The 72,089-nt window shown below is 39.6% G+C and overlaps 1 protein-coding gene across 6 annotated transcripts; it reads left to right on the forward strand.

Moving 5' to 3' along the window:
• The first annotated feature begins 14,856 nt into the window (after positions 1–14,856).
• On the forward strand, positions 14,857–58,213 carry LOC143019682 (uncharacterized). 6 transcript variants are annotated; one of them, XM_076175622.1, is made up of 16 exons: positions 14,857–14,881; positions 23,709–23,846; positions 32,278–32,459; positions 34,319–34,435; positions 34,660–34,846; positions 35,410–35,464; positions 36,694–37,010; positions 37,383–37,502; positions 37,981–38,236; positions 38,601–38,753; positions 42,196–42,444; positions 42,639–42,926; positions 43,953–44,084; positions 46,095–46,146; positions 49,844–50,014; positions 56,554–58,213. In XM_076175622.1, exons 1-16 carry the CDS (start codon positions 14,872–14,874, stop codon positions 56,608–56,610), a joined length of 2,484 nt encoding a protein of 827 aa, XP_076031737.1. In that variant the 5' UTR covers positions 14,857–14,871; the 3' UTR covers positions 56,611–58,213. The 6 variants fall into 6 exon arrangements, with proteins under 6 accessions (XP_076031737.1, XP_076031738.1, XP_076031741.1 ...); XM_076175623.1 differs by having other exon boundaries at positions 32,281–32,459; XM_076175626.1 differs by lacking the exon at positions 42,196–42,444.
• The last annotated feature ends 13,876 nt before the right edge of the window (positions 58,214–72,089 follow it).

Here is a 72,089-nt window from a genome sequence, read left to right on the forward strand (position 1 = left end):
CGGTGGGATACAAAGACACGAGAAGGAGTCCCACCCGGCATCTAATGCCGCCCTTGTTGCCCCAGGTCATAATTAGATTAGCCACAGTTGCAAGGTTGCTCAGGGCGTGGAAGAGGGTACCGGACCAGAGCATACCGAAGTAGTGCGGGTAGTTGCGACCCCCGACGCAGACACCCAGCACAGGGCAATGATGGTCCTTCTCTCTTATGCACGCACCACACTCTGAGCAGTGGCTGTCGCGGGGGCCCTGATAGAATCTGCACACGGGGCAGAAGCCGTCGACAGAGCCTGATTCTTCGTCCATTAGGTTCCTGTCCTTACTCCAAGGGCCTCTGCCTGGATCCCTTTGGATGCAGAGGCCCAAAAATCCCAAGGAGAAAACGAGGAAAAGTGCAGGAAGAGAAGAAGTACTCCTGGAGACGTGTTTATCCACAAAGTTCCTTGTCCAGCGAAGAAAAGTCAGAAAATAGCTCCCCAAGTTGCTGGGAGCAGAATCCTGACAGCGTGATGTTGCTTGAAGTTCATTTTCATCGTCTCGCCCAATTCTGTGAGAGAGCGGGTGCGAAAGGCATCGAGGTTAATCCAACAGTCTTCTAGCTCAGATATGGGCTCCGGAAATCACGAACCACGTCAATCCCCCAAACCTCATCTCTAATACATAAACAAAGCCATTTACACACCCTAAAATATGTTTATGCATATATGTGTGTGTGTGTGTGTGTGTTTGTACATGTATATATGTATGTGTGTGTGTGCGTGTTTGTGTATAGTTATGTATGCATGTATATATATATATATATATATATATATATATATATATATATTTGTGTGTGTGTGTGTGTGTGTGTGTGTGTGTGTGTGTGTGTGTGTGTGTGTGTGTGTGTGTGTGTGTGTGTGTGTGTGTGTGTGTGTGTGTGTGTCTTTACCTAGTTGTATTTACCTAGATGTATTTTACGGGAAGGGGAGCTATGCTCGTTGTGTCCCGTCTTCATATCTTGTTTTTTCTAGACTGTTTTTAAATACGTGTATTGTTTTTGCACACACCACTTTCTCATCTAACTTGTTCCAAACATCTATTACCCTGTGGGGAAAGCTGTTCTTTTTTTAGGTCTCTTCTATAACTGTCTTTCTTGATTTTCTTTCCATGTCCTCTTGTATTACCACTATCCCATTTTATTATATCCTCTCTATCAATAGTTTCTATGCCTTTCATGATTCTATAAATAGTTATCAAGTCTCCTCTCTCTCTTCTTTGCTCTAGTGTTCTGTAGCTCAAGTTTTGCTAGTCTCTCTTCATATCATAGTTCTGAGAGTGTTGGTGCCAATTTCGTAATTGCTTTTTGTATTCTTTCAAGTTTTGTTATACATTTTTTGTACTTGGTGACCACGTCGTCGCTGCATACCCCAATCATGGTCTTATCAAAGTGACCAGTTTTTCATCACCATTTCTTTGTCCAGGTATGTAAATGCCACTTTGATCATACTTATTAAATTATAAGTTTCTCCAAAAATTTTGTTTATATGTTTCTCAGGGGACATATTATTCATTATAATGACTCCCAGGTCCTTCTCATTTTCTACTTTTTTAATTTCTTCTTCTCCCAATCTATATGATCTTACTATTCTTTTTTTGTTTTTCCATTCCATTCCCATACTTTATTGAGATCACTCTGTAGCAACTCACTATCTTCTACAGTGTTCACTTTTTCAACAATTTTGCATCGTCCGCAAAGAAGCTCATATAACTTTCAATTCCTTCATCCATATCATTAATATTTATATAGCAAACATCATTGGGGCCAGAAGTGTTCCTTGTGGAACTCCATTAATCACTTGATCCCAATTAGAGTGTTTGTCTCTTATCACCACTCTCATTTTTCTTTCATGCAAGAAGTCTTCCATCCACTTCAGCAGTTTGTCCTGTATTCCTCCTGCAGTTTCTAATTTCTTTAGCAATTTCTTATGTGACACCTTATGAAAAGCTTTTTTCAGGTCTAGAAATGCACAATCAGCCCAGCCATCTCTTTCTTGTATTAGTACATCTATCAGCCTTGAATAGAAACACATTAAGTTTGGGACGCATGATCGTTCTTGTCTAAATCCAAATTGATTTGTATCTAGCACGTAGTTTTTTTCCAAGTGCCTTGCCCATATAATTTTGACCATTCTTTCATAAATTTTAGCTATCGTACATGTAAGAGAGACCTGTCTATAGTTAGTAGGGTCTTCCTTGTTTCCCCCTTTATATATTGGTACTACATTTGCTCTTTTCCAGTCTTCTGGAATTTTTCCTTCTTTCAATGAACTGCTTATTAGACTATGTATTTTGACTGTTAGTTCATTCCTGCATTCTCTCAAAACCCAGTTTGCCATGCGATTTTCTGACATCGAGCTTACTCAAGTGATTCATTATTTCATTCCTTGTTACTTCTATCTCGATATTTCTAGGTTGTATATTCTCCCTCCTAAATACCGATTTAAGATGCTTGTTCATAATTTCTGCCATTTCTATTTCCTCTGTGTATTCAACTCCTCCTTGTCGTAGATTATCTAATTCTTGTTTGTTTTTCAGTTTGTTGTTTACAAATCTGTAAAATAGTTTTGGTTGATCTTTACATTTTTCTATGACATCTTTTTCGTATTTTCTCTTTTCTTCTCTGCACACTTGTACATATTTATTTCTATAACTAGTATATATTTTCAATTTTTCAGGTCTTTTGTCTTCTTTCCATTTCATCCAAGCGTTATCCCTTTTGTCTTTTAACTTCCTACATCTTTTGTTGCACATATCCTTTTTCTTGTTTTTGTATTGGAACATACTTTTCCACTCCTTCTTTATATTTTTTGTCAAAAATATTCCATTTCTCCAATACTCTTGTTTCCTCCTTGTGTTTCCTTTCCCAGTCTGCTTTTTGAAGAAAAAAAAAATTGTTTTATCTTTTTTTTTCCATACATCAATTTTCCCTTTCTATATTGGTCGTTTTTTCATGTATTTTTCCTCATTTAGTTCCATTTCAACCAATATGTAGTCACTTTTACATATTGGTGTCTTATATTTAATCTTGTCCACTATTTCGGGTTCTGGTGTGATTATTAGGTCCAGTCTCGATGGTTCTTCCTCATTTCTATACCTAGTATTCTCTTGTATCCATTGCGTCGTTGTATGTTCTATAATCATATCAAGTAGTACATTTCCCCATAGGTCGTCTCCACCCTTCACTCTCATCTCTTCCCAGCATATTTCTTTACAATTAAAGTCACCCATTATAACTATTCTTCCTCCATCTTCCATTATCTTATTTAGTGTTATCCTTATGTCTTCTAACATATTTTTGTGTTCTCTCTCTTCCCATGAAGCCGTTTTAAGAGGCATATAATTTGCTACAATCTTCCTGCTCTTCCCATCCTTGTCCTCAATTTCTATCATAAACATCTCTACTTTATTCTTTCTATATGTGACATACCTCACATTTATATCCTTCTTAGTCAGGAACATAACTCCACCCCCTTGTTTTACCTCTCTTTTTCTAATCCAATAATTATATGCACCATGTCCTACACTGTTGGGTGGTAGTGGACTTTTCAATTTTGTCCCTACAATTCCCATTATGTTTTTTTTTTTTCAGATAATCATTCAGTTCGTTCAAGCCTGTTATTAAGCCATCTATATTTGTATAAGACACTTTTAATTTTCTGCTTCTTCCATCGTGTTTTCTGTTTCCCTTCCGTTTTTGTCTGCTATGAACAATTTCTTCACTTTCATATCCACTACTCTCTAATAGAATTTATCTTTGTCTGCCTCTGTTCTTTTCTCGTTTTTTCCTTAGCTTCTAGTCTTTTTGTTTTCTCATCCTCTCTTTCCTCTTTATTCATTTCTCTTTTTATCCATACCTGTTTATATTGATCACTGTCTGCTAGTTTCCCTGTTTTTGCCAAGATATTCTCTGCTGTCGTTTGTGACCTGAATTTAACCTTAATTGGTCTGGTCTTATCTATATTGTATTTCCCTATTCTATATAGTTCTTCTATTTCTTTCCCTGTTTCTTGTTCATCCTCTTGAACTACTTCTAATATTTTGTTTACCTTTTCCTTCTCCTCTTTTACTCTTGTAGTCCTATTTGGATTATGCTTCTCTTCCATCCCTAATATAATTATACATTTCTTTTTGTCCGCTAAGTCTCTTACTATATTCTCCTTCTCTCTCATCACTTTAATAACTGTGTCCTTAGTTTGTTCTTTCATATGTTGTGTCACTATATCTCTAAATACAGTTTTGTTATTATCTTGGACTTTTCTCCAACCCTGTACTTCTTTTGCTATGGACTCTTTATTCTTCTTCTTCAATTCCTCATTCTCATATTTTACTTCTTTTACTGTCTTTTTAATTCTTCTATTTCTTTAGTTAGGTTTTGGTTCTCCTTCTTTAGTTCTTCCAAGTTATCAACTCTTTGCGTAATCCGGGTAAGTTGGCTGAAACTAACCTCCCAGAGTTCGATCATTTTCTCTAGTTTTTCCTCTAGATTTACTAATTGGGGGAGGTTGGCATCCCGTCCCTCATCAAACCCATGGAAATTATTATCTCCACTTTCTATTGTGTTGTTCTTATTTATATTACTGATATTTTCAACTTCACCTGCGTCGTCTGCAGCCCTCTTGTTGACATTTCTTCTGACGTCCGGGGGGACCCGTTCGTCTCCTTCCTCATTTCCTTCCATTTTCCTCAGTAACACCTCCCTTCCTCCTTTTTCTTCACCTTCCCACCACACCACGAGCTTTCCCCTTCGCTACTAATACAGCAAAGGATAATTCAGATCAACAAAACTAGAAGTTTTCCTGAAGGAAAAGTTCCAGAAGATTGGAAAAAAGCAAATATAGTACCTATATATAAAGGAGGAAATAAAGAAGAACCTACCAACTATAGACCAGTCTCTCTAACAAGTACAATAGCAAAAATTTGTGAAAGAATTATCAAAAGTAGATGGGTAAAATATTTAGAAAAAAAAAAAACAAAGTGTTAAATCCAAGACAATTTGGATTCAGACAAGGAAGATCATGCGTCACCAATTTAATATGTTTCTATTCAAGGCTAATAGATATAATACAAGAAAGAGATGGATGGGCGGACTGCATTTCTAGACCTAAAGAAAGCTTTTGACAAAGTACAACATAAGAAGTTGCTTAAGAAATTAGAAACTGAAGGAGGAATACAGGGCAAACTGCTAAATTGGATGGAAGACTTTTTGCAAGAAAGAAAAATGAGAGTAGTGATAAGAGACCAGCACTCAAAATGGGATAAAGTAATAAGCGGTGTTCCGCAGGGAACAGTACTGGCCCCAATAATGTTTGCTATATATATTAATGATATGGATGAAGGAATTGAAAGTTATATGAGCTTCTTGGCAGATGATGCAAAACTACAAAAAAGAGTGAAAACAGAGGAAGATTGTGAATCACTACAGAGAGATCTATATAAAGTACAGGAATGGAGTAGGAAGTGGGAAATGGAGTTCAATACAAAAAAGTGTAGTATAATGGAATTTGGAAAAAGCAAAAACAGAATAACAGGATCATATAATTTGGGAGAAGAAGGAATAAAAAAAGTAGAAAATGAGAAGGACCTGGGAGTCATTGTTATGAATAATATGTCACCTGAGAAACATATAAATAAGATTTTTGGAGAAACTTATAATTTAATAAGAACAATCAAAGTTGCATTTACATACCTGGATGAAGAAATGGTGAAGAAAATCCTAATCACCCTGATAAGACCAAGATTGGAATATGCAGCAACGATATGGTCACCAAGTACAAAAAAAAATTATAAAAAAAACTTGAAAGAATACAAAGAGCAATTACAAAATTGGCACCAACACTCTCAAAACTATCATATGAAGAGAGACTAGAAAAACTTGAACTACAGACACTAGAGCAAAGAAGAGAGAGAGGAGATTTGATAGCTATTTACAGAATCCTGAAAGGCATGGAAATTACTGATAGCGAGAATCTGATAAAATGGGATGACAGAAATACAAGAGGACACGGAAAGAAAATAAAAAAAGACAGCTATAGAAGAGAATTGAAAAGGAACAGCTTTCCTTACAGAGTAATAGACAGTTGGAACAAGTTAGATGAGAAAGTGGTGTGTGCAAAAACAATACATGAATTTAAAAATAGTTTAGATAAAATGAGATATGAAGACGGGACCTTACGAGCATAGCTCCCCTTCCCGTAAAATACAACTAGGTACAACTAGGTAAATACACACACACACACACACACACGCCACACGCTCTTACCACCCTCACTCTATCTAGGGTGTCACAACGACACGGTGAGGCACTAAAGAAATTTGGGGAAAGCCTGCTTTCCCACCCTAGACACCGTCACTTCTTTCCTCCCGATGCTCCACCAACTCGCCACGCCACTAGACACAGAAATAGGCTCGTACCAATCAAAGCGCCAAGGACTGACCGCTACAAAAACAGTGCCATCCCATCCATTTCAAAATACGCTCACTAAGATGATTCAAACTTACATTCCTTTTAAGGACAGACGTCCCCCAAATCAGGCTCGCCCAAAGTGGCTCGACAAAGAAACTGAAAAAGTATTGCTAAAAAGAGACAGGCTTATAAGAAATATAAGTGCTCGGGTGCATCTAATGACTATGAAAGTTATGTATCAATACAGAGAGATTTAAAAAAGACAATAAGAAAAAGAAAACGACAATACGAAATGAACATCGCTGATGAATCCAAAGAGAATCCCAAAGAATTCTATAGTTACATTAGAGATAAAAAGGTTGTTAGGAATCACATTGGTCCACTATTATCTGCTGACGGTCAACTTGAATATTCAAATGAAGGAATGTGTAATATCTTAAACAATTATTTTAGCTCGGTATTCGTAAACGAAACACCTCAAGGTGAATTCCAAACTGAAACCTGTGAAAAGTCTGGGGTAAACTTACTCACTACGGTAAATATAACAAAAGAAAAAATTAAAAGGTGTATAGACAAACTCAAAGTTAATAAAACACCAGGGCCTGACGGTTGGCATCCAAGAATCTTAAAGGAAATGAAAAATGAGATTGTTGTTCCATTACAAATAATTTTCAAGAAATCCATCATATTCGGAGATTTCCCAAGAGAATGGAAGCTAGCTAACGTTACTCCCATATTCAAAAAAGGTGACAAAAAGAAACCAAATAACTATAGGCCTATAAGTTTGACTTCAATCGTAGGAAAAATAATGGAAACTATCATCAGAGATGCTATGGAACATCATTTAGAAAGTAACCGTTTGATAAATGATAGCCAGCATGGTTTCAGACGGAAACGTTCTTGCGTGACTAACTTACTCGAATTCTACAACACAGTTATCTCGAATTATGACTAAAGAAACAATATAGATTTAGTATATCTAGACTTTGCAAAAGCTTTTGATACCGTCCCACACGAAAGACTACTTACTAAATTAGCTTTGCATGGAATAAGTGGTAGCCTATTAGGTTGGACTAGTAATTGGTTGAAGGGTCGAAAACAGAGAGTTGTTTTAAATGGAAAAACTTCTGGATGGAAAAGTGTTGCAAGTGGAGTTCCCCCAGGGTTCCGTTCTTGGGCCACTTCTATTCATAGTATATATAAATGATATAGACCATGGACTAAAATCTACTGTTTCCAAATTTGCTGATGATACAAAAATGTGCGGAGTGGCAAATGATCACTCAAACCAATTAGATATTCAAGAAGATTTATATCAATTACAGCAATGGTCTGAAAAGTGGCTAATGAAATTTAACACAAGTAAATGCAAGGTAATGCACATAGGTAAAAATAACAGTAAGTGCGATTACAAGTTATTTGAAAATTCGTTAACAAAAGTGGATAGTGAAAAAGATCTGGGCGTAATTATCAGTAACGACCTCAAATCATCCAAGCAGTGTATTTCAGCCTCTGAGAAAGCAAATAAGATTCTAGGACTGATTGCGCGATCTTTTGATTTCAAAAGTCCATCACTCATTAACAAGCTATATAAATCGTTAGTTCGTCCACATTTGGAATATGCTGTTTCCGTATGGTCACCGAATCACATTAAAGACATTGACAGACTGGAAATAGTACAACGGCGAGCCACAAAACTGATTCCAAATATCAAAAATAAATCATACGAAAATCGACTATAACATATGAATCTGTTTTCCCTAAAAAAGCGTAGACTCAGAGGTGACTTGATACAGGTCTTTAAAATTCTAAAGGGAATTGACAACATCAAAAGTGACAAAAATTTTACATTGAATGAGAATCAGACAAGAAACAATGGTCTCAAACTGTCCGGAAATAGATTCAATTTGGAAGTAGGTAGAAACAACTTTGCCAATCGTGTAGTTAATGAATGGAATAAACTTCCTGCACAGGTAGTGCAATGTAGTTCAGTTCGAAGCTTTAAGAATCATTTAGATAAATACCTAAGTAAGATGCTGTAATGATTATGATTTATCTTATATTATTTGTTTTTGTTTTGTTATCATTTGTCTGTCTGATTTTCATTTATTATTAGTTATATGTCAATTTATTATTATTTACTATCTACCTGTTTGTTTATTATTTAACTATACCTATGCATTTATTTATGTATTTTATTTGTTATTTACATTATCATAGTTTTTATTTATTATTTTATTATTAATATGATTTTTTTTTTTGCATCCGACCTAGATATGGATCAAAAGGTCTCCTGTCGGCATGCTCCGCCTTTGTAATCCTTTGTAATAATGAACTCCATGTAAACTTGTACCGTGTATATACTCTAAGTTTTATATTTTTAATCAGCTTTTGTAATGTATTATTGTCAGTGTACTACTGCAATCAAAATAAACCTTTTATTATTATTATTATTATTATTACACACACACACACAGGGAAAGACGTAGACGTAGACGATACAGGATTGGTCACTATTCTAAGGATAGAAATCGACCCCTAAAGATAAAACTAAGATCACAAATGGTAGTAGAAGACATATTTGAAAAAGTAGGTAACTTGGCAAGGAGTGAAAAGTACAATAAGATATGGATAAAAAGAGAAATGAGTATTGAGGAATTAGAAAAAGAGAAGACACTAAGAGATGAAGCAAAGGAAAAAACGCGAAGAGAACGGAGACCGAAAGCAAGGAATTCTATTGGAGAGTAATCGACATGAGACTGAGGAAATGGTACATCAGAATGGGCGAACCAAAGACAGAAAAAAATGGAGAAAGAAGAAAATTGAAAGTGGCCTATACCAACATCGACGGATTAATTTCAGGACTGAATGAACTTAATGATTACCTGCTAGAAGAAAAACCAGACATAATGGGAATTGTGGAGACTAAACTAAGGGGTGAAATACCATCCATCGATGTTGGACATGGACTATACAATTACTGGATTAAAAACAGAGACAAGAAACAGGGAGGAGGAATCATGTTCTTGGCCAAGAAAAACTTGAATGTGACAAAAATTGCGGAGGGCAAAGGTAATGTAGAACTGATCATGATAAAAGTCGAAGACAAGAACATGAAAAGCAGAAAGTTTGTGGTGACTTATGTGCCCCCAAAAACGAACGCTTGGAAAGAGAACGAGCATACGAAAATACTAGAAGATACAAGGCAATCATTAAATGAGATACTAATGGGCGGGGGTAATCTGGTAATTATGGGGGACTTCAATTGCAAAGAAATTTGTTGGGAGAACATGACAGTGAGAGGAGGAGAAGACTTGTTGGGTAATGTACTGCTGGACATGACCATGGAATATACAATGACTCAGTGGGTCAGTGAAAACACCAGATACAGAGATAACGAGGAGCCATCGAAACTAGATTTAATATTTACAACAGAACCTGAAATTGTGAATAAAGTCCAATACAAGACACCAATTGGAAAGAGTGACCATATACTCATTGAGACTGAACTAAAGGAAGAAATATACATGGAGATAAATGAAAAGCATAGGAAAGGAAGATTGATGTACAACAAAACGGACTTTGCAAAACTAAAGAAATTTTTCCAGAATGCAAACTGGGAAAATTTTTACATGGAAGAGACAAAAGTGGAAGAGAAATGGGATGTATTGATAGATAATTACAATGAAGGGGTGAATAGGCACGTACCAAGACAGAAGCTAGAGAATGTGTACATTAAATGCTTGTTCAACAAAAGATGCAGTGAGGCAAAAGATAGAGGGGATAGAGCTTGGAAAAGATGGAGAAAATCTTATAAAAAAAAAAACTGGAAAATGGCAAGTTTATATAAACTATAGAAATGAGTATGTTAAAGTGAGAAGAGAGGAAAAAAGGAACCATGAAAAGGATATTATAGATAAATGCAAAGAGCAACCCAAGCTATTCTATCGATACGTGAATGGTAAACTTAAAAACAAACAGGAAACGGTGAAACTACGTCAAGGGAATATAGAATACGCATAAGAATTAGAATTGGCCGAAATCATGAATAATTACTTCAAATCTGTCTTCACTAGAGAGAAAGCACAATATTGGGACGAGGGAATTGAAAGGCGATCTCCCCCCATGAGCGAGCTAACAATAACACAAAAAGAAATAATGGAACATCTATCAAACCTTGACGTCAAGAAATCACATGACCCGGATGGAATTGCAAATTGGATTCTAAAAGAATGCAAAGAAGAACTAACGGACAAAATACATAATATAATAAGTTGCTCACTTAAAGAAGGAAAAATACCAAAAGACTGGAAAAATGCTAACATTGTACCAATATATAAAGGAGGAAACAAGGAAGAACCAACTAACTACAGGCCAGTCTCACTAACAAGCACTATAGCCAAAGTTTGTGAGAAAATCAAGAATAGATGGGTAAAACACCTGGAGGACAACAATATAATAAACCAAAGACAATTTGGGTTCAGACAAGGAAGATCATGTACCACAAACTTAATATGTTTCTATTCAAGATTAATAGACATAGTGCAAGAAAGGAATGGATGGGCTGACTGTGCCTTCCTGGACTTACAAAAAGCTTTTGACAAAGTATCACAAATATATATATATATATTAAAAAAATGGAATATATAGGAAGGATATAAGGGAACCTACTAAAATGGATGGAGGACCTCCTGACTGGTAGAAAGATTAGAGTAGTGCTCAGAGAAAAATATTCAGATTGGAAAGAGGTGATCAGTGGAGTACCGCAGGGATCTGTATTGGCTCCAATAATGTTTGCTATTCATGTGAGTGACATGAATGATGATGAGAAAAGTTACATGAGTTTCTTTGCAGACGACGCCAAACTGTTAAGGAAAGTAAAAACTGAAAAGGATTGCGAATCACTACAGGAAGACCTGAATAAGGTATGGAACTGGAGTCAGATATGGGAAGTGGACTTCAATATTAACAAGTGTTGCATAATGGAGTTTGGAAAAAGCAAAAATAGAATATCAGGACAATATAGATTTGGAGCCAAAGAGAAGGAGAGTTCCGAAAAAAAGATTTGGGTGAACTATCTCAAACGACTTGTCCTATGATAAACAGATAAACAAAATTGTTGAGGGATCCTACAATTTGCTAAGATAAATAAAAGTGGCATTTACATATTTGGACGAAGAAATTATTAAAAAAGATATTGGTCACACTGATAAGGCCTAGACTAGAATATGCGGCGACATTGTGGTCACCCAGTACCAAAAAGAATATAAAGAAAATAGAAAGAATCCAGAGAGCAGCCACAAAAAATGGCACCTGCACTTGCAAACTTGTCATATGAGGAGAGATTGGCTAAACTGGAGTTACCGACTCTGGAGCAAAGAAGAGATAGAGGTGACCTACTGACCATCTACAGAATCATGAAGGGCACAGAAATACTCGATAGAGAGGACTTGTTAAACTGGGACAAGAGAAGCACAAGAGGACATACAAAGAAAACAGAAAAAAAAACATAGCTATAGGAGATATCTGAAGCAAAACAGTTATCCACATAGAGTGGATATGCAGCCCGGAATTCATTGATGAAGAATTTGAGTCTATTGTTAACCTAGGTTTAGGATTAAAGTACCCTAGAACATTTTTAGATAACCCTCTCTCTTTGGCGAAAAAAAAACTTTTCATAGGAATCAACCCCCTCCCCTTTTTGACATTAAGAATCTTTTAGTATTACCTTACAGTAACAATCTTTCTCAAGTTCCTCATCTACTTAAAACATGGAATGTTAAAGTAGCGTTTAATAACCCATGTACTTTTAAGATATTAATAATTAAGAATTCTCCCGCTGATTCTGTTGGCTGCATATACAAAATCCCTTGCAGAGATTGTGAAAAGTATTACATTGGACAAACGGGCAAAGAACTATCAACTAGAATTAAACAACATAAATATAGTGTTAAAACAGCACAAGAATCCAATGCTCTATTTGTTCACATGAAAGACTTCAATCATTGTATTAATTGGACTAATGCTTCCATTATAATTTCTTGTAATTCATTTGTCAATAGAAACATAATAGAAAGTAGTATTATAAAAAATTCTGAAGGTTCTACTCTTAATATCAGTAATGGCATTTATAAATTAGATAAATTAATCATTAACAAGATTTGTAATCAGGTTGTATGTGACCAAAATTAATTTGGTGAATTGTGCTGTTCTCTAGATTTATTTTTCATTGATGACTTTGTGTACCAAGACTTTTTCTTATTTCATATGTGACTTTTTGTGCTTTACCAGTTCCTTTCCTAGTGTAATATTTCTTGTCATCTTGTACTATGCCAGTTCCTTTCCTAGTGTTTAATTTTGTGACATCTCGTACTATGCCTGTTCCTTTCCTAGTGTATAATCTTGTTATTTTTAAACCTCTTTGTAACACAACTTTTTCTGTATTCCCCTGAAGATGTGAATTACACGAAAGCGCTTGGGAATTACTGTTTTCTTCCGATTTCCTTAGTGGTTACCAGCAAAATATATACATACATACATATATATATATATATATATATATATATATATATATATATATGTATATATATGTATATGTATATATATGTGTATATATATATATGTATATATATATATATATGTATATATATATATATATATGTATATATATATATATATACATATATATACACACAAAAAAAACTGCTTGCCGCAACTGAGAGGGCTTGCCCTTACATTGGTTTCTCACTTCCTACTTTGTGAGAGTGAGATAGTGAGCGCTGTATTCAATGAATTTTTATTTTTCCTCCACAAATGAAGCCTCTCATCGATTTGTTTTTCAACTATTCTTCCAGTAGTTTGGCTGTATTCATCATTAATTTATCCGTTATTGTCTGCCGTGTTCCATGCTCTATAGGTGTAATATATATTTCATATACAATGTGCTCATAGAATTCAAATGTGCACAATTTTAAATTTAGTATTCTTAAGACTGCCTACGGAAATTAAAAATGTGTGTGTGCGTGTGCGTGCGTGCGTGTGTGTGTGTGTGTGTGTGTGTGTGTGTGTGTGTGTGTATTCACCTTGGTCTTTGGATCACGTGTTGGACTCGTGATCGACAGCTATTTCCCTCCCGAAGGAGAGCTCAGAGCTCGTGTGACCGATCTATGGGTAATGCTATGACCTTTCACACACACACACACACACAATTCCCCGCCCACGAGTAACGACCCGAAGCGCAGCGATACCGAAATAATTTCGGCCCTGGGCAGGATTCGAACCAGGTACTGCGAGCACCCCCGTACTTCGCAGTCCAGTACTCTATCAACCTCGCCACCGAGTGAGATAGAGTGTGTGTGTGTGTAATTTTGCCTAGAGTGCTTTAGAAATTTACAATATATGACGTCTTAGTTTTCATGGAATAACTATTATGTAAGAAGATTCTGGAGCCACGCAAGTGGCCTGAAAGAGCACCAGGTTGCTAACCACTGTCCTAGTGCTCAGAGCTTAACTAAATTAAACACAAAATATTTCTGTAAAAATTCTTATGAAATAGGTAAACAGATGGAGCTTATAGTATCTGCCTCTATCCTTAAGCGTATTTGCTAGAGAAATTTGCAGGAGTGACGAGGCAAGAGTTAATAAAGTCGCCGTGGAAGTGATATACGTTGAAAGATGCATTTATTTTAGCGACGTAGTCCTAAAGGAGTCATAAAAAGAAATGGAGCGTGGAGCTACGAATTCAGCTCAGTGGACCAAGAGGCGATCACAAAAGCGACCGGTGTCACTTTTCCTGGTTGTCTGACCACATTGAGCTAAGGTGACGGCTTTGTCCGCGACTAAGCTCGTCCTGGTGAAATTCCCATTTTTCACACCTAATCGTGCACATAACCACACATGCATCTCGTGAAGCTCTAAAAAAGTTTCGAAGGTTTCATAATTGATTTTTTTAATTACAATAATTGAAAAATTATAGAATGCTTAGAAGATGAATAAATCCTGAACACCTGAAGTAGGTAGGCTCAAACAGGTTAAAAAAAAATGTGCACACAGACCAAACCATCGCACATTCACACACTCATTCCGAATTCATTCATATAGGAAAAATGAACATAACCTTAAATGACAATACAAGTTAAATGGCAAACAGTTTCCTGTCGAAACTGTATTTAACCAAAAACATTCTGTTGAATTTTCCGCTGCGCTTTTAGAAAGTCACGTATGCGATGGGATATCATATTTACTCTGGATTTAGATATATTTCCTAATGCAAACAAAAATAAATAAACAAGGTTAATGATAGAATATATTTAAATTAAATATGAATGGTTAGAAAGGAAAATTCGATACAAAATTAACGTAAAGATAAATTACCTATATTTAGCGATTTTTATTTTATTCAGCAGTTTCATTACTTACAGTGTTTCCCAACATGTCGACTGGTAAGTGCCAGTGTGCCCATGTGGTAAAAGAATTTGTGACATTTGCCTTGAATTTGAGTTTTGATAATGTAATAAGGTGTTCTTGGTAAGAATGAGAATAGTTCTATCGCAAATTAATATACTGTTGAAGGCTATGAATTCTGTTATTGTCGAGGTAAGATTTTGAACACTCCTCGGCGGGAAATGTTTCCTTTTACGCACACATTGCTATCATAAATCTATTATACTGGCTAGGCATTCCATATTGAAATTGCAGGTATTATCTATTTGTTTCTTAGAAATATTAAACCTGAAGGTCTAGGGAGTGCTCTTTTGCAAACTAGTCAAAGGTCGTACGAGGCAACTCAATATCTTGTTGCCTTTCTAAATATGTGGGTCTTGTGAACTAGACCGGAGAGTGGGCGTAATTTATATACCATTACCGGCGTTACTTCATGTGTAAAGGGGAAACAAACATTATTCCCTAAGTGATTACCACATCTATCCACCCATCCTGTAATGAAAGATTACAACAAAGCAAACCAAACTCAACTGCACAACTCCAGAAGTCCAGCAGTATTTTTCTAAACATCAACATTCTGTGATTCTACTCACAGTTCCCCATATCACATCGAGAGAAAAATACATGCAACACATATCACAAAAAATATTAAACATTTAGATTCTACAATTAACCAGACACACACAAAATTCAACCAGGCAGAGAAATTACTCGTAAGCCAGGCAAGCAAGAATTTGTATAACTACATTTAGGTCACTGCCTTACACAAAAACATTACTAATAACAGGATTGGCTTGGTTATAGACAGCACTTGTCTTGAATATAAATATTACAAGACACAGAACCATTATTGTCCAGCACTCGCTTTCTATGCAGCAGTATGGGCTGAATTGGTAACCGTGGCCAGTTTAATGAGGGATTTGGGTTTCCTGGAAGAAAGAATTGGGATAAAATATTAGTTTGCCTTTACTCACCTGTAATAATGGTCATTGGATATCCATAAGATTTATTGAACCATACCACGGTGGCCGACAAGTCCAATGTGTCGTTGGCAAACCAAACTTGAACATATTACATGATCTGTTCACTCAAGTGTTCTAAATCTTCATACAGGAATAAAATCTAACACAAAGAATTGAAAATGAGCAATCCAGTCAGATTTTGGCATTTTCTAGCCTGTCGGCTCTTGTTGGACTTTACTATGACCGCGTACCAAGGTTCTCTGAAGTTCATTCTCATCTCTTGATTGGTTATATAAAAATTGTAAGATTTTTTATTGAAATTCAAATACTTTCTGCTTAATTGATGTCTTCAGTACCATATATTCACTAGTAAGATGCATAAATTATATTTTACTTTCAAAATCAGAATGAAACATGTTTTGGTTGTTATGAATTGTTTCCTCGTAGGAATATATCACTGATTAGTGAAAATAATGTAGATTTTTATACTTGTTGTATTTTATTTTTTTCTCATTTTAGTGTTGGTTAGAAACTAGAAAAGGTACATTTTTAGAAGTGAACACCTATGTGATATAGCAATAGAAAACGAATAATTTTGTAAATCATAATACATCAACGTAATATGTGTTTTTCTTGGAAATTGATAACAAAAAAGTTGCTAAAACAGATTTACTAACAAACAAAGTTGTAGCGGGTGAATGATGCATCATGTTTGTTTTGCTAGATGCCGAGGTCAAAGAAATGAAAGGATAAATTTGTCTATCCTAACCTAAGCTGCATTTAGCAATGCAGTACCTGTAATTCTAAAGATTATCCGGGTTGTTACGGATGCTGATGGTCAGAAAGTACTTTATCAGACTGCAAGGAATAGAGTTGTTGCATAGCTTGAAGAAAGCCTTATTGTCTTTGTAACAATGCTTATTAATGTCATCTGGAGTTGGAGAACACCCGGTGCACGACGTGAAAGCCATCACTTGACTGACATTGACTGGACTGTGCAGATGACAACATGGCATCTTGATGCAATGCTCACAGCTTCCTTTGGTTGTATATTTCCATTTAGCGAGGTTTTTTGTTTTTGATTTCTGCCAAGAAAAATTAACATCATGGTGATGTGTTGTAATTTACAAAATAAATGATTTATTTTCTAATGCTACATTGCATGGGTGTGCACTTCTAAAAAAAAATACCTTAGAAGCTTTACATTAATATACTGCTAGTAATTTTTTAAAATACCAGTACTTTATTCAAGGTGGACTATATATATTCAGCCAAAAAAATTTGTCCATACCCTATTACATAGTTTGGAATCAGTAGCACTGATGTACCTTTTACTGAAAGGAAGAAAAAAAATCTGAAAAGATGGTGGATCATTGGTACAGTTCAAGCTGTGCTGTGCATTGGAGATTAAGAATGGTACTTAGGAGAATTTTGCCTGTTATTGGAACAGGTGAGGTAGGCCTCCTTTGGTTCCAGGGTCTTGATGTCCTGGTCTCTGTGTGATCTATGGGAGGGTGTTGTGATGGGAGTTTGAGTACCCTGGTGTTGGCGGTTCATCTCGTGTTGTGCTCAGCCACTTGTCAAGTCTTCTTTTGAAGCTTTCCAGGGAGGTGCCTGTGTGGTCTCGAATCTCAAGGAAGACTTAGAATTGCAAGTTCAATGGTATGTGAAAGAATTGTAGTGTTCACACCTGTGTTGTGCCCTGGGAGGTCTTCACATAACAATCTTCCTCTTCTTGGGTGGGTGCTTTCTTGTAGTCTGACATTTGGTACCCTTTTTCTCTATGGTTTTAAACACATATATGACAATGTATCTCTCCCTCCTTCTTTGAAGAGTACAGCTTCAAGTGGCTGAGTATGTTCCTGATAGATAAAAAAAAAAATGTATTTCAGGATAATAGTTTTATTGCTGAGTCAGGGAACTGAAGCAGTTGGTGGAGTTCAGGCAGGGGTGTGAGAGGAGTAAGTTGAAAGCAGATGTAGGAAAAGGCAAGGTGATGAGATGTACAAGGAGTGATAGTGGTTGGTTGGTGATGGATTTAAAAGGTGAAAGGGTGGAAGAAAAAGTCAGCTTTAAGTACCCAGATTCACATGTGGCAATGTATGGAGATGGAGGTGAATTATAGAGTAAAGGAATCAAGTAAATTCCTTTGTGGGGAGGGGATGAAAAGTGTTAGGAAAACTTGGTTATCCAGGATAACCGCAAAGAAGGTTCTGGTCCGAGGTGTTTTGCCATTGTAGCAGCATGCCTTTAGATGCAATATCTTGTTTACTTTCTCAAATGTCTATAATGTGCTTCATTTTTGTTTTGTTCACTTTGTTTATATATTCTATACTCAGTTTTCTATATTCACTTCCTTTCATCCTTTTTCTTCCACAGTTTGTGAATTTTTCCTTTTCATTTTCTATGTTTACTTTTTTTGAATAGAAAATTTCCTACAAATTATATAAGGGAGTGATTTTGCCCATGGCACTGTGTGGAGCAGAGATGTGGAATTTGAAGGAGTCAGGAAGGATGAGCTTAAACATTGATGAGATGAAGTGTTTCAGAAGTATTGTGAATGTAACTAGAATGGGTAGAGGGAGAAAAGTGAAAGTGAGACAGAGAATGGAAATAGAAAGATGACAGGGTATGTCAAAGAGTGTTGTGATGGTTTGTGCATTTTAGTGATAATAATAATAAGTTTATTTGACAATAATGGTGGGATGAGGAAACAAAGAAGGTTGTAGAAGAGAAGAAGCGAGCTTTCACAGATTGGTTACAAAAGAGGACAGGGGAGTCATATGAGATGTACAAAGAAAAGAAAAGAGAAGTAAAGCAAAAGGTAAAGGAGGCAAAGAGGAGAGCAGATGTGAAATGGGGTAGGAGTATGACAGAAAATTTTGAAAGTAATAAAAAGATGTTTTGGAAAGAAATTAAGAGAGGAAGAGGAGGCGAATCAAGTAGGGAAGAAAAGGTAAAAGGTACAGATGGAGAGATGATAATGGAAGAGATGGCAGTGAGGGGAAGATGGGCAGAATATTTTAGGGAGTTGCTGAATGTGAAGGAAGATAGGGAAGGAAAGATAGCTGCAGTGGGAAATGCAAAGAAAATGAGAGTGATGAGTGAGGAGAATGGAGGAGAAATAAGGAAGGATGAGGTGAAGGCAGTTGTAAAGATGATGAAAGCAGGTAAGGCACCTGGTCTGGATGGATGTCATGCAGAATGTCTGAAAAAGGGAGGTTCAGTGATGGTGGACTGGTTGGTGAGGTTATTTAATGTTTGCTGGAGAGAGGGTAGAGTACCGGAGGACTGGAGTAGTGCCTGTATAGTTCCTCTTTACAAGGGAAAAGGGGACAAGTGTGAATGTAGTAATTTCAGAGGGATTAGCCTGTTGAGTGTAGTAGGGAAGGCTTATGGGAGGATCTTAATTGAGAGGATTAGGAGAGGAACAGAAGGAGTAATTGGTGAGGAACAGTGTGGATTTAGGACGGGTAGAGGTTGTGTAGATCAGATCTTTGTGGTAAGACAGATATGTGAGAAAGCTATAGGAAAGGGGAAGGATGTTTTTTGGGCTTTTATGGATCTGGAAAAAGCTTATGATAGGGTAGACAGAAAGGCACTGTGGGAGGTTATGCAGATTTATGGGATAGGAGGAAAGTTTTTGGGAGCTGTCAAGAGTTTTTATGAGAGTAGTAGAGCATGTGTTAGGATTGGAAATGGAGAAAATGAGTGGTTTGAAGTAAAGGTGGGACTTCGTCAAGGATGCGTTATGTCGCCCTGGCTGTTCAACTTATACATGGATGGAGTGGTGCGAGAGGTGAATGCTAGGGTAGTGAGTCAGGGATTGGAGATGGTTAAAGAAAATGGAGAAAAGTGGGAGGTGAGCCAGCTGTTGTTTGCGGACGACACTACGCTTGTGGCAGGGTCAGAGGAGGGATTGAGGAAGCTGGTGGCAGAGTTTGGGAGAGTATGTGATAGAAGAAAGCTAAAGATAAATGTGGGTAAAAGTAAGGTGATGAGATGTACAAGGGGTGAAAGTGGCAGTAGACTGGAAGTGAACATTAAGGGAGAGCGACTGGAGGAAGTGGATAGTTTTAGATACTTGGGTGCAAGTGTAGCAGGAAAAGGTGGAATGAAGGTGGAGGTAGAATGTAGATTGAGAGAAGCGAGTAAATGCCTTGGTGGTTTAAAGAGTGTAATGAGGAATAGACATTTGGGAATGGATGTGAAGAGGAGACTGTATGAAGGAGTGATTGTGCCAACAGCACTGTATGGGGCAGAAACGTGGAACATAAGAGAAGAAGAGAGAAGGAGTTTGAATGTGTTTGAGATGAGGTGTCTGAGAAGTATGGTGGGGGTTACTAGGCTGGATAGAGTGAGAAATGAGGAGGTGAGGAGGAGAACAGGGGTAAAAAAGGAGCTGGGAGATAGGGTTGATGAAAGAATATTAGGATGGTTTGGACACATGGAAAGAATGAGTGAAGAAAGACTAGTAAAAGAGGTATGGAAGGCAGATGTGGAGGAAGTGAACATGAGGGGACGTCCTAGGATGAGGTGGATGGATGGGGTGAAGGGGGCTTTGGGGAAGAGGGGAATGTCTGTTGAGGAAGGAAGGGAGAGGACGGAAGACAGAGGTGAGTGGAGAATGGTTGTATATGGATGATGATGTGACTGCATGAGGAGGAATGGGCGGGGGGGTGGGGTAGTATGTGTGAGTAAATTTTGACGCAGCCTGAAGGGATTTCTCCCCGTCCTCGCCTTATGTGCAAAGGGGGACGGAGAGGGGGGGTCGCCGGTGGGCTGGGTGAAGGTATGACCCGACATCCAGGAGGTGCTCATATGAGAGGAGGGGGGGGAGGGTATTTAGGGATGAAATGGGTGGGAGTGTTTTTATGCCTTTCCCTTTTTGGCTACCTCCCTTGGAAGGGGGAAGAAGCCTTGGTATATGTATGTATGTATGTATGACAATAAATAAAATACATCAAATACAGGTAAAGAAAAATGTTCAAAATTACACTTACAATTGCCGAGGATAACACAAAAAAGCCTGTGAGCCTATTTCCATTGTGGTCCTCATTAGACTGTTATTCTACACTAAGTTGCACAGACAACATACAGGTTGAGGGGACCAGAACAGAATGAATAAAGTAAGGCTAGTCAAAATGATGTGGAAGACAGTGGATGGAATGAACTGGAGGGGAAGGACAAGTTGTGGATAGATTGATAGAATGAATGGGGCATTAGGAGCATGAGGAATGTGTGTTGAACAAGGAATGGAAAATGTGCAAAAGATAGAAATGAATGGAAAGTGACTCTAAATGAATGAGACTGCAAGAGACCATAAGGCTTACACCGAATAGTTCTATGTCCATTACCACCTGTCGTCCCCATCCACAAAGTTATCTGTTTCTTAAAACAACTGATAGTTTCAGTGCTCACTACATAGTAACTAAGTCTATTCCATTTGTTGACCACTATTAGTACACCATTTCTTGCCTATGTATTTCTTAAATTTAAATTTGTCCAATTTAAATCCACTATTGCAAGTCCTGCCCTGAGGTCTTAACCACTTCAGTATGAGTCAAATTCTAATGCGCAGCATTGGCTGCCATATGTACGATTCATCACACTATTCGAATTATAAAATATTAAGTCACTGCTGTATTACTTGTTCTCTTTTACTGAGTAATAACAAACACGAAATGTGATCAAACCAGTTCACTGAATCTGGGGGGTAACTCGCATACATCTACAAAAAATATATAATCAAGACACCAATGCCAGCATCCTCGTGTCCCCACCGTGCCTCATGATGCCTACGTAGGCATCATCGCACTGAAGTGGTAAACCTCTTGTGAGACAATGATGCCTGCGTAGGTGTCATGAGGTGTGAGTGGGTATTGGATGCCAGCGTCGGAGTTTTGAATATACAGTACTACCTCTCATTAACAGACTAAAATGGGGGTAACGGTGTCCGTTGATTTGGAGTGTTTTTTGGGTGGCATAGTGATTGCTCGGCACTAAACAACAGCACCAAAAACAGTGAAAACACCACAAACACAGCTAAGTAACACCCATTAATGAGAGGTAGTACTGTATTTTGTAGTTGTAGCTGAGTGGCCCCCTGAAATATGTGTACTGGTTTGATCATATTTTCCGTGTTTATTATTACTCAGAGTGAAAGAAAACAAGTAATATAGCAGTGAGTTTATATTCTATAACGTGAGTAGTGTGATGCACCATACATTAAACATCCGATGCTGCTCACGAGAATTTGACTCGTATTGAAAAGGTTAATGCAATACCCTTGTTTGGAGTTACTTTGATCCAGTTGAACACCTCTATTAGGCAACCCAGCACTACATCTTTCCAGAGAGTGTAAATTAAGATGCCTAAGCCTGTCCTCATAAGGTAAATTTCTGAGCCCATGTATCATTTTGGTAATTTTCATCAGTTGATTCTAGTGAATTTATATCCATTCTGTAGGATGGGACCAAAAGTGTACTGTATAGTCAAGGATGGGGCTAAGTAATGCTAGATAAAGTTTGATCCTCAGCACTTTTATTTGTAACGGTCTTGGCAATGAAACCTAATGCTCTATTAGGTCTATTCCTGGTACTAATGCACTGTTTCCTGCATTTAAGGTCAGGACTTGCTAGAACTCCCAAGTCTGTCTCACACTCGGTTTTCTCTCTTAAAAAAAGTGTTATTAAAGCTATACCTGTTTTCTGGGTTGTGTAAACCTATGTTTAACACACTGCACTTTGAGATATTGAAGTCCATTTGCCATTTCACCAACCATGTGAACAGTTTTAGATCATCCTGCAGAATCTCACTGTCTTCTGACCTTCTGCCACCCCTAATTGCACAAAAAATTAACCTTATGTAGTTACTGGATGCAGGTCAAATTATACCTTTATGTCCAGATCTCCAATTCACTGTCTTCTAGATCTGGCTGAGAGTGATCGGACATGCCTGACAGTACCCGGGGTTCCTCAGAATTATACGTAAATGCCTGTTTTTTCCAATAATTATCAAGCCCACATTCAAAAGATTTTATACTCTGTACCACTTGAATGGGGAGACTATTCCATACATTTACAACCCTCAAATGAAATACATTTTGTTGGAAATTTGTTCTACACTTTTGGTTGAATAACTTCAGATTGTTTCCTTGAGTTGGATTTTCTCTGGAATGTGATGTACACTTTGGGGTCGTACCTCTCCCTCAGAATCTTGTACACTTCAGTCGTATTGACCTGTAACCTGCAGTATATCATTGCCAGAAGCTTTATCTTGACCATTCCTTGTAACATACATTTTCCAGTCCTGGTACCCTTTAGAGGCCCTTTGTTGTACATTCTCAACTAATCAGATGTTCTTCCTGTACAGTGACCAGACTGTTTGTGTATATTCTAAGTGGGGATGAATGATGGCAGTGAATATAGTTCTAAAAAATTGGCACATCTAAATGCACAAATGACCTCACCATCCCTATAATCCTATTGACCTTGTTTACCTTTTCTTGGGTGTGTTCTTTAAAGGTCAGATGCTCATCTGTAGTTACCCTATGACCTTTCTCTTTCTTTATCATCTGGACAATTGTCTCACCTCCTGTCTCCAAGAAAGTACTCAGTGTTCTGCCTCAACTTGTTTCCATGTGGACAATTTGTTTGAGAGAGCTAATGAAGATATTGGGTAGGGTAGTTCTTAAACGTGTTATATCCAAGAAAGTGTAGGGCTATTTCTTAAAGCAGGAAAGAACTCTGGTGCTAGCCAGATCAAAATCTTCTAAGTTAGCAACATGCATTAAGTAAGACGTTTATTTATAATTGCTGCTTTTACCTGAAGATGTAATACATTATATTCATTTTATCTGCAGGTGGGAAGAAAGGGAAAAAGACCAAGGGAAAGGCAGTTCCTCTTAAGGAGTTCCTTGGGGACACGTCTAGTCCATGTGGAGCTTCCATTGTAGTTCCTAAAGTAAGCAGCTGGGCAGATGAATCAGAAGAATATGAAGGTGAGTTATTTGTCGGGTATTGATATTTCTTCCAGTTGGGAGACATTCATTTTATTTATTTATTATTATTTTATGTGTATATACAGGTAAACGTCGACTTACGATGGCATTAGGTTTCGATAGAGCCATCGTAAGACGATTTCATCGTAAGTCGATCCCCAATTTGTGTATCACTGTTCCGTGGTCACTGTACCTAGCCTACCTGTATATTAACCACCAGAGATACTGAATATAGCCTATTAAACATGTACAGTAGTTTGTTTAATTATTTTTATCCTTTTTACCATATTCAAACACTATAATATGTATTTTCAGTACGGAACTTAAATCTCGCGGGCAGCAGCCAATGCCAGCCATACGACGTGACGTAATAATACTCGCATCATAAAATATAGTCACCGCTTATATCGATCGTTCTCTCTTTCACCCGCGAATTTTGAAAACCACAGAGAATGGGATTCAAGGCACATTTGAGAGAATGTAAAAACACAGGGGCGACTACAATAAATATAATCAAGACTCCGATATGGCAGCGTCGCGAATCCACTTGCTCCTCATGACGCCTACGTGTGCGGCACCGTATGGAAGGGGTTAAATTATCATATCGTCGTCGTCGTCGTCGTCATCGTAAAGTCGAACAATCGTAAGTCGCGGCCATCGTAAGTCGACGTTTACCTGTATATATATATATATATATATATATATATATATATATATATATATATATATATACACAGTAAACCCTCGATATAACTTGCGATATGGGGATAGGTCTGTCATTATATCCGATAGAAATACCGGACAGATCCATTATGTCCTGAAGTTTGTCCAGTACAGACGCTCCTCAACTTACGTTTTAGTTACGTTCCGAACGGCCGAACGTAAGTTGTTACTGAACGTTCTAGTAATGTATGACCGTTCATACTGTACTATACATCCGTAAATTCTATTACCGTATCTTATAAAACACCCCTAAATCATTAATTATACACATAACATTGTAAAATTCGGTCAACTTTCACTTATCCGAACTCCAAGGGGGATTAGAAATGTCCGATTAACCGAAATGTTCGGTTAATCCGACTTTGTTTCATTCCCGTAGAGTTTTATGCGGTAATGTCAGCTGCAATATTCGTACCTGTAAGCTTAACATACGCATGGAAATGCTTTTAATAGTTCATAAACATATTCTATAGAGTATAAACAGCCGATCAGGTGTAAACATGGAGTGTGCTGCCACCGTGTGAGCACTTGGTGAAGCTTGCGGGTGGCGCGGGGGTGGCGGAAGAGGCGGCGGGGTGTTCGAATGTTCGGTTGAGATCCAAATACGTTCGGTTGAAGCGATGGCTACCGTATTGAGAAAATGTTCTGTTAATGCGATTATTCGGTTAAAACGCGTTCGGATAAGCGCGAGTTTACTGTAACATTAATTTCAAATAAATTAAATTCAAGCAACATAAATTGAGATGGTGGAGGAGGAGGAGGCAAGGTACGTTCAGTCTGTCGTTTGTGCCATGTAAACAATGGATGCAGCATCATGCGTAAGTATCGTTTGAACTACGGAGAGCATGCTAAACTAAAAAATTCACTCAAATTTATTATTATTATTTTTTTTTTTTTTTTTTTTTTTTCAGTCAGTTCAAACGTAAAAACGTAAAACGAATGAACGTAAGTAGAGGAGCGTCTATTAGAAATTAGTAGGATTAGAAATTACAGTAAACCCACGATATGGGGACAGGTCTGTCATTATATTTGAAGATCTGTTGTAACTGAGGATCCCTTGCTATAACAGATTTTCATCCGTTATAGTGAGGGTTTGTCCAATCAGATTTTTTGTCCGTTATATCCGATATATCGAGAGTTTACTATATCATCCATACATCTTATCCCCTCAAGCTCACTCCATCCACCTCTGCTTTCTGCACACTCTTTTACTAATTTTCCTTCACTCATTCTTTCCATATGTCCAAACCATCCTAATACTCTTTCATCAGCCCTATCTGCCATCTCCATTTCCATCTACCGTATATTTCCGTTTATAAGACAACCTTTGTATAAGACGAGGTACAAAATTAGAGCAAATTTTTATGAATTGATCTCATATCGGTAGTATAAGACGACTGCTAAATTACAAAAGCATCAGTGTATCAAACCTACCGTACAAAAAGAATTGTTTTGTTTACGTTTATCAGCTGTTTTTTCCGCTTTTTCTCTTTTCTTTCTCATTACTTAACTGTATCCTTATACCAGATAAATTACTTACTGTATCCTTATAAATTCAAAATAAATGAAATAACAAAGCAAATCATGTATCATGATTTTCTGAGAACACACGTCAACTAACTAACAAAAATGATTTGCGTAGTGCATCACTTGATGTTCTCTGCGAGTTTGTTATTAAAGTTTGGGAAAGTGTTAAGGTCGAAAGTATCGTAAAATCTTTTTAAAAATGTGGAATCTCTAATGCCATGGATGGCACTGAAGATGATTTATTGTATGAAAGTGATGACGAAGCCGAAGTCGACTCACCGGAACCGGACTGGGATCCCTACGATGATGGCATATTTGAGGAATCTTGTGATAGGTTCGAACAACTTTTCGAAACAGAGAGTGATGATTGTGACGAGTTTGAAGGGTTTTATATACAGGTAGTTGTCGACTTACGACCTACGTGACTTACGACTGATCGACTTTACGACCACGAGATAGTGCAATAATATTTAACATTTAATAGAGTAATAGAACTGCAATATTATGCCTGGCAGCGCAGAACAATTACTCCGCACGCCGCGAGACGCGAGTACGATAGTTTTGGCAGGCTGCCGACACCGTCAGCATCCCAGCCAGCTAAATATTCTTTCAATTTTTTTCTTTGAAGTAAAATGTTTCCTAATTTTGCATTGCATTTTGTATTTCTATATGTTTTGCAATTAACAAAATGTAACAATAAAACTTTTTTTTTTATGCCTAGGCTAGTTTTTCTATAACAATATGTTCGGCACAGTACGTAAGCGAAGAGAATGTGTTTTGAAATAAAAAAAAATCTTAATTTTGCCTTGCATTTTTTATTTTTATATGTTTTGCAATTAATAAAATGTAACAGTAAAATTTTCTTATGCCTAGTCTGTTATCGATAACAATATGTTCGGTTCAGCATTTTGTATTTTTATGTTTTGCGAATGTAACAATAAACTTTATTTATGCCTAGTCTGTTGTCGATAACAATATTTTCGGTACAGTACGTAAACGAAATGAATGTGTTTTTAAATTGAAAAAATCCTAATTTTGCCTTACAATGATTTTAATGTAACCAAGGATAATGTGGATGAAGGTGAAACTGGGAAAGGAGATGTGGGTCTTTGTAAGTGCATATGGGCCTGGCAGTGAGAAGAGCATGGAAGAAAGGGAGGCCTTTTGGATAGATTTAAATGAGTGCATAGAGGGTTTAGGAAGAAATGTCAATGTAATAGTACTGGGAGACCTTAATGCTAGGGTGGGAAATGGTCCAATCGATGGAGTGGTTGGGAAGTGTGGAGTTCCAGGAAAGAATCGTAGTGGAGAGTTGATGGTGGAAATGTGTCTAGAAAGAGAGTTGATGATAGCAAATACAGTGTTTCGGAAGAAAGTCAAGCATAAGTACACATGGGAGAGGGTGGTGGAGGGAAGGGTGGTAGATAGAGCGCTAATGGATTATGTAGTGGTAAATAGGATTATGATAGGAAGAGTTAAGGATGTACATGTGCTAAGGGGAGAGGGTGGGGGAATATCAGATCATTTTTTGGTGGAAGGTAAGCTGAGAGTGGAGGATAGATGGAGGAGGAAAGGGACAAAAGGTAGGGAGGTTCTTGGAGTGAACTCCTTGAATGAAAAGGAAAAGGAGAAGGAGTACGAAAAGAAGCTGAAGGAGGAGTGGGAGGGAGTAAAGGATAGAGCAGAGATGGGTGTGGAGGAGGAATGGGGATGGTTCAAGGAGGGAGTCTTAAAGTGTGCAAGGATGGTGTGTGGAACAAGAAGGACAGGGGGAAATAGAAGAAAGGGTAGTGAATGGTGGGATGAGGAAACAAAGAAGGTTGTAGAAGAGAAGAAGCGAGCATTCACAGATTGGTTGCAAAAGAGGACAGGGGAGTCATATGAGACGTACAAAGAAAAGAAAAGAGAAGTAAAGCAAAAGGTAAAGGAGGCAAAGAGGAGAGCAGATGTGAAATGGGGTAGGAGTATGACAAAATTTTGAAAGTAATAAAAAGATGTTTTGGAAAGAAATAAAGAGAGGAAGAGGAGGCGAATCAAGTAGGGAAGAAAAGGTAAAAGGTACAGATGGAGAGATGATAATGGAAGAGATGGCAGTGAGGGGAAGATGGGCAGAATATTTTAGGGAGTTGCTGAATGTGAAGGAGGATAGGGAAGGAAAGATAGCTGCAGTGGGAAATGCGAAGAAAATGAGAGTGATGAGTGAGGAGAATGGAGGAGAAATAAGGAAGGATGAGGTGAAGGCAGTTGTAAAGATGATGAAAGCAGGTAAGGCACCTGGTCTGGATGGATGCCATGCAGAATGTCTGAAAAAGGGAGGTTCAGTGATGGTGGACTGGTTGGTGAGGTTATTTAATGTTTGCTGGAGAGAGGGTAGAGTACCGGAGGACTGGAGAAGTGCCTGTATAGTTCCTCTTTACAAGGGAAAAGGGGACAAGTGTGAATGTAGTAATTTCAGAGGGATTAGCCTGTTGAGTGTAGTAGGGAAGGCTTATGGGAGGATCTTAATTGAGAGGATTAGGAGATGAACAGAAGGAGTAATTGGTGAGGAAGAGTGTGGATTTAGGACGGGTAGAGGTTGTGTAGATCAGATCTTTGTGGTAAGACAGATATGTGAGAAAGCTATAGGAAAGGGGAAGGATGTTTTTTGGGCTTTTATGGATCTGGAAAAGGCTTATGATAGGGTAGACAGAAAGGCACTGTGGGAGGTTATGCAGATTTATGGGATAGGAGGAAAGCTTTTGGGAGCTGTCAAGAGTTTTTATGAGAGTAGTAGAGCATGTGTTAGGATTAGAAATGGAGAGAGTGAGTGGTTTGAAGTAAAGGTGGGGCTTCGTCAAGGATGCGTTATGTCGCCCTGGCTGTTCAACTTATACATGGATGGGGTGGTGCGAGAGGTGAATGCTAGGGTAGTGAGTCAGGGATTGGAGATGGTTAAAGAAAATGGAGAAAAGTGGGAGGTGAGCCAGCTGTTGTTTGCGGACGACACTGCGCTTGTGGCAGGGTCAGAGGAGGGATTGAGGAAGCTGGTGGCAGAGTTTGGGAGAGTATGTGATAGAAGAAAGCTAAAGATAAATGTGGGTAAAAGTAAGGTGATGAGATGTACAAGGGGTGAAAGTGGCAGTAGACTGGAAGTGAACATTAAGGGAGAGCGACTGGAGGAAGTGGATAGTTTTAGATACTTGGGTGCAAGTGTAGCAGGAAAAGGTGGAGGTAGAATGTAGATTGAGAGAAGCGAGTAAATGCCTTGGTGGTTTAAAGAGTGTAATGAGGAATAGACATTTGGGAATGGATGCGAAGAGGAGACTGTATGAAGGAGTGATTGTGCCAACAGCACTGTATGGGGCAGAAACGTGGAACATAAGGGAAGAAGAGAGAAGGAGTTTGAATGTGTTTGAGATGAGGTGTCTGAGAAGTATGGTGGGGGTTACTAGGCTGGATAGAGTGAGAAATGAGGAGGTGAGGAGGAGAACAGGGGTGAAAAAGGATTTGGGAGATAGGGTTGATGAAAGAATATTAGGATGGTTTGGACACATGGAAAGAATGAGTGAAGAAAGACTAGTAAAAGAGGTATGGAAGGCAGATGTGGAGGGAGTGAACATGAGGGGACGTCCTAGGATGAGGTGGATGGATGGGATGAAGGGGGCTTTGGGGAAGAGGGGAATGTCTGTTGAGGAAGGAAGGGAGAGGACAGAAGACAGAGGTGAGTGGAGAATGGTTGTATATGGATGATGTTGTGACTGCATGAGGAGGAATGGGCGGGGGGGTGAGGTGGGTGGGGTAGTATGTGTGAGTAAATTTTGACGCAGCCCGAAGGGATTTCTCCCCGTCCTCGCCTTATATGCAAAGGGGGACGGAGAGGGGGGGTCGCCGATTAAATGAAGCGGCCTTGCTGTGGATGTACTGTGTCTTGCGACACTGCTTCTGACCCAGGGCGGTGGGCAGGGTGCAGGGATGACCCGTCATCCAGGAGGTGCTCAGATGAGAGGAAGGGTGGGAGGGGTGTGGAGTGTATTTAGGGATGAAATGGGTGGGAGTGTTTTTATGCCTTCCCCTTTTTGGCTACCTCCCTTGGAAGGGGGAAGAAGGCTTGGTATATGTATGTATGTAACAAAAAGTATTGGTAGGTTAAAGATGACAGGACTTTATTCAGTATGCATAGGCCTATGTTTCCTAATGAAATTTATAAAAAAAGTTAATGAATATTAAACAACGTAGCTCAAAGATAATAAGATTTTATTCAGTATGCATACGTTTCCTAAAGAAAGTCTGATGGTAAAATAATATTAAAGTTAAAAAATACAGTATTAAATATCATAGGTTAAAGATGATAGGATTTTATTCAGTATGCTTAGGCCTAGGCTACGTTTCCCAAAGAAAATCAGATAAAACTACAAAAAGGTTAAAAAATACTGTACAACATAGTTCAAAGATGCTAAGATTATTTCAATATGCTAACTATAATATACAATATATATATATACAGTAACAAAAATATTTAAAGGGTAATATATACTGTATATATATAAAGACCGACTTGGGTCCAGATCGACTTATGGCCTTTCTGTCGGAACCGAACTCGGTCGTAAGTCGACGACTACCTCTAAATAAATAAAGAAATAAAGTTTTATAATGTTTTAAGCTTTAAATGTAATGTAATGTAATTTTATTGAAAATAAAGGTTTTAGAAATACGTTTGATGTGTAATATTGACGATGATTAGAAATTAAGTTTTATAATTTTTAAATTTTCTATGTTTTAAATGCAACTACTGTAATATTGTTTATTGATAAACGTTTTATGTACTGTAATCCAAAATTGTTATTTTCAGTCTTAAAAATTACTGAAAAGTTAGCGAAAGAAAAAGGTTGCTCTGAACTCAACCAGTGCTCGATGTTTACATTTTTTTCAGAGTAGTTTAAAGTACCGTAATTTCATTAATATAGAATTATTCCTCGAATTTATTAACAATTGCCATTTACTATAAAGATATGCCAAATAAAAGGTAAATATGGTTTAATTACCTTTATTACCAGCTCTTATCATAATGTGAATCATTTCCGGTGTATCGGTGGTTATCGTCAGGCTACCCTACCAAGTCATCTCACGTAGGATTCAAGGTCTGATTTTTATAATGGTAGTATAAGATGACCCCCAATTTTAAGGGGTGAATTTTTTGGATTTATACGGTACTCTTCTCACCTCCTTGTTTCTCACTCAATCTAACACTGTAACCCCAACAATACTTATCAGACGTTTCATCTCGAATACATTCAAACTTCTATGTCTCTCTTAAATTCCAAGTCTCTGCCCCCATACAGTATCGTTGGATGGGGTGAAAAGGGCTTTGAGCAAGAGGGGAATGTTTGTTAAGCAAAAAATGGGAATGTTTTTTGTCTGCCACATAAATTTTTTAATTGGATGTAGCCAGGGCTGTCATATAATGGAAGTGTTGGAGGTAAACCAGCTCCAGCTATTAAACTCTGTAGTGGAAGTGCTGCATCACTTTAGGCCTAAGCAGTGTAGCAAAGGACTGGGATGACCCTTCTTCTCTGAGGTGTGAAGATGGGAGGGGCAGTAACTATTTGGACAGTGTAGGGTGGGTGTATGGTTTCTTATTTTGCTCACCCCTCAACCAATATATAAGGGAGGCCTTACAGTATGTCCTTATGAAATAGTTAGTATTATATTTTAATTGTAATTAGTCTTTAGTCATGAAAGCACGAGGTGTGTGTGGCAGACTCATTGAATTGTCTAGTTTCAGCAGTGTTGACTGCACAAGACTTGTTCAGTCTGTATTGGGCCTAAATCTTAGGTAAAATTCTAGAATCATGCAAACACTGACATTTAAAAAAGAAACTTATGTTGTCCAATAGCTCCTAGCTTAACCCAACATGACCATTCCATTAAAAAGATAGATCTTTCAAATAAAGTGAAAAGTGTCTTTGCAAACACTGATATTAAAAAAAAACAAAAAAAAACAACATGTGTTGTCCAATAGCTCCCAAGTTGACCTAACATGACCATTCCATTAAAAAGATAGATATTTCAAATAAAGTGAAAAATGTGTTTGCATGATACTGGAATGGAACCAGATCATCCTCCATAGTTTCTGTCCTGGAGGAGGACCAACTGATGACTTGCTCCCACAGTTTACTTAGACACTTGTTTTGTTTATATATAGCAGATCCAGATCGATACCACAATGCAGAGAGGATTCTTCTCCCAACTGCTCCACGGACAGCTCGGGGCCCCGATGTGGATCCGTCCAGAATTCCTACTGAACCCCCATTTACAGCCTACATAGCCAATCTACCATTTGAAGTAGATGACTGTGATATTGAAAGATTTTTTTCAGGCTTAAATGTAAGTATGGGTTGACTATTCAGAAGTATCAACTTCAGAGTGTGTTTATTTAATTTTAATTGGGTCCTATGTAGCCTACATAGCCAATCTGCCAATTGAAGTAGATGACTGTGTTATTGAAAGATTTTTTGGGGGCTTAAATGTAAGTATGGGTTGACCATTCAGAAGTATCAATTTCAGGGTGTGTTTACATAATTGTAATAGGATCCTAAAGTAATAAAAAGATGTTTTGCAGGGAAATTATGAGAGGAAGAGGAGGCGAATCAAGTAGAGAAAAAAAGGTAAAATGTGCTGATGGAAAGATAATGGAAGCGACAGTAGTAAGAGGAAGATGGGCAAAATATTTTAGGGAGATGCTAGATATGAAGGAGGATAGGGAGGGAAAGGTAGTTGCAGTGAGGACAGTGATGAATGAGGAAAATGGAGGAGGAATAAGAAAAGATAGCTGAAAGTAGTTATTAAAATGATGAGAGCAGGTAAGGCACCTGGGTTGTTGTTGTTGTTGTCGTTCCCTAGACTGTCTGTCCGAGCAGTCCCGTCTCCCCAAGGAAGGCCACAGCCGAGACTGGGTTTTCCCACAAATCCTTTATAGAGTGTATGTTGTGTTGTTTGCGTGCATGATTGTGTATAATGCAGTCTTCCATTATGTGTTGTATGGTATGGGGTGAAGTGTTACATCCTGGGCAGCTGTTCACAACACGGTCGTCCAGCCTCTTCTGGTAGCTTAGAAGTGCTGGGTGGTGACCGCATCGCAGTCTGGCCAAGTGGACTCTGTCCTTTCGTGGGAGAGAGGATTCAGAAGGGTGGATATCAGGGGGTCTGGCATGCAGCAGTGTGTTGTCTTTCAGTGTGTTAATGGAGCGGTGAGTGATATGATTATGAATATGTTTCCGGAGGCTGGTATTTGGTGGTTGTGGAGGAAGAGAAGAGAGTATCTGTGCGTGATAAAGGTCTTTGGGTGTAGTTTTAATGTTTCTTGGTGTGTGTGGGTGTTCTGCTATGTAGTGTAGCGGGTGTGATGTGTTTGTGGTGGCTGCAGCAAATGTTTGTGTGCCTCTCATGTCGAGGTGGTCCTTGACTTTGAGGACTTTTGTTTCATGGTGTAAATGGTCTGTAGGTGTTGTATTTGTGCAGCCTGTAATTGTTTTTAGGGCTTTGTTTTGTATGATTTGAAGGGTGTTGTGGTGTGTCTCACTGAGATTAGGAGCCCATGCAGGACTCGTATAATTCATCACTGAGCGTATGCATTGTTTGTATATTGTTATATTAGTTTCTTTGTTTTGTCCAAATGTTGTTCCAGTGATTGACTTAAGTGCGTTAAGTCTAGGTGTGCATTTGTTTTTTATGTTTGTGAGGTGTTTGAAAGACATGGATGTATCGTATGTTACACCAAGAATTTTCGGTGTGTTTGTGTGTGGTATTAGAGTGTTGTTGATGTAGAGGTGAGGTATGTATTTGTGTTTTTTTGTCCAGTTGGTGAGAAGTGTTGCTGTAGATTTGGTTGGAGCTATTTTGAGTCTGTTTGTGATGAACCATGTGTTGAGTGTGTCAAGGTAAGGCTGGATTATTTCTGCAGCTTTGTCTGTGTTACGATGTGTGCATGTGATTGTTATGTCATCTACATAGGAAGAGATTTGTATTTCTGAGGTGTCTGGTGTGGGTAAGTCATGCATGTATAGATTAAATAATGTGGGGGATAGAACTGAGCCCTGTGGTACTCCGTTCTTAATGTTTCTGATGTGCGATGGGTGTCATGTCTTAGAGGATTTTGGATGTGTAATGGTACAAGTTGGGAGGTCAAAAGAGAGAAATACTTCATTAGGTGATAGGCCGTCTCTTAAGATATTTTTGAATTTCAGGTTAAGTCAATTAGGTTGCCTCGTGAAGGAGGGGAAAATGGACGCTTCAAAGGATTTGGCTATGTTGAATTCGAAACAAGGCAGGAACTGGTGGATGCTCTCTCCAAACATGAAGACGTGAGTTTTTGTTGAAATAGGAGCACTTCAGTGCCTTTTTGTTTTTTTGCACAAAAATTGATGTATTTGACAAATTATGTTACTCTTTCTTGCTATGGTATAGGTTTTACTTGTGCTTCATACTATAAACTTTGCACTGATTCATTATAATGATTCTAAATTGTCTTTTAGGGCAAGTTTAGGAGTTTTGCATAACCTTCATAAGATAATCAATTAAATTTCAGCTCATGCGGAACCGCAATATCCGTGTTGACATTGCTGAAGCAGAGAGTGGTGATAGAGGCGGCCGAAGAGGTGGTAGCATGGGAGGCGGAGGAATGCGTGATGAAGAGAGGTCAGATCGTAGCGGTGGTGTACATGACTGGCGAGCAGGTCCAAGAGAGTCCATGCCAGCAAGGGATGACAGAAATGGTACGATTACTAGGAAAACATTTCAATGTGTTCTGATGTAGAATTTTTTGGCATAGTGCATATCCTCTACATGTTTGAAAGTGTGATGGTCTGAAGTTTAAATGGACAGCTTTTTCATCACAAATCCATAAAAAGCACAAAAAACATCCTTACCTTTTCCCAAAGCTTTCACACATATCTGCCTTATCACAAAAATCTGGTCCATGCAACACCTACCTGTCCTAAAGCCATACTGTTGCATTGAATATAAATGTGAAGGGTGAAAAGAATTGTGAACATTTTAGTGACTTTTATCAATGGATAGGAACTAAGCAAAAAAGATAAATAAATAAATAGATAAATGAATAAATAAGAAATAAAAATCCACCCATTAGAGAAATTGTAGTCAAAATAGGGAACAGTTACACCAGTATGCCTGTGTTCAGGTCACTACCCAGTAGTGAAGCAGTACCCATACAGTATTGTTGCAGGTTTCCTGCTAAAGAGTATTGGGGTAACATAATGACTGATGTATGTGATGTATTTTAATGATCAAATACATTTGTTTTTCCTTTCAATTTCAGGACCTAATTTCAGAAGCGACAGGAGTCCAGGAAGAAGTGGTAGATTCGAAGACAGGTAGAGTTTCATAAGGTCATTTCATGGGATTATGTGATCAGAATTATATAACCTTGATATATACATATGTGTGTGTGTGTATGTATGTATATTTACCTAGTTGTATTTACGGGAAGGGAGCTATGCTCATGGTGACCCACCTTTGTATCTCTCAGCATCAAATATTTTCTTAAAATCTTGAATAGGGTTTGCACATGCTGTTTCTTTGTCTAATTTGTTCCAAATATCTATCACTGTGTGGGAAGCTTGCTTGCTTTTTAAGATATCTTCTATAATTATCTTTTAGTTTCTTTTCATGTCCTCTTGTTTTTGCATTGTCCCATTTTAATAAATCATTCTTATCTATGATTTCCATTCCCTTCATAATTCTATAGATAGTAGGTCTCCTCTTTCCCTTCTGTGTTCCAGAGTTGGTAATTCTAATTTGGACAGTCTTTGTTCATATGTCATTTTGGAAAGAGTTGGTGCCAGTTTTGTCGTCGTCGTTCTTCTTCTTCTTCTTCTTCTTCTTCTTCTTCTTCTTCTTCTTCCTCCTCCTCCTCCTCCTCCTCCTCCTCCTTCTTCTTCTTCTTCTTCTTCTTCTTCTTCTTCTTCTTCTTCTTCTTCTTCTTCTTCTTCTTCTTCTTCTTCTTCTTCTTCTTCTTCTTCTTCTTCTCTTCTTCTTCTTCTTCTTCTTCTTCTTCTTCTCGTTTTTCTTCTTCTTCATTTTCTTCTTCTTTATCATCATCTTCTTCTCTTCTTCTTCTTCTTCTTCTTCTTCTTCTTCTTCTTCTTCTTCTTCTTCTTCTTCTTCTTCTTCTTCTTCTTCTTCATTTCCTCGTCCAAATAGGCAAATGCCACTTTTATTGACCTCAATAAATTGTAGGTTTCTTCCACTATTTTATTAATATGCTTATCCGGTGTCAAGTCTTTGCTGATCATCACTCCAAGGTCTTTTTCCAAGTTTACTTTTTTGACCTCTTCTTCACCAATTTTATAATCTCTTGATATTTTGTTTTCACTTTTTCCAAATTCCATTATAAAACATTTCTTGATATTGAATTTCACTTCCCACTTTTGAGTCCATTTCCAGATCTTGTCCAAGTCTTGTTGTAATGAATTGCAATCCTCCTCAGTTTTTACTATCTTTAGTATTTTTGCATCATCTGCAAAGACATGCAAATAACACTCCACTCCTTCATCCATGTCATTTGTTTATATGTATATGAATAATGTAATTTCTTTGACAGAGAAAGGAGGGGTGGTTTTGGTGATAGAGATCGTGATGACCGCTTCGGTGACCGAGATCGAGGAGACCGAGGCTTTGGCGACAGGGACCGAGGCTTTGGCGACAGGGACCGAGGCTTTGGTGATAGAAACCGGGGCGATCGAGGCTTCGGTGACAGAGATCGAGGCTTCGGTGACAGAGATCGAGGCTTCGGTGACAGAGACCGAGGCTTTGGTGACCGAGACCGAGGCTTTGGCGACCGAGATCGAGGTGACCGATTTGGGGATCGTGATAGATTTGGTGACAGAGGAAGAGACCGGTACGACGATCGAGACAGAGGTAGAGTAATGTGTTGTTTTCATATAGCTAAATTTCTTTAACCTCGTAAGGTAATGATACCAACTAACAACTCCATTATAGATGTTTTGTATGAAATGTAGAATTGTTTGAAGTCTAGGGTGAAGTAGGGTTGTTGATAAAGTAACTGTATTGCATGGGGATTCAAGACCTACAAGTAGAAGTGTGAATTCTGTTCAATTTATTTTTTCTCTCAAGTGTTATCACAACTTTTGGGTGTTTCTCAAATGAGTCAATTTCAGTGTCATTGTCATTCATGCTATACATGACCATGTGTTAAAGGAAACACCTGTGTATGGAATGAATTGAAAGCATATGTAGTTGAATTAAAGTATAAGCTACTTGATGGTGCAGGCTATGGCAGGGAGCGTTATGGTGGCGACCGGTATAGTGGTGATCGAGGCTATAGCAGGAGAGATGATAGAGGTGTTGGGAGCCTAAGGGACAGAGGGTATGACAGAGGAGATGACAGAGGTGAGTTCCTCTTTCGCTCACTAGTTATCTTCAAGTGAAACCTGAACAGTTGCACTAAACAGAGGGATCTGATTTATAGGGTAGTATTAGCAAGCTTTGTCTTGTTTCTGAGTAACTCTGTGTTTGATTTATTTTTTTGTTGGTTTTGAGAATCATTTTGGGTAATTTCTTGTTCTCTAATTACCAAGATGCTTGGACTCGCTTCCTGTACTTGCTTCTTTATTTTATTTTGTTTTGTTTTTCATTTATTTGATATTTAAGTATTTATTTATTTTATTTTATTTTGTTTTATTTTTTCCTCTCCTCTTTCCCTTTTCTATTTTTGCCTGTGGAAAGCATGAACCATTGGCATTTATGTGTGTTGTGAGGGAACTTGATGAAAATATATATAGTTCAAAAGTTGTGATCATGTTGAATAATATTGTAAATATAAACAAATGTGTTATTATCTGTTTTAACATGAAATATTTTGCGACAGGTGGTCGGTTTGGAGGCCGATTTGATGATGACAGAAGAGGTGGGAGCGGATGGAGGGATGGTCGTGATGGCGGCCGTGATGGTGGCCGTGATGGAGGCCGTGATGGTGGCCGTGATGGCGGCCGTGAAGGTGGCCGTGATGATGAAGATCGTTGGAGACGTGGTGGTGGTGGTGGAGGAGGAGGAGGAGGAAGTGGAGGTGGAGGAGGAGGAGGAAGTGATGATGGAAAAGATGATCAACCAAGAGAACGGAAGAAGTGAGTGTTTGACTTCTAAATGTGTGAGTTTAGTTTTTAAAGGCAATTGAACATGTTAAAAATATGCACATGTGAAATGTGCCTAGACATATTACTTCAACAACTGGGCATGTTACTCTGAACTGGTGTATCTCCTCCACTTAATTATATGACCAATCTCCCTTTCCCCCAAATCAGCCAGAAAAAAACTTATGGATTATCCCATTAGGCCAAATCTATCCATATCACTCTTGGTTTACCCACAGGTTCACTCCATCCATTTCTGCATTCCACATACTTCTTTGCTGTAAATAAATGTAAAATTGATTAAATGCAGAATATTAATCAATGCATAAATCTCTTATAATTACTCTTACTTTTGCAGGTTGAATTTGCAACCACGATCTCTTCCAGTTGAGGAACCCAAAGATTCATCTGGAACTAGTTCCTCCATATTCGGAAGTGCACGACCTGTTGACACCGCTCGTAAAGAGTTCGAAATAGAAGAAAAACTCAAGAAACACGAGCCTCCCAAGAGGTGAGTTGAGGATCGGCCCGACTTTGTTTTCTGTTGGGATTAAATGAACCACCTCACTGCTGAAGAAGTGTCATGAGTATGTATAAAATAATCATAATAATTGAGTTTCAAGACTGGAAATTTGCAGCCCCATAGTGACCAATTCTCAGATCTTTTAGAAGAGTTTTGAGTGTTGTGTGCAGCTTTAGTGTAGAAGGGACAATTTCTTTGTTGCCAATTAATAGTGGTAGGAGGAAGGTAGATGTTATTGTTTGTCAGGCTAGTTTATGTAAAAAGGTGCAGGTACATACATACATATACCAAAGGCTTTTTTCCCCTACATGGGGGGTAGCCAAATAGAGAAAGGCATAGCAACCACTCCCATCCATTCCATTTCCTATATATTCCACTTCCCTCCACCCTCCTCCCTCCCTCTTATCTTGGCACCTCCTGGATGACAGGTCATCCCAGCATCCTGTCCAGGTAGTACCATAAAAGTAGATAGAGAAATCTTGGTCCTTGTCTGAAGACTTAAGTATTGCAATTCCATATAGAGGCAAGTGTGTTGATGGGTTTTGAAGGTTGGTAAGGAGGCAGTTCTAATGCGTGTTTGGAGGACCACAATTTGTTGGTACTTGTCATGGTTCCACAGTATAACAGTTACATATATACATACATATACCAAGGCTTTTTCCCCCTTACCAGGGAGGTAGCCAAAAAGGACAAGGCATAAAATCATTCCCACCCATTCCATCCCCGAAAACACTCCACACCCCTCCACCCTCCCTCCCATCTTAGCACCTCCTAGATGATTGAAGGAATATTGAGGAATAGGGAAACAAAAAGGGTGGAAGAAAAAATTATTCAGGAAGGACAGAAGGAACTTTATGAAGAGCGAATGGAACAGTAAAGAAAGGAAGAATGAGGAAATGAAGAAATGTGTAGCAAAAATTGCTAAAGAATAGGAAACTGTTGGTGAGAGATGTTGAAGATGAAGAGAAATGTATTACTGCTATGGGTTAACAACTTTGATTACGCTTGTAGCTCTTGGTACAGTAGTCTGAGCAGAAAAAACCAGTCCCGGCTACAGGTTACACAAAATAAGATAATTAGATTCATACTAAATTTACCTCAACGTAGTTATATTGGTATTGAAGAATTTAGCAAGGTAGGAATGTTACCTGTAAAATATCGTGTCCAGCAGCTGAAACTAAACCAGGTTTACAATGTCATTCATAATTATGCTCCCTCATATGTGAGCTGTAATTTTACATTATTGGCTGAGAACCGAACCCGGAACAGTCAAGAGTCTCTTATTGTACTTCCTGCAGGTTCCTTCACCAAAAACAGTTTTCACTTCACAGGTGCCCAACTATGGAACTCACTACCTGTGTCCATTAAGAAGTCAAATAGCAAGGTTACCTTCAAGAAAAAAGTCAAGGGTTACTATATGTCTCAGCTATGGACAGAGAACAGCCTTGATTTTGTGTGCTACTAGCTTAGTGAGGCAGTGTGTGTGAGCAAAATTTTGACGCAGTCCGAAGGGATTTCTCCCTGTCCTCTCCTTTATATGGGGGGACGGAGAGGGGGGGACGCATAGTTAATGAAACGGCCTTGCTGTGGATGTGCTGTGTCTTGCGACGCTGCTTCTGACCCAGGGCAGTGGACAGGGTGCAGGGATCTAGGAGGTGCTAAGATGGGAGGGAGAGTGGAGGGGTGTGGAGTGTTTTCAGGGATGGAATGGGTGGGAATGATTTTATGCCATTTCCTGTTTGGCTACCTCCCTAGTAAGGGGGAAAAAGCCTTGGTATATGTATGTATGTATGTACTAGCTTAGTGAGGGATACCTGATTCCACAAGTAATACCATCCAAATCTGCGTTCACTCATAACTGTTCTGACTCCCCCCCCCCCCCCTTTTTTTTTTTTTTTTTTTTTTTTTTTTTGTTCTTTTCTTTTCTTCTTCAGAAGTTTAGATTAGTATAACAATGATTGATGTTTACAAATTGGTTTCCACCTTTGTTTTGCCAGTCATAATATGGTCTATGTCTCAGGTAGGGTCCGAGAACAGTTATGATCTGACCTTTTTCCTTGTTCTCCTTGTTGTTTTACTCATTTGAGTACTGGTCCCCTGTACCCTACCTCTGGTGCTTCAGGTTATAATGTACTACTCCCTAGTGCTCATACTAATTGCCTACTCCGTCCTGAGATTCAAGTTAAATGTTAGATTTAATTAATAGGTGACCCTAGCTGCAGTGTAGCATTCACTATAACTACATGTTGTTACAGATGTAGAATATTGTAGTATATCATTAATGGTACTACTCTGATGTAGTACTCACTCATACATCACTGTCCAGTAATGTTGTTACACAGTAATTGCACTAAAAACCCACTATTATTTGTATTTAAGAAAAGAAGGAAGTAACAAATTTATGTATATTTCAATCACTTGCTGTGATCCTCTTCAAGCGGAATACATAGACAAGAGAACATACATATCTTATATACAGATGAGAGAGGTAAAGTTAGGGAACATGGACAAGACATCTCATGTGGCATCTATATTGTTACGCGGGTTATGTAGTAAATCGTCCGCTTTTACAATATGAGGAAATAATTTATTAACTGCCAAGGTGGTTATGTAATCTGGTGACCATTGGCCTTTTGAGATATTAAAATTCGGGAATTGTTTTATTAAGGAAGATTAAATAATTTTCCTTTTATAACTACATTTGGATTTGAAAATGGTTTTTGCCTCGTCCCAATTTATTCTGTGATTATTGTTGGCTACGTGTTGAAATACCGCGGAGTTATGTTGAGCATATTTTACTGAGTTTTTATGTTCTTTAATTCTCATTTTTAATTCTCTGCCCGTTTGTCCCCAATACACTTCATCACAATCTGAGCAGGGTAATTTGTAAACTCCGGGATTTATGTCTTCTGTTGGTCTGTGATGAACGTTAACTTCTTTTCTGAATAGATTATTGGGATAACTAAAAATGATGTTTACGTTATCTTTTGGCAATATTTGAGAGAAATTATTGATGGATTGGTTGAAAGGAAGTTTTAGGCAGTGTTGATACAGCTGTAGAAGAATGCAGTATATCATTAATGGTACTACTCTGATGTAGTACTCACTCATACTGTTTTGTTACAGTTTAACATTATTTTGTTGTTCCTTTGCTTAATGCAATGTTCCTTTTTGTGATGGTGCTCAAATTTTTGGTCTCAATATTCCTATGTGTACAAACATTTTAGTAATATTAGCAAAACTATAACAATGTTTATGTGTCATATGTGTACTGACGGTATTACTCATGATTGTCTCTCGTCCCCTTAACCCCCTACGTATGTTGTCAGTGTGACTTAGTGTAGAATAATCTGATGAGGACCACAATGGAAATAAGCGTACATGCTTTTTGTGTTATCCTCGGCAATTTACATTTATTATTCCAATGGAGGGATGGTCGTGATGGCGGCCGTGATGGCGGCCGTGATGGTGGCCGTGATGGTGGCCGTGATGGCGGCCGTGATGGTGGCCGTGATGGCGGCCGTGATGGTGGCCGTGATGGCGGCCGTGATGGTGGCCGTGATGATGAAGATCGTTGGAGACGTGGTGGTGGTGGTGGAGGAGGAGGAGGAGGAAGTGGAGGTGGAGGAGGAGGAGGAAATGATGATGGAAAAGATGATCAACCAAGAGAACGGAAGAAGTGAGTGTTTGATTCATTGCCAAATAAAGTCTATCTATCTAACTTTAGTTTTGGAAGAGTGTTTGGTTTCACTTGGCCTACGTATGTTGTCAGTGTGACTTAGTGTAGAATAATCTGATGAGGACCACAATGGAAATAAGCGTACATGCTTTTTGTGTTATCCTCGGCAATTTACATTTATTATTCCAATGGAGGGATGGTCGTGATGGCGGCCGTGATGGCGGCCGTGATGGTGGCCGTGATGGCGGCCGTGATGGTGGCCGTGATGGCGGCCGTGATGGTGGCCGTGATGGCGGCCGTGATGGTGGCCGTGATGGCGGCCGTGATGGTGGCCGTGATGGCGGCCGTGATGGTGGCCGTGATGATGAAGATCGTTGGAGACGTGGTGGTGGTGGTGGAGGAGGAGGAGGAGGAGGAAGTGGAGGTGGAGGAGGAGGAGGAAATGATGATGGAAAAGATGATCAACCAAGAGAACGGAAGAAGTGAGTGTTTGATTCATTGCCAAATAAAGTCTATCTATCTAACTTTAGTTTTGGAAGAGTGTTTGGTTTCACTTGGCCGGTAGGGAAAGACTATTAGTTTGTATCCACAGTGAATCAACCAGTCTGTTGTCCCAGGTCTTGTATGACCCACAGTTGTCAGTTAACTGGTAACAGCCACTGGATTGGCCCACAAATCACTCAAGGAAGAGGTAGGTTATCTTTGTAAGGTTAGACAGGCAGTGTAGGATGAAGTGATGAGTCTCAAAAGAAAGTAAAACATGGAAAAGGGACAGACAAAAAAAAATAATTAAGTTGTGTTTATAAGGGATGACCCATCATCAAGGAGGTGCCAAGATAAGAGGGAAAGGAGTTGGTTACCTCCCTTGTAAGGGGGAAAAAGCCTTTGGTATATGTATGTAGAGAAGTGACATAAGAGGTTGTGAATGGATGATAAATTGATGAAGTCTGTATTTTGTCTTGTCTGCTTTGTCATTTCTTGAATGGGTGAAAGGAGAGGTGGTTTTGGCCTGTAGTGAAGTGGTAGGAATGACCAGCTGGGATGACCCAATATCCACAAGGAGCTGAAATGATAGGGAAACTGGTAGGTGGATGGGAGTGAAATGGGTGAGAGTCGGTGTGTTCCTAAGCTGGCTACCTTGGCTAGAAGAGGAAAGAGGCCCTTGGTGTATATAGATAAATAGCTTTGACCCGGACTCTGGGCAGGGGACAGGACGACCTTTCATGCACAAGAAGATAAGATTAAAGGGACAGCCATTGGATATAGATAGGTGAAGAGTGGATGTATAATTTGGCTCTCCCCCCCCCCCTGTAAGAAAGAAAAGACCTTTTGGTATTCTTGAATGAAGAGTAAAATTCGGGACCTTTTTCTAGGCTTTATTCAACTAAACATAAGCAAATTCACCATGATATAAAGTTCAAATTCTATACGTATGAATGTATATCCACATTTGTTTACAATTTGCCACAGGTATGTACTTTGAAATTAACATGAATTTCAACTTTCAGGGAGCAGCGAGGTGGAGGTGGAGGTGGAGGTGGCGGTGGTGGTATATTTGGTAATGCCAGACCAGTTGACACTGCAGCAAGAGAACGAGAAATTGAGGAGAAGTTAAAGAAGCAAGATGGAGGTGGAAGAAGGTAAGTATTATTTGTGTAACCTTTTACACCAGACTTGAATTTATGTACTTTCAAGAATTGCTACAAGTTTAGATATATATCCATATTTGTATGTGCATGTATATAAACATATGTACATATAATACATGCAGTCAATCTAAAGGTACTTTTTCCCTTGAAAGGGGCATGTCTGATTTAGAGTACACACACACACTTTGCACTCATCGCATACTTGTTAACATCCATTTGTCACCTCTCCTATCATAACACCTCATCGATGAAAGTTCATCCCCATCCCTGTCAAACTGGTCAGGCTAGAGGCAGTGCCGCAAAATACCACACCTCCACAACAGTGCCTGACAGCTGGAATTTGTTTACATCCACCACTTTGTTGGTTGGGATGGTTTGGACACATGGAATGAATGAGTGAAGAAAGATTAGTAAAAGAAAATTGGAAGGCAGAGGTAGATGGATTGAACGTGAGGGGGCAACCAAGGATGAGATGGATTGTTGAGGTAAAAGGGGCATTAGAAAAGAGGGGAATGTCTGTTGAGGAAGGAAGGGAGAAGACAGAAGATAGGGGTGAGTGGAGAATGGTTGTGTATGGATGATGCTGTGATGCATGGAAGGGAGGTGTGGGGATGGGGGGGTTAGGGAGTATGTTTGAATAATATTCTGATGCAGCCAGAAAGGATTTCTCCCCATCTACTCCTTTTCTGTATGAGGAGGTGGAGAGGGGAGGTTGCGGATGTGTTGTCTTGCTGCATTGCTTTTGACCCAGGGTAGTGGGCGAGATGCAGGGATGACCTGTCCTCCAGGAGAAGCCAAGAAAAGAGGGAGGGATGGAGGGAAGGTGAATGGGAGTGGAGTATGTGGGGATGAAATGGGTGGGAGTGGATTTATGCTTTTGACTTTGGGTATCTCCCTAGTAAGGGGGAAGAAGCTGTTGGTATGTGTATGTATGTATGTACTTCATTACACGATGCTCCCTTCCATCCTCATTCACTCAAGAGAATTATGGAGCAAACAAGAACATCACTTTGGGCTTCATCATTTTCTTGTCCATTTACAACCTTTCGATTTGCTGCTCTCCCTTGACAGAAATTCCCATGGCATTTCTTTTTCATGTCCATCCACTTCATTTCTTGGTCTTTCCCTCAGGTTCCCTCCATCCACTTCAGTTTTCACACTTTTTTGCTGGTCGTCACATTCTTTACATATATCCAAATCATCTCGGGATTCTTTGATCAACTATGGATGCTCTTTCCAACCTCACTTTTTTCTCCTCACCTCCACATTTCTCACAACCCTCATAACCCCCTATATACCTCACATTTCATCAGGGCTTCTTTTCCCTTGTAAAAGAGGTAGTCAAGTTAAGGCAACCACCCATTCCACTCCCATCCACCACCCTTCCCTCTTATCTTAGCTCAATGTGGATGAAGGGTCATCCTTGTCACAGCTACACTCAACAGACTGATCACTCAAAAACCACTACACTAATTTTTGTCCCATCTTCCCTTGGAGTTAGTCATTAACCAGAATAGAAGCCATAATGTATGTCATCATATTTATTGGGGTTATTGGTATTGATGTTGTGACTGCATGAGGAGGAATGGGCGGGGAAGTGGGGGGTGGGGTAGTATGTGTGAGTAAATTTTGACGCAGCCCGAAGGGATTTCTCCCCGTCCTCGCCTTATATGCAAAGGGGGACGGAGAGGGGGGGTCGCCGATTAAATGAAGCGGCCTCGCTGTGGATGTACTGTGTCTTGCGACACTGCTTCTGACCCGGGGCGGTGGGCAGGGTGCAGGGATGACCCGTCATCCAGGAGGTGCTCAGATGAGAGGAAGGGTGGGAGGGGTGTGGAGTGTATTTAGGGATGAAATGGGTGGGAGTGTTTTTATGCCTTTCCCTTTGTGGCTACCTCCCTTGGAAGGGGGAAAAAGCCTTGGTATATGTATGTATGTATGTATTGGTATTAATTGTGGAAGTAAAACTGACATTTTACTAAAAATTGCATTTATTTGCAGGGATGAAAAGAGAGATGCTCCAAGGAGGGATGATAAAAGACCTGAAGGATCTGTAAGTTAAAAGTTTGGTTGTAAGCACAGTTGGAAATGCTGTTTAAGAACTAGGTGTATGATAGTGATTGTATTTATTGCACACACACACTTGATTTTACACATGTCTTTTCTCCACAGTTAATACACTAGGGATTCTACTGACACCCCTGTGGTCACTCAGTAAACGCACTTCCATGTTTGTAGACTTAATCTTCACTCCTAAAGAATGCCAAGCCATTTAATTGTTGCTACAATCCATATACACACACATGCACACGTTCAAAAACTATACACAAATTTAAGAGCAAATTAAACACTGCGAGATACAAAGACGGGACACTACGAGCATAGCTCCCCTTCCCGTAAGATACAACTAGGTAAATACATACAGTCAGCGTCACTAGAACTGGCACCTCATGCCCTCCCACTAATTCTGATGGTGAGGAAGAGACCGCCCCATAAAATAGTGGTTTAACCACTTCAATACGGGACTTAAATCTCGCGGGCAGCAGCCAATGCCAGCCGTACGACGTAACGAAATAATATTCGCATCATAAAATATAGTCGCCGCTTATATCGATTGTTCTCTCTTTCACCCGCGAATTTTGAAAACCACAGAGAATGGGATTAAGGGCGCATTTGGGAGAATGTAAAAACACAGGGGCGACTACAATAAATATAATCAAGACGCCGATATGGCAGCGTCGCGAATCCACTTGCTCCTCATGACGCCTACGTGTGCGGCACCGTATGGAAGGGGTTAAATATGTCTGGAAAATTGCCACACCAATGGTGGGTACAGGCCAGCAAGACTGATGACATTGTGCAGTCTTTATTAGATCAGTTACCACTGGCTTTTTTTTTTTTTTTTTTTTTCTTCCTCCTCTTCCTCCTCCTCCTTCTCCTCCTCCTCCTCCTCCTCCTTCTCCTCCTCTTCCTCCTCCTCCTCCTTCTCCTCCTCCTCTTCCTTCTCCTCCTCCTCTTCCTTCTCCTCCTCTTCCTCTTCCTCCTCCTCCTCCTCCTCCTCCTCCTCCTCCTCCTCCTGCACAGTTGTTCATCATCAAGCAATGGGCTCAGGAAAGGACTTGAAGAAGGACCAACTGGCAAGTATTGCTACCCAGGTAAAGGAAGGAAAGTCTTAACAAAGAAATTTTAAGCATCATTGGCATTCCACTGCATTCTGTGCAGAGGTGGATCAAGCATTACCATGACACTTGTGGCACTGACCCAGTGCTTGCAAGAAAAAGGACAGAAGAGTTTGTAAGACTATGCCCAGGGCCTTCAAGGTTCTGCAGTGCCAAGTTGACAGGGAACCTTGCATTTCTGCTAAAGAATTAAAACAAAACAAATAACTCAACTGCTAGCCAGTGTGTCTCTGAGGACTGTGGAGAGTTGCCTCCACAACAACCATGGGTATGAGTATTGCTTACCTCAGAAAACTGATTATTACAGCCAGGCAAAAGAAGAATTGAATTCATTTTTGCCTGAAATGCCTTGTCTGAGATCAGGACAAGTGGAAGAAAGTGTTAGGGTCTGATGAGGCCACCCTTGCTATCGCTATCAACCGAGGAAGAAAGATTATGATACGCAGTGGTCAAGATCTCTTCTCCCCCCAGATACAGTGAGGGGACAGTCAAACACCCTGACTTGGTCATGCACAGGGGTGCTATTGGGTACCACAGTGTTGTAAAGCTAATGGTCTTAACAATGAATGTTACAGTCAACAAGGGGAGGTACCTAGAACTCTTGGCAGACCATTTTGAGGACTGCTTCAACATCTGTCAAAGTGAAATGTACCAGCAGGATGAGCACCTGCTCACACATCAAAATTGGTATCTGATTGGCTGGATTTTGTGGCAGTTTGAGTATATAAAAGATTGACCAGGCAGCAGTACTAACCTTTCTCCAATAGAAATTTTGTGGGCTTTGATGAAAGTGCAGTGTGCCAAAACTTGTTGATGCCCTTCAAAACATTGGGCCAACTTTTCTCCATGCATCTTCTAAAACATCACCTCAGGTCTTGCTTGAAGGATAAGGGAGGATACAGGAAATACTAAAAGTTAGAGAGTACCCAAATTGCTGCCCTTCAAAACATTGGGCCAACTTTTCTCCATGCATCTTCCAAAACATCACCTCAGGTCTTGCTTGAAGGATAAGGGAAGATACAGTAAATACTAAAAGTTAGGGAGTACGCATTATGAAAACTATTCTTGTGGTTTTGTGTGCAAATGTGATGTGACACGGGTAGAAAATTATGCACACCACTTCTGATGGTGCTGACTGTATACACACACACACACACATATGCATACATGCACTCACATGTGCTCATGCACACACAGAGAGAGAAATAAATATTTCCTTGACAACTATTTCTCAAAAATAAGCACACACAAAATAAAGCAGAATGGAGGAGCTACCTAGCCTTACTCCCAGGAGACATGGGTGATCAATCTACAAGAAATAAAATGAGAGGGAAACATTTGGAAATGGATGCTAAGAGGAGATTGTATGGAGTGATTGGGATGATATAATTTAACGTCACAAACCCCACCCTATCAGAAGGCTAGGACGGTACCCTCCACAGAGTACTTTGTAGCGTGAAATTTAATGAGCCATGCCCTTGGTTCAACTTCGCCTTTGGCAGGGTTCGAATTGCCATCCCCTCGACTTTCGCTGCAAGTAATGACGCCCTATTGTACCAACAGATTTAATGTGAGATGAAATGCCTGAGAAGTATAGGAGGGGTTACTAGGCAGGATAGAGTGAGAAACAAAATTGGTGAGGAGGAGAGTAGGGCTGGAAAGGGAGTTGGGAGATGGGTTGATGAAAGAGTATTAGGATGGTTTGGACACATGGAAAGTGAGTGAAGAAAGATTAGTAAAAGAGGTGTGGAGGGAGTGAATATGTGGAGGCAACCAAGCATGAGATGGATGGATGGGGTAAAAAGGGCATTGGGAAAGGGGGATGTCTGTTGAGGAAGGAAGGGAGAAGACAGAAGATACGGGTGAGTGGAGAATGGTTGTGTATGGATGATGCTGTGATGCATGAAAGGGGGGTGGGGGTGAGGGAGTACGTGTGAATGGTATTTTGATGCAGCCTGAAGAGATTTCTACCCGTCTACTCTTTCTGCATGAGGGGACAGAGAAGGGGGGTCACCAATTAAAGTGGCCTTGCTGTGGATGTGCTCTGTCTTGCACTATTGCTTCTGACCCAGGACAGTGGGTGAGATGCAAGGATGACCTGTCTTCCTGGAGAAACCAAGAGGGAGAGAGGGAAGGTGAAAGGGAGTGAAGTATGTGGGGATGAAATGGCTGGGAGTGGATGCCTTTGACTTTGGCTACCTTCCTTGTAAGCAGGAAGAAGCCCTTGATATATGTATGTATGAACATAGTACATATAGGGTCCTCACTGGCTGAGTGGGTAGAGGTCAAGATGACAGCAGTTCGAACTTTGCTGCCAGCGAGTTGGACCAAGGACATGGTTCATTAAATTCCACACTTCAAAGTCCTCTGTATGGGGCACCATCCTAGCCTCTTCATAGGGGGAGTTTGCAACATTAAACCGAATCATCATCACATAGGACAACAAGTGTTTTAATTCAGCCATTCTTTGTAGAAAGGGATTAAGGAGTTTGTATATGTATGTGTAGACTTAATATTTTTACCAGAGCATCTCTTTTCTTTGTCTTCTGATGTCATTTGTTCTATTGACAGAATGTGCGTGGAGGACAAGGAAGCAGAGATGAAGATGAGGATGAAGAATATGACAGATATGGTGACCGTGACCGTGACCGTAACCAGAGAAGTGATAGTAACCAGCAATATAGTGATGAAGACTATGGTGGAGAAAATAGGAACAGCTCGCATCTTAAAGAAAAAGATCCGGTAAGTGGCAGATATTTACAGTACTGTTTTGTTCTTCATTGTATCAAGTTGGTAGAAAGAGTTGGAATTATTTTTGAAGACACTCTTTCACGGAAGACACTGAGAACCTGGTACAACATTGCCCTGCGTTCACCCCAATCAGACAGCTACACAATCTCTGCAGTGAGTGACTTATGGGCTGAAGTGGTAGCTATGGCTAGTTTATTTTGAGACACAAGTCTCATGCAAAAGAGAATTGGAGTAATGAATTAATGATATCCTATCCTCCGAATTTGGCCAAGTCCAATATCAACAGAAATAGTGAACACGTTAAGCAGAGGTTTGGATTTAGTAAGGGAGATCAAAAGCATATGGGAAATTAATAAACTGTTATTTGTGGATGATACTGCACGTGGCTAATTCTGAGGAAATACTGAACCAACTGGTGACCAAGAGTAGAAGGTTTTAAGTGAATGGGTAAAAGTAATGTATAAGGAATGTTGATAGTGGCAGGTTGAATGTGAGTGAATGGTGAGATGTACATACATATACCAAAGGCTTTTTCCCCCTTACAGAGGGGGGTAGCCAAAAAGAAAAAGGCATAGAAATCATTCCCACCCATTTCATTTCCATGCCTTTTTTTTTTTAGCTACCCCCTGTGTAAGGGGGGAAAAGCCTTTGGTATATGTATGTATGTACATCTCACCATTCATGGGTAAAAGTGAAGTTATGTATAAGGAATGTTGATAGGGCAGGTTAAATGTGAGTACGAATGGTGAGATGCATGTGGAAGTAAAGTTATTTTAGGGGTGAGGATAGAAACAGTTGTTCGTTTGATGCCTCAAGCTTTGCTGATGGGAAATCTGCAGCCCCACACAGCATTAGTCCTAAGACCCTCTCATACATTTCTTTAGGAAGAAACATTGAATTGGTGTCTTATTGTATTAGTGTGGGGCTGTTTGTGTCACTGGCTGAAGGTATTAGAAGGATGGGAAGCACTTGCCATTTGCCAGAGCTCCTTGTTTATATAAGTGAAGGAAATATGAAGTTGATGACCAAGTTTTGGGTCCAGGTAGAAGGCCAAGTGTCAGTCCTATAGGGACTGACATAAGAAACATTAATGGGGTTAGAAGATGGTTGGCAGGGAGATGACATTTTGATGGCTCTGGCAGGACTAACCTTAGGCCCCACAGAGCAGTGGGGGAATGTATCTGGAGGCAAACTGCAGAGTAAAGAGAGCAAGTAAATATCTGGGTGGAATAAAAAAAAATATGGATAAAAGTTATTTAGGAATAAAGACAAAAAGATATTTTTATTATATTATTTATTTGTTTATTATTAAGTGATTCATTTTTATTATTGAGATAGTTTGCACACATGGAAAGAATGAGTGAAGAAAGATTAGTAAAAGAGGCATGGAAGGCAGAGATGGAGGGAGTAAACATGAGGAGGTGACCAAGGATGAGATGGATGGATGGGGTAAAAGGAGCATTGGGAAAGAGGGAATGTCTGTTGAGGAAGGAAGAAGACAGAAGATAGGGGTGAGTGGAGAGGAAGTTTAAATGTGTTTGAGATGAAATGACACTGCTTCTGACCCAGGGCAGTGGACAAGATGCAGGGATGACCCGTCATCCAGGAGGTGCTAAGATGAGAGGGAGGGAAGAGGGTGGAGAGGAGTGGAGTGTGATAGGGATGGAATGGGTGGGAGTGGTTTTTATGCCTTTGTTTTTTGGCTACCTCCCTAATAAGGGGGAAAAAGCCTTTGGTATATATATGTATGAGATGAAATAATTTGAGAAGTGTGGTAGGGATTACTAGGCTGGATAGCATGAGAAATGAGGTGGTGAGGAGGAGAGCAAGAGTGGGAAATATGTAGGGAGATAGGGTTGATGAAAGAGTATTGGGATGGTTTGGGCACATGGAAAGAATGAGTGAAGAAAGATTAGTAAAAGAAGTGTGGAGGGCAGAGGTGGATGGAGTGAACATGAGGGTACAAGAGAGGATGAGAAGGATTGATGGGGTAAAGGGGGCATTGAGAAAAAGGTGGATGACTGTTAAGGAAGGGAGAAGACAGGTATGAGTGGAGAATGATTGTATATGGATGATGTAATGCATGGAAAGGAATGGTAATGTGTGAATGCTGTTTTGACAGCCCAAAGGGATATCTCTCCATCTTCTCTTTCTCTATGAGGGGACAAAGAGGGGGGTTGCCAGTTAGATGAAGAGGCCATGCTGTGGATGTGTTGTGTCTTGCTGCATTGTTTATGACTCAGTGTAGTGGGCAAGATGCAGGGATGAACTGTTATCCAGTATGAGTCAAGAAAAGAGGGAGGGGTGGTGGATGGGAGTGGAGTAAGTGTGGATGAAATGGGTGGAAGTGGAATTGTCTTTTGACTGGGGTAAGAGTACGACAGAAAATTTTGATAGTAATAAAAAGATGTTTTGGAAAGAAATTAAGAGAGGAAGAGGAGGCAAATCAAGTAGAGAAGAATAGGTAAAAGGTGCAAATGGAGAGATGATAATAGAAGAGAAGGCAGTGAAGGGAGGATGGTCAGAATATTTTAGGGAGTTGCTAAATGTGAAGTATGACAGGGAGGGAAAGATAGTTGCAGTAGGAAGTGCGAAGAAAATGAGAGTGATGAGTGAGGAAAAATAAGGAAGGATGATGTCAAGGCAATTGTTAAGATGATGAGAGCAGGCAAGGCACCTGGTCTGGATGGATGCTGTGCAGAATGTCTAAAAAAAAAAAAAAGGAGGTATAGTGATGGTGGACTGGCTGGTGAGGTTATTTAATGTTTGCTGGAGAGAGGGTAGAGTGCCAGAGGACTGGAAGAGTGCCTGCATAGTTCCACTTTACAAGGGAATAGGGGACAAGTGTGAGTGTAGTAGTTTCAGGGATTAGCTTGTTAAGTGTAATTGGGAAGGATTATGGGAGGATCTTGATTGAGAGGATTAGGAGAAGAACAGAGGGAGTAATTTGCAAGGAACAGTGTGGATTTAGGACAGGTAGAGGTTGCGTAGATCAAATTTTGAGAAAGCTATAAGAAAAGGTAAGGATGTTTTTTTGGCTTTTATGGATCTGGAAAAGGCTTATGACAGGGTAGACAGGAAGGCAGTGTGGGAGGTTTTGCAGATATATAGGATAGGAGGAAAGCTTCTAGGTGCTATCAAGAGTTTTTACTAGAGTAGTGGAGCATGTGTCAGGATTAGAAATGGAGAGAGTGAGTGGTTCGAGGTAAAGGTGGGACTTTGTCAGGGATGTGTTATGTCACACCTGGCTGTTCAACATATACATGGATGGGGTGGTGCGAGAGGTAAATGCAAGGGTGGTGGGTCAGGGATTGGAGATGTTTAAAGAAAATGTAGAAACGTGGGAGGTGAGCCAGCTGTTGTTTGCGGACGACACTGCGCTTGTAGCAGGATCAGAGGAGGTATTGAGGAAGTTGGTGACAGAGTTTGGGAGAGTGAGAAAGAAGAAAGCTGAAGATAAATGTGGGTAAAAGTAAGGTTACAAGATGTACAAGGGGTGAAAGTGGCAGCAGAGTGGAAGTGAGTATTAAGGGAGAACGACTGGAGGATGTGGACAGTTTTAGATACTTGGGTGCGAATGTGGCAGGAAAGGGTGGAGTGGAGGTGGAGGTAAAATGTAGATTGAGAGAAGCGAGTAAATGCCTTGGTGGATTAAAAAGCATAATGAGGAATAGACATTTGTGAATGGATGCTAAGAGGAGATTGTATGAGGGAGTGATTGTGCCAACAGCACTGTATGGGGCAGAAACATGGAGCATAAGAGAGGAAGAGAGAAGGAGTTTGAATGTGTTTAAGATGAGGTGACTGAGAAGTATGATGGGGGTTACTAGGCTGGATAGAGTAGGAAATGAGGAGGTGAGGAGGAGAACAGGGGTGGTAAGGGAGTTGGGAGATAGGGTTGATGAAAGAGTATTAGGATGGTTTGGACACATGGAAAGAATGAGTGAAGAAAGACTAGTAAAAGAGGTATGGAAGGCAGATGTGGAGGGAGTGAACATGAGGGGGCGACCTAGGATGAGGTGGATGGATGGGGTGAAAGGGGCTTTGGGGAAGAGGGGAATGTCTGTTGAGGAAGGACGGGAGAGGACAGAAGACATGGGTGAATGGAGAATGGTTGTATATGGATGATGTTGTGATGCATGAGGTGGAATTGGTGGAGGGATGTGGGGTGAGGTAGTATGTGGGAGAAAAATATGACACAATCTGAAGGGATTTATCCCCATCTTCTCCTTTTCTGCATAAGGGGACCGGGAGGGGGGTGTCGCTGATTTAATGAAGCGGCCTTGCTGTAGATGTGCTGTCTCTCACGACTGCCTCTGGCAGTGGCCAAGATGCAGGGATGACCCGTCATCCAGGAGGTGCCAAGATAAGAGGGAGGGTGGAGGGAGTGGAGTTTATTAGGGATGGAATGGGTGGGAATGGTTTTTATGATTTTTTCTCTTTGGCTACCTCCCTTGTAAGGGGGAAAAACCTTTGGTGTATGTATGTACTTTTTCCCCCTTACAAGGGAGGTAGCCAAAAAGAAAAAGGTATAAAATCATTCCCACCCATTTCATCCCTAAATACACTCCACTCCCCTCCACCCTCCCTCCCATCTTAGCACTCCCTGGATGACGGGTCATCCCAGCACCCTGTCCACTGCCCTGGATGTCTCAAGGCACAGGACATCCACAGCAAGGCCGCTTCATTAAATTGGCGGACCCCCCCCACTCCAACCCCCCCAAGCATAAAAGGAGAAGCCTGGAAGAAATCCCTTCGGGCCGAGTCAAATTTTGCTCACACATACTACCTCACCCCCATCCCCCCACCCATTCCACCTCATGCATCACATCATCCATATACAACCATTCTCGCTTCACCCCTGTCTTCTGTCCTCTCCCGTCCTTCCTCAACAGATATTCCCTTCTTCCCCAAAGCCCCTTTCACCCCATCCATCCTTCTCATCCTAGGACGTCCCCTCATGTTCACTCCCTCCACATCTGCCTTCCATACCTCTTTTACTAGTCTTTCTTCACTCATTCTTTCCATGTGTCCAAACCATCCTAATACTCTTTCATCAACCCTATCTCCCAACTTCCTTTCTACCCCTGTTCTCTTCACCTTCTCATTTCTCACTCTAGCCTAGTAACCCCCATCATACTTCTCAGACACCTCATCTCAAACACATTCAAACTCCTTCTCTCTTCCTCTCTTATGTTCCATGTTTTTGCCCCATACAGTGCTGTTGGCACAATCACTCCTTCATACAGTCTCCTCTTAGCATCCATTCCCAAATGTCAATTCTTCATTACACATTTTAATCCACCAAGGCATTTCCTTGCTTCTCTCAATCTACATTCTACCTCCACCTCCACGTCACCTTTTCCTGCCACATTTGCACCCAAGCATCTAAAACTATCCACTTCCTCCAGTCGCTCTCCCTTAATGCTTACTTCTAGTCTGCTGCCACTTTCACCCCTTGTACATCTCATCACCTTACTTTTACCCACATTCATCTTCAACTTTCTTCTTTCACACACTCTCCTAAACTCTGTCACCAATTTCCTCAATCCCTCCTCCGATCCTGCCACAAGCGCAGTGTCGTCTGCAAACAACAGCTGGTTCACCTCACACTTTTCTCAATTTTCTTTAACCATCTCCAATCCCTGACCCACCACCCTTGCATTTACCTCTCGCACCACCCATCCATGTACAAGTTGAACAGCCAGGGTGACATAATGCATCCCTGATGAAGTCCCACCTTTACCTCAAACCACTAACTCTCTCCATTTTTGATCCTGACACATGCTCTCCTACTCATGTAAAAACTCTTGACAGCTCCTAAGAGCTTTCCTCCTATCCCGTATATCTGCAAAACCTCCCATAGTGGCTTCCTGTCTACCCTGTTGTAATCCTTTTCCAGATCCATAAAAGCCCAAAAAAACATCCCCTTTCCTATAGTCTTACCACAAAAATCTGATCAACACAACCTCTACCCGTCCTAAATTCACACTGTTCCTCACCAATCCCTCTGTTCCTCTCCTAATCCTCTCAATCAAGATCCTCCCATAATCCTTCCCAACTACACTTAACAAGCTAATTCCTCTGAAACTACTACACACACTTGTCCCCTTTTCCCTTGTAAAGTGGAACTATACAGGCAGTCCTCCGGCACTCGACCCTCTCTCCAGCAAACATTAAATAACCTCACCAGCCAGTCCATCATCACTGTATCATCACTATAACTATTCCACTATAACTATTCCCTTCATCAGCCATGCAACATGACTACCATATTACCAAGATGCCTTACCATTTTTCATCACTTTCATTGCTCTTTGTATCTCTTCCTAATGCCTTGTTATTTTCTTCTCAAAATAGTTTATTTCTTGGCATCTCCCTTTGCTATTCAAAACCTCTCCATCCTCCTTGACATTCAACAAATCTTGGAAATATTTTATCTTCCCTGTACAGGTATAACTTTCATTAGCGTCTGTGCATCAGCACCCTTTACCTTTTTTTTTATATATTACCTTTATTGTACTTTCCAGGTCGTGGATACTACCAACAAGTTTACATCACTTGGTCTTGATGAAGAAGAAGCATAAAACATTAGTGGATCTGCTGCTTCTCGTCTGCAGGTGGTCTGTCTAGGCTAAAGCTTGTTTTGATGGATAGGGTATATCTGTCGCTCCTCATTCTGCATTGGTCCAAATGACTTCCACTGCTATACTTGAGCATGTGCCTCACCTGTGCTGCCGATACTTATTGACACACCAGGTTCAAGTGGAGGCTCCCAGGACACAAGCCCTCGTACTTGTTGGCCATCTTGCTGCTCATGGTCAGTACTTGATGCCACAGGATATTGCTTGGACTGAGACCAAGGATGATACTTGGTGTAAGGTGCAGAACAATTGTTTCTGCCTTGTGAGCACATTTGTAGCTTGCCATGTCTTTGTGAGCAAGACATTTCTAATGGACTCCATGATTCTTGATGCCGTAAACCATGAACAAGGGGAAGCTAATGTTATGTGCCACAATGCAATATGTCACAACTCTCTTCAGCCTCGGAGTTTGTGCCCCAGTGTGGAGGCTTGTCTGTGGTGATAAGGACTCGTTCTTTGAGACACTATTTTTCAGAGGTGCATTACAAATTTAGTTTTACAAGGAAAACCAAATTTGTACTACATTTTGTCTTACGTGCAGCCCGTCATTTTATGTCTGTTAAGCAATTCCAACCTTTGCAACTGCACTACTTGTTATCACAGTACATAGACAACACACTGGGGCACAAAGGACCTGAAGAGATGCGTAGTTTGCCATGGTGCTTCCTCTTCCATGTGATATAGCAACTGTGCTGTGATGGCCCTCAGTGATCCTATGTGATCCTTGCTCTTCTTTATGCATACATAGTAGTATGCTTTAATGGAGCTGTTGTATATTGGAGCATTTGAAATAGTAGCGTGGTTTGGTAAACTTATGTCATGGAGGTGTCTGCAGACATTGTAGGCAAAATTATGCATTGTACGGTTGACCGTATGGCCTTGATACGAGGTGATTATCATAGAGGTCCTCTATGAGGAATAGCTTTGTGTGGTGGAATACCAGTTGTTGAATTGGTCTATTAATTTCCACAGTGGAGCTTCCCTTGTAAGTAGTAGTGGATGTAGTTTTGGGCCAGGGCATGTGGGGATTTAGTGGCAGATCATATTATACTTATCACTTAATGTCCGTCTTTGAGATTGTTATATTAAATGGTTCTTAACTAGGTTTTAAGGATATATGCATGTCGTATTAGAGCATTTGAATAATTCAATGTAATTAAATTCTTTGATTATGTGAAAAATTGAAAATAGATTTTTTGTATTACTCTTTTATGGGCCGAGGTTAGTCAGAAGAAATTGTGTATTTTAACATAGCTATTTCAAAAGCTGCCTTTTTTTTCCCCTAGGTTCTCCATATTCCTGGATTAATAATAGAGTTCATTTCACGATAATTACTGTATTAGCTCAAATTGTACAGTGCAAAGAAATTAGGAAAATTACATTTGAAATCTGTTCTCTTAGATGATACCATTGTCAGCTAATCTGAGATAATGAACTCACATGATGCCATATCCTTCTGTGAATTTGTGTGTCAGTGGTTTATGGTGTTTTCACATGTTAGTTTTGTATTGTATCCTTGGCTTAACCAAATAAATAGGCTATGATATATAGTTGTTTTATTGTGAATTCGTATTTGAGGTTTTATAGGTCTATATACCAAGAGCTTTTTCCCCCATGTAAGGGAAGGAGCTAAGTCAGAGGCTTGTACCTATTCCTACCCATTGCACTCCCCTCCACCACACTTTCCACCCCTCCCATCTCGGATCCTCATGGATGACTGGTCATCCCTGCATCTACCAGCTGCCCTGGATCAAATGCAGTGCAGCAAGACATTACATCCACAGCCCCCCAATCCCTCCCTTGCATAGCAGTATCATCCATATGTATTCATTTTCCACTCATCCCTATCTTCTGCCTTCTCCCTTCCTTGCTCAGCAGACATTCCCCTCTTGTTCAACGCCCCCTTCACCCTATCCATCTATTTCGTCCTCGGTCATCCCAAGTTCACTCCCTCCACCTCTACCTTCCACACCTCTTTTATCAATGTTTCATCACTCCATGTGTCCAAAACATCCCAATAATCTTTCATCAGCCATATCTGCCATCTTTTCCACTCCTGCACTTCTCCTGACCACCTTGTTTCTCACTATCCAACCAAGTAACCCCTACCATACTACTCAGAGATTGTATGAAGGGGCAACTGTGCTGATGGCATTGTATGGGGCAGAGATTTGGAATTTTTGTAGGTCAATAAAAAAAAATTTCAGTGACACTGAAGACCCACTTGTGCATCATTCCTATATGATGGGAAATAAATCTCATTGAGAAAAATTTATCAACCTTTATCCTCTCCTCTTTGATTACCAGTAGTGACTGTTACATACCCCAACAGTCCAAGCATATAGGGCAAAGGTGATGGCTTAAGCCACAGTTACATACCCCCTGGCATAGGTTCCTTGTCTTTTTTTTTTTTTTTTTTTTTTTTTTTTTTTTGGGGGGGGGGGGGGGATGAGGTTTTCTGGCCTTAATGGATTTGGAGAAGGCATATGAGAGAGTAGCCAGGAAGTCATTGTAGATGTGTGGAATTGGGAGAAAGCTGTTATGGGCAGTCAAGAGTTTTTTTTTTTTTTTTTTTTTTTAGGGGGGGGGAGTAGTAGAGCTTGTGACAGAGTTTGGAAAGGTGTGTGAAAGATGGAAGTTGAAGATAAATGTGGGTAAAAGTAAGGTGATGAGATATACAAGGGGAGAAAGTGTTAGCAGACTGGGAGTATAAAGCGAGAAAGATTGGAGGAAGTGGATAGTTTTAGATACTTGGGTGCAAATGTGATAGGAAGTGGAGGTAGAATGTAGATTGAGAGAGGCAAGGAAATGCCTTGTTGGATTAAAAAGTGTCATGATAGACATAAGGGAATGGATGTTGGGATTGTATGAAGGAGTTATTGTGCCAAGGGCACTGCATGGTGCAGAAGCATGGAACATACAAGAGGATAAGTTTGAATGTGTTTGAGATGAAATGCCTGAAAAGTATGGCAGGGGTTACTAGGCTGGATAGAGTGAAAAATGAGGAGAGTGGGGATGAAAAGGGAGTTGGAAGATAGGGTTGATGAAAGAGTATTGGGATGGTTTGGACACATGGAAAGAATGAGTGAAGAAGGATTAGTAAAAGGTGTGGAAGGAGTAAACACGAGGGGGCAACCAAGGATGAGATGGATGGGTGGAGTAAAAGGGGCATTGGGAAAGAGGGGAATGTCTGTTGAGGAAGGGAGAAGACATAAGATGGGGGTAAGTGGAGAATGGTTGTGCATGAATGAAGTTGAGATGCATGGAAGGGAATGGGGGGAAGGAGTATGTTTGAATGATATTTTTGATGCAGTCCAAAGGGATTTCTCCCCATCTTTTCTCTGTATGACAGGACGGAGAAAGGGGGTGTCACTGATTTAGTGAAGCAGTCTTGTTACATTTCCTCTGACAGGTCAGTGGGCAAGATGCAAGGATGACCTGTCATCCAGGAGTAGCCAAGATTAAAGGGAAGGAGGGGGTGAATGGGTGTGGAGCATGTGAGGATGGAATGGGTGGGAGTGGATTTTATCCCTTTGTTTTCTGGTTACTTCCCTTGTAAGGAGGAAAAAGCTATTGGTATATGTACCAAATGGAGCAGACTTTGAAAATAAAAGGATGAGAACAAAAAATGTATTTTGAGACAGTGAAGAATGTGTTTCACAAGAAGATAGAAAAGTAGGGGTGAGGCAGAAAATAGCTGATGAGAAAAAAGCTGAGTGGTTGAGTAGAAGAATGAGGAATTACTAACAAAAAAGTATGGGAAGCAGAAATACACAGAGTAAGTCCGTGATGAGGGCTGTGAAAAAAAAGATAATATGATATATTAATGGAGCAAGAGAGTGGAAGATATAGGAATGTTGATTTATTACAAGCAGGAATTAGTGAAAGAAGTAAGAATTTATCTTCATGTCTAACTGAATGTATTTAAGAAGTGTCTGAAAATATAATAGGTGCTGTAAGAATGGATAATGAGGAGTGCAGTGGTGAATTAGAGGACGGGTAGGAAAGGAAGTTGTTGGATAGGGTAGAGCAGAGTTCTAAGGTGGTTTGGGCACATGGAAAGAATAAATGAGGAAACACTAACAGAGTGTGAAAAGCTGAAGTGAACCTCAAAGGAAGACTGAGAATGAGGTAGATGGATGGGGCAAAGAGGTTTTAGATGCATGGAGAATGTCTGTCAAACAGGAAACAAAAAGTTTAAAAGCTACAAGTGAATGAAGGGAGATTGTGACTATACTCTGTGTGCTCCAAGGAATCTATTCAGTGTTTAGCATGCACCATAATTTACAACTAGCCATTCTGCCAAATTAACCTTAGTGCATACCTCTCTCCCTCTCTTATTTCCCATCTATGTGCTATCTGATATTTTTTCATTCTGTACATATTAAAGGGAAGAGATGGGTAGTATGTTTGTGAGAAGAAATATGGATGTGTTGGCCTTGAGTAAAACTAAGTTGAGAGGGAAGGGTGAGTGTAAGTTTGGGAGTGTAATTGGGAGGTATTCAGGAGAGAAGGGGTGGCTATACTAGTAAGTAAAGAGATAAGTAAATGTGTAGTGGAGTGGAATGAGGTTTCCTCAAGGATAATGTGGATGAAGGTGAAACTGGGAAAGGAGATGTGGGTTTTTGTAAGTGCATATGGGCCTGGTAGTGAGAAGAGTGTAGAAGAAAGGGAGGCTTTTTAGATAGATTTAAATGAGTGCATAGAGGGATTAGGGAGGAACGTCAATGTAGTAGTATTGGGAGATCTTAATGCTAGGGTAGGAAATGATCCAATTGACGGAGTGGTTGGGAAATGTGGAGTTCCAGGAAAGAATTGTAGTGATGTGTCTAGAGAGTTGATGATAGCAAATACAGTATTTAAGAAGAAAGTCAAGCATAAGTACACATGGGAGAGGATGGTGGATGGAAGGGTGGTAGATAGAGCATTAATGGACTATGTAGTGATAGAGCATGTGTCAGGATTAGAAATGGAGAGAGTGAGTGGTTTTTAGGTAAAGGTGGGACTTCGTCAGGGATGTGTTATGTTGCCCTGGCTGTTCAACTTATACATGGATGGGGTGGTATGAGAGGTAAATGCAAGGGTGGTGGGTCAGGGATTGGAGATGTTTAAAGAAAATGGAGAAAAGTGGGAGGTGAGCCAGCTGTTGTTTGCGGATGACACTGTGCTTGTAGCAGGATCAGAGGAGGGATTGAGGAAGTTGGCAACAGAGTTAGGGAGAGTGTGTGAAAGAAGAAAGTTGAAGATAAATGTGGATAAAAGTAAGGTGATGAGATGTACATGGGGTGAAAGTGGCAGCAGACTGGAAGTGAGCATTAAGGGAAAGCGACTGGAGGAAGTGGATAGTTTTAGATAGTTGGGTGTGAATGTGGCAGGAAAGGGTGGAGTGGAGGTGGAGGTAGAATGTAGATTGAGAGAAGCGAGTAGATGCCTTGGTGGATTAAAAAGCATTATGAGGAATAGACATTTGGGAATGGATGCTAAGAGGAGATTGTATGAAGGAGTGATTGTGCCAACAGCACTGTATGGGGCAGGAACATGGAACATAAGAGAGGAAGAGAGAAGGAGTTTTAATGTGTTTGAGATTAGGTGTCTGAGAAGTATGATAGCTGTTACTAGGCTGGATAGAGTGAGAAATGAGGTGAGGAATAGAACAGGGGTGGAAAGGGAGTTGGGAGATAGGGTGAGATGATAGAGTATTGGGATGGTTTGGACACATGGAAAGAATGAGTGAAGAAAGACTAGTAAAAGAGGTATGGAAGGCAGATGTGGAGGGAGTGAACATGAGGGGACCTAGGATGAGGTGAAAGGGGCTTTGGGGAAAAGGGGAATGTCTGTTGAGGAAGGACAAGAGAGGACAGAAGACGGGTGAATGGAGAATGGTTGTATATGGATGATGTTGTGATGCATGAGGTGGAATTGGTGAGGTAGTATGTGTGAGAAAAATTTGACGCAGCCTGAAGGGATTTCTCTCCGTCTTCTCCTTTTCTGCATGAGGGGATGGAGGGGGGGTCGCTGATTTAATGAAGTGGCCTTGCTGTGGATGTGCTGTGTCTTGCAACACTGCCTCTGACCCAGGGCAGTGGACAAGATTCAGGGATGACCCGTCATCCAGGAGGTGCCAAGATATGAGGGAGGGGAATGGAGTGTATTAGGGATGGAATGGGTGGGAATGGTTTTTATGCCTTTTTTCTTTTTGGCTACCTACCTTGTATGGGGGAAAAAGCCTTTGGTATATGTATATTTGTATATACATATTAAAGAAAGTTGTATAGTACAATGAGTATTACTTTTTAGGTATATAACAATGTGAATAAATTCTATGACAAGTAGCAGCACATTTTTTTCCCGCATGCATGTTGAGGTGTCACATGCAAGACAGGTGGGATACAGTGGGTAACTGTTGTTATAATCCTAAAAAGTTACACTCATACTGTTTAGTTTCCATAACTATATACAGAATATAAAACGGAAACAATTTCAAATAGCACACAGATGGGGAATAAGAGAGAGAGGCATGTATTTACCTAGTTCCATTTAACATATTGTATTCTACAGGAAGGGGAGCTATGCTCCTGGTGTCCCATCTTTGTATCTTGCAACATCTGGTTTGTTCTTAAATTCATGCATGGTGTTTGCACACACTAGTGTTTCATCCATATTCTTCCAGACATCCACCACTCTGTGTGGAAAGGCTTTCTTTTTTTTTTCTTCTATAACTGTCCTAAGGTTGATTTGACAGGTTGGCTAGTAGTAAATCATGACATATGCTACACTCTGAATAGACTCTTCGGAGCACACAGACTATAGCTGAAAAAGTGACACAGACAAAGGGATGTTCTTATCACATCTGTCAGTCCCTGGTGTGAAAGAGTTGTGTGTTTGCTGCATTGCCTTTGATCCAAATGGTAGGCAGGGCATGCCTTTATCCCCATGGTGTAGAGATTGGAGGGGCGGTTGAATGGGATTTGTGTATGATGTGGGTATTCTCTGACTCAGGTATCCACCTTATTAGGTGGAAAGGGCCATGGAAAGTAGGTTGTGGGAAAAGTCCCTCACAATTTCACATTATTTTGCCAAATTAATTCAACTTGTGGTTTGATCTAATACTTTCTCCATACAATTCCAATTAATGAATACTCTTCTTGCCAGCCAGCCCAAGTCTATTTAAATTTTGCATTATTTTTTTAATAGCTTTAGTTTTAAGTTTTAAGGGGAATAAAAAGTAATGAGAAATAGACATTTGGGAATGGATACCAAGTGGAAATTGTATGAAGGTGTGATTGTGCTGCCAGCACTGTATGGGGCAGAGCTATGGAACATAAGAAAGGAGGAGTTTAAATGGGTTTGAGATGAAATGTCTGAGAAGTATGGTAGGGGGTTACAAGGTTGGATAGAGTGAGTAATGAGGGGATGAGATCAGGGGTAGAAAAGAAGATGGGAGATAGGGTTAATGGAAGAATATTGGGATGGTTTGGACACATGGAAAGAATGATTGAAGAAAGGTTAGTAAAAGAAATGTGGAAGGCAAAGGTGGATGGAGTGAACATGAGGGGACGCCCAAGGATGAGAGGGATGGATGGCGCTGAGTAAGTGTGGGGTGTCTGTTGAGGAAGGAAGGGAGAAGGCAAAAGATAGGGGTGAGTGGAAAAAGATTGTGTATGGATGATACTGTGATGCAGGGAGTAGGTGTATGGATGATACTATGATGCAAGGAGTGGGTGGGAGGTTAGGGAGTGGTCATGTGTGAATGATATTTTGACACAGCTCAAAAGGGATTTCTCCCCATCTTCAATCTTTCCACATGAGGGGACAGAGAGGGGAGGGGGGGTTGCTGGTTAAATGAAGTGGTCTTGCTGTGGATGTGCCATCTCTTGCTGCATTGCTTCCAAACCAGGGCGATGGGCGAGGTGCAGGGATGACCCATCATCCAGGAGGAATCAAGATGTGAGGGAGAGAGATGGGTGGGAGTGGAATTATGCCTTTTGACTTGGGCTACCTCCCTTATAAAGGGGAAAAGTCATTGTAAGTTTTTAGTACAAAGAATCATCTTTAATTTCAACAGAGTAAATTAGGTACTAAGAATATATAGTAACCAATCATTTATTTTTTTTTTTTAAATAAAACAAGTAAATAATGCAGTAAATAGATAATAGGTATTGGCAGATTTGTAATTGTTGATCTGACAAAACTGCATGACAAGATTCAATCTGAAGCTATTTTGGGTGGATTTTTTGTCAGTGCTGTACCTAATCTCATGATACACCCTTTATAAGTGTTTATCAGTAATAGGTAACATGGATGTCAGAATATGTTTATGAAATCTATGATATTGTATTATGTATTAAGTGTCATCAGGTGTTATCTTTATTTCTTCTTCACATTTGGACCTAATGTTCTTAAATCGGTGTTTACAAGGGAGAACATACAACCTAGAGATATCGAGTGAGAGGAGAAAGCCCCCCCCCCTATGAAAGAGATAGAAGTATCAAGGAATGAAATAATTAATCACTTGAGTAATCTCGATGTCAAAAAATCGCATGGACCAGATGAAATGGCAAACTGGATTGTGAGAGAATGCAGGAATGAACTAACAGACAAAATACATAGTCTAATAAGCAGTTCATTGAAAGAAGGAAAAGTTATAGAAGATTGGAAAAGAGCAAATATAGTACTAATATATAAAGGTGGAAATAAGGAAGACCTTACTAAGTATAGACTGGTCTCTCTTACAAGCACGATAGCTAAAATTTGTAAAAGAATTATCAAAATTAGATGGGTAAAGTATTAAAAAAAAAGTACTAAATCCAAGACAATTTGGATTTAGACAAGGACGATCATGCGTAACAAACTTAATGTGTTTCTATTCAAGGCTAATAGATGTAATACAAGAAAGAGATGGATGGGCTGATTGTGCATTTCTAGACCTGAAAAAAGCTTTTGATAAGGAGCCACATAAAAAGTTGCTAAATAAATTAGAAACTGCAGGAAGAATACAGAGCAAACTGCTGAAGTGGATGGAAGACTTCTTGCATGAAAGAAAAATGAGAGTGGTGATAAGAGATAAACACTCTAATTGGGATGAAGTGATAAGTGGAGTTCCACAAGGAACAGTTCTGGCCCCAATAATGTTTGCTATATATATTAATGATATAGATGAAGGAATTGAAAGTTATATGAGCTTCTTTGTGGATAATGTAAAATTGTTGAAAAAAGTGAACACTGAAGAAAATTATGAATAATATGTCCCCTGAGAAACATATAAACAAATTTTTTGGAGAAACTTATAATTTAATAAGAACAATCAAAGTGGCATTTACATACCTGGATGAAGAAATGGTGAAGAAAATACTAGTCACTTTGATAAGACCAAGATTGGAGTATGCAGCAACGACATGGCCACCAAGTACAAAAAAAAAAAAATGTGTAACAAAACTTGAAAGAATACAAAGAGCAATTACGAAATTGGCACCAACACTCTCAGAACTATCATATGAAGAAAGACTAGCAAAACTTGAGCTACAGACATTGGAGCAAAGAAGAGAGAGAGGAGACTTGATAACTATTTATAGAATCATGAAAGGCATAGAAACTATTGATAGAGAGGATCTAATAAAATGGGATAGTAGAGATTCAGGAGGACACAGAAAGAAAATCAAGAAAGACAGTTATAGAAGAGACCAGAAAAAGAACAGTTTTCCCCAGAGTAATAGGTGTTTGGAACAAGTTAGATGAGAAAGTGGTGTGTGCAAAAACAATACACTAATTTAAAAACAGTCTAGATAAAACGAGATATGAAGACGGGACACCACGAGCATAGCTCCCCTTCCCATAAAATACAACTAAATAAAACTAGGTAAATACACACACATCAGTCGAAGTGACAGCAAAGTTTGGAACTCCAGGAAAAACACAAATTTCGTCGATCTCAACAACGAGGGACTACCTTTGTTGTATTAGTAGGGAAGGGGAAAGCTCGTGGTGTGGTGGGAAGGTGAAGAAAAAGGAGAAAGGGATATATTACTGAGGAAAATGGAAGGAAATGAGGAAGGGGACGAACGGGACCCGGACGTTAGAATGGGTGTCAACAAAAGGTGTGCAGAACACACAGACGAGGTAAAATAAGGGAGCTGAGGTGTCAAAAGCAGAAATATAGATAATAGCAGCTCAATGGAAAGAGAAGATAACTGCTTTTGTGGATTTAATGAGGGAGATGACAACCTCCCCCGACTAGTAAATCTAGAGGAGAAACTAAAAAAAATGAACGAAGTATGGGAGGTTAGGTTTAACCAATTAACACTAGTTACTCAAAGAGTTGATAAACTGGAAGAACTAAAGAAGGAGAATCAAAACCTAACTAAAGAAATAGAAGAATTAAAAAGACAGTTAAAAGAAGTAAAAGATGAGAATGAGGAATTAAAGAGGAATAATAAAGAGAATAAAGAGTCCATAGCAAAAGAAGCACAGGGTTGGAGAAAACTCCAAGAGAACAACAAAATTGAATTTAGAGATATAGTGACACAACAGATGAAAGAACAAACTAAGGGCACAGTTATTAAAGTGATGAGAAAGGAGGAGACTATAGTAAGAGACTTAGTGGACAAAAAAAATGTATAATTATATTAGTGATGGAAGAGAAGCATAATCCAAATAGGACCACAGGAGTAAAAGAGAAGGAAAAGGTAAACAAGATACAAAGTACTTCAAGAGAATGAACTAGAATCAGGGGAAGAAATAGAAGAAATATATAGAATAGGGAAATACAATACAGATACGACCAGATCAATTAAGGTTAAATTCAGGTCACAAACGACAGCAGAGAATATCTTAGCAAAAACAGGGAAACTAGCAAACAGTGAGGAATATAAGCAGCTATGGATAAAAAGAGAAATGAATAAAGAGGAAAGAGAGGGTGAGAAAACAAAAAGACTACAAGCTAAGAAAAAAACGAGAAAAGAACATAGAAAAAAATTCTATTGGAGAGTAGTGACTATGGAAGTGAGGAAATTGTTCATAGCAGACAAAAACGGAAAGGAAACAGAAAACACAATGGAAGTAGCAGAAAATTAAATGTGTCTTACACAAACATAGATGGCTTAATAACAGGCTTCAACGAACTGAATGATTACCAGAAAGAAAAAGAACCGGACATAATGGGAATTGTAGAGACAAAATTGAAAGGTCCACTACCACCCAACAGTGTAGGACATGGTGCATATAATTATTGGATAGAAACAGAGAGGTAAAACAAGGGGGTGGAGTTATGTTCCTGACTAAGAAGGATATAAATGTGAGGAATGTCACCTATGGAAAGAATAGAGTACAGATGATTATGATGGAAGTGGAGTACAGGGATGGGAAGAGCAGGAAGTTTGTAGTAAATTATGGGACTCCTAAAACGGCTTCGTGAAAAGAGAGAGAACACAAAATTGTGTTAGAAGACACAAGGATAACACTAAATAAGATAATAGTTATAATGGGTGACTTTAATTGTAAAGAAATCTGCTGGGAACACATGACCGTGATATAAGAGAATACTAGGTATAGAAATGAGGAAGAACCATCGAGACTGGACCTAGTAATCACATCAGAACCCGAAATAGTGGACAGGATTGAATGTAAGACAGCAATAAGTAAAAGTGACCACATATTGATTGAACGAGAACTAATTGTGAACATTGTGAACAGCTGCCCAGGATGTAACACTTCACCCCATACCATACAACACATAATGGAAGACTGCATTATACACAATCATGCACGCAAACAACACAACATACACTCTATAAAGGATTTGTGAGAAAACCCAGTTTCGGCTGTGGCATTCCTTGGGGAGACGGGACTGCTCGGACAGACAGTCTAGGGAACGACAACAACAAGTAGAACTAAATGAAGAAAAATACACGGAGAAAATGAACAATATAGAAAGGGAAGATTGATGTATGAAAAACAAATTTTGATAAAATAAGAGAATTCTTTCAAAAAGCAGACTGGGAAACCAAGGAGGAAACAACAGTAGAAGAGAAATGGAATATTTTGACAAAAATTTACAAAGGAGGGGAAAAGTATGTTCCAAGACCAAAAACAATAAAAAGGGTATGTAAAGAGTTGGTACAACAAAATATGTAGGGAGTTAAAAGACAAGAGGGATAAAGTTCGGATAAAATGGAAAAAAGACGAAAGACCTGAAAATTTGAAAATATATACTTGTACATGTACAAGTATATATACTTGTACATGTACAAGTGTAAAGAAAAGAGAAAATTCGAAAAAGATGTCATAGGAAAATGTAAAGATCAACCAAATCTATTTTACAGATTTGTAAACAACAAACTGAAAAACAAACAAGAATAAGAGAAATTACGACGAGGAGTTGAATTCATAGAGTAAATAGAAATGGCAGAAATTATGAACAAGCATTTTAAATCGGTGTTTACGAGGGAGATACTTACAACCTAGTGATATCGAGTGGGAGGAGAAAGTCGCCCCTATGAAAGAGATAGAAGTATCAAGGAATGAAATAATGAATCACTTGAGTAATCTCGATGTCAGAAAATCGCATGGACCAGATGAAATGGCAAACTGGATTTTGAGAGAATGCTGGAATGAACTAACAGACAAAATACATAGTCTAATAAGCAGTTCATTGAAAGAAGGAAAAATTACAGAAGATTGGAAAAGAGTAAATATAGTATACCAATATATAAAGGGGGAAACAAGGAAGACCCTTCTAACTATAGACCGGTCTCTTTTACATGTACGATAGCTAAAACCTGTGAAACAATTATCAAAATTAGATGGGTGAGGTATTTGGAAAAAAAAACAACGTACTAAATCCAAGGACATTTGGATTTAGACAAGGACGATCATGCGTCACAAACTTAATGTGTTTCTACTCAAGGCTAATAGATGTAATACAAGAAAGAGATGGATGGGCTTATTGTGCACTTCTAGACATGAAAAAAGCTTTTGATAAGGTTCCACATAAGAAATTTCTATATGAATTGGAAACTGCTGGAGGAATGCAGAACAAACTGCTGAAGTGAATGGAAGACTTCTTGCATGAAAGAAAAATGAGAGTGGTGATAAGAGACAAACACTCTAATTGGGATGAAGTGATTAGTGGAGTTCCACAAAGAACAGTTCTGGCCCCAATAATGTTTGCTATATATTTATATATATTAATCATATGGATAAAGGAATTGAAAGTTATATGAGCTTTGCGGACGATGCAAAATTGTTGAAAAAAAGTGAACACTGTAGAAGATAGTGAGTCGTTACAGAGTGATCTCAATAAAGTATGGGAATGGAGTAGGAAGTGGGAGATGGAATTCAATATTAAGAAGTGTAGTATAATGGGATTTGGAAGAAGCAAAAAAAAAAATAGTGGGATCATATAAATTGGGAGGGGAAGAAATTAAAAAAGTAGAAAATGAGAAGGACCTGGGAGTCATTATTATGAATAATATGTTCCCTGAGAAGCCTATAAACAAAATTTTTGAAGAAACTTATAATTCAATAAGAACAATCAAAATGGCATTTACATACCTGGAAGAAGAAATGGTGAAGAAAATACTAGTCAGTCACTTTGATAAGACCAAGATTGGAGTATGCAGCGACGACGTGGTCATCAAGTACACAAAAATGTATAACAAAACTTGAAAGAATACAAAGAGCAATTACGAAATTGGCACCAACACTCTCAGAACTATCATATGAAAAGAGACTAGCAAAACTTGATCTACAGACATTAGAGCAAAGAAGAGACAGAGGAGACTTGATAACTGTTTATAGAATCATGAAAGGCATAGAAACTATTGATAGAGAGGATCTAATAAAATGGGATAGTAGAGATTCAAGAGGACATGGAAAGAAAATCAAGAAAGACAGTTATAGAAGAGACCTGAAAAATAACAGCTTTCCCCACAAGGTAATAGATGTTTAAAACAAGTTAGATGAGAATGTGGTGTGTGCAAAAACGATACTCAAATTTAAAAACAGTCTGGATAAAACAAGATATGAAGACGGGATACAACGAGCATAGCTCCCCTTCCCGTAAAATACAACTAGGTAAATACATGCATGACTCGGTTGCGCAGTTGGTTGAGTCCCTGACTGTCACTACGGCGGTCCGGGTTCGAATCCTGCCCAGGGCTGAAATAACTTCAGTATCGCTGCGCTTCGAATCATTACTCCAATTCTCGTGGGCGGGGAGTTAGGTGTGTGCATGCGTGTAAGGTCACAGCATTACCCATAGATCGGCCATTCGAGCTCTGAGCTCTCTTCTGGGAGGTAAATAGCTGTCGATCACTAATCCAGCACGTGATATATATATATATATATATATATATATATATATATATATATATCACGTGCTGGATTAGTGATCGACAGCTATTTCCCTCCCGGAGGAGAGCTCAGAGCTCGTATGACCGATCTATGGGTAATGCTGTGACCTCACAAGTACACACACACACCCAACTCCCCGCCCACGAGAGTTGGAGTAACAACTCGCAGCGCAACTACGGCGGTCCAGGTTCGAATCTCGCCTAGGGTTGAAACAATTTCAATATTTTGCGCTGCGAGTCGTTAGTCCAACTCTCATGGGCGTGTGAGGTCACAGCATTACCCATAGATCGGTCATACGAGCTCTGAGCTCTCTTTCGGGAGGGGAATAACTGTCGATCACGAATCCAACACGTGATTAAAAAAAAAAAAAAAAAAACTGCGGCGGTCCGTGTTCGAATCTCGCCCAGGGTTGAAGCAATTTCAGTATCGTTGCGCTGCGAGTCATTACTCCAACTCTCGTGGTCGGGGAGTTGGGTGTGTGTGCGTACGTGTGAATTAACAGCATTATCCATAGATTGGTCATACGAGCTCTGAGCTCTCTTTCGGGAGGGAAATAGCTGTCGATCACGAATCCAGCACGTGATTAAAAAAAAGAAAGAAAAAAAAGTGAATACACATCTCGTGGTGCAGTGGCTAGAGTTCCCGGCTGCCACTACGGCGGTCCGTGTTCGAATCCCGCCCAGGGTTGAAATAGTTTCAGTGTCGTTGCGCTGCGAGTCGTTACTCCAACTCTCGTGGGCGGGGAGTTGTGTGTGTGTGTGTGTACTTGTGAGGTCACAGCATTACCCATAGATCGGTCATACGAGCTCTGAGCTCTCTTGCGGGAGGAAAATAGCTGTCGATCACTAATCCAGCACGTGATATATATATATATATATATATATATATATATATATATATATACATATATATATATATATGTATATATATATATATATATATATATATTATATATATATATAAACTATATATTTATATATATATAAATATAAACACCAACTACGGCGGTCCAGGTTCGAATCTCGCCCAGGGTTGAAACAATTTCAATATTGTTGCGCTGCGAGTCGTTAGTC

This window comes from Oratosquilla oratoria, chromosome 37 (genome assembly GCF_046742065.1).
Source record: "Oratosquilla oratoria isolate Oo_2021 chromosome 37, ASM4674206v1, whole genome shotgun sequence".
NCBI lineage: Eukaryota > Metazoa > Arthropoda > Malacostraca > Stomatopoda > Squillidae > Oratosquilla > Oratosquilla oratoria.

Bases quoted from the DNA above. Each gene is read 5' to 3' on its own strand.
- LOC143019682 (XM_076175622.1), top strand. The intron at 42,927-43,952 runs GTGAGTGTTTGA...TTCAACTTTCAG, and splicing joins CAACCAAGAGAACGGAAGAA to GGAGCAGCGAGGTGGAGGTG. The intron at 44,085-46,094 runs GTAAGTATTATT...ATTTATTTGCAG, and splicing joins CAAGATGGAGGTGGAAGAAG to GGATGAAAAGAGAGATGCTC.